General features: G+C 49.1%; 1 protein-coding gene across 1 annotated transcript; it reads left to right on the forward strand.

Annotated features, from left to right (window-relative positions):
* Positions 1 to 3,906: 3,906 nt before the first annotated feature.
* LOC115093177 (motor neuron and pancreas homeobox protein 1-like) lies at positions 3,907 to 46,968 on the forward strand. The gene is made up of 3 exons (XM_029604885.1): positions 3,907 to 4,657; positions 44,637 to 44,797; positions 46,428 to 46,968. The coding sequence occupies exons 1-3, from the start codon at positions 4,258 to 4,260 to the stop codon at positions 46,707 to 46,709; spliced, it is 843 nt and encodes a 280-aa protein (XP_029460745.1). The 5' UTR covers positions 3,907 to 4,257; the 3' UTR covers positions 46,710 to 46,968.
* Positions 46,969 to 72,089: the final 25,121 nt, after the last annotated feature.

Below are 72,089 nucleotides of genomic sequence, written 5' to 3' on the forward strand. Positions count from 1 at the left end.
GGGCTTTACCCCCCACTCCCCCACAGCTAAGGATCCTCTGTGCTTATCCCGGGCTTTACCCCCCACTCCCGCCACAGCTAAGGATCCTCTGTGCTTATCCCGGGCTTTACCCCTCACTCCCCTCACGCTAAGGATCCTCTGTGCTTATCCGGGCTTTACACCCCTCACTCCCCTCACAGCTAAGGATCCTCTGTGCTTATCCCGGGCTTTACCCCTCACTCTCCCTCACAGCTAAGGATCCTCTGTGCTTATCCCGGGCTTTACCCCTCACTCCCCCACAGCTAAGGATCCTCTGTGACTTATCCCCGGGCTTTACCCCTCACTCTCCCCACAGCTAAGGATCCTCTGTGCTTATCCCCGGCTTTACCCCTCACTCCCCCACATGCTAAAGGATCCTCTGTGCTTATCCCGGGCTTTTACCCCTCACTCCCCCACAGCTAAGGATCCTATGTGCTTATCCCGGGCTTTACCCCTCACTCCCCCACAGCTAAGGATCCTCTGTGCTTATCCCGGGCTTTACCCCTCACTCCCCACAGCTAAGGATCCTCTGTGCTTATCCCGGGCTTTACCCCTCACTCCCCCACAGCTAAGGATCCTCTGTGCTTATCCCGGGCTTTACCCCTCACTCCCTCACAGCTAAGGATCCTCTGTGCTTATCCCAGGCTTTTCCCCTCACTTCCCCACAGCTAAGGATCCTCTGTGCTTATCCCGGGCTTTTCCCCTCACTTCCCCACAGCTAAGGATCCTCTGTGCTTATCCCAGGCTTTACCCCTCACAGCTAAGGATCCTCTATGCTTATCCCAGGCTTTACCCCTCACTCCCCCACAGCTAAGGATCCTCTGTGCTTATCCCAGGCTTTACCCCTCACTCCCCCACAGCTAAGGATCCTCTGTGCTTATCCCAGGCTTTACCTCTCACTGCCCCACAGCTAAGGATCCTCTGTGCTTATCCCAGGCTTTACCTCTCACTCCCCCACAGCTAAGGATCCTCTGTGCTTATCCCAGGCTTTACCTCTCACTCCCCCACAGCTAAGGATCCTCTGTGCTTATCCCAGGCTTTACCCCTCACTCCCCCACAGCTAAGGATCCTCTGTGCTTATCCCAGGCTTTACCCCTCACTTCCCCACAGCTAAGGATCCTCTGTGTCTGCACAGGCTTTGAATTTTGTTACTGTTTTTGCCTCCAACACTTAAGACAGAATTAGTTCTCAGGTGAACTCATGTAATCTGGACCAGCCTTAGGTTCCCACTCATTGGAGTCAGGTATTTTCTCCAGTGGATCAGACTGGGTAATTGTAATTCTCTCAAGCTCGTGTTTCTTCTCCAGAGACACTGGATTGTATTCGGTCATGGTCTTGCCTTTCAAGGGTACAGGTGGCTATAACCTGTTGCGATCAATTCGTTCTCAGCCTTGGGGCTAGCGGACGGTGGATCTCAGAGTGCACCCGGGGTACCTGATATGCTGCTAGGACTGCCCCCTCGTATTCACTGCTTCTTTCAGGTGCGGAGCTGACCTCAAGCCTCTTCTCCTATTGAAATTACTTTTATAATCATAAAACCCATGGAGGCAATGTTTGTGACAGGCACTCGGCTTCTGCTGGTGGCTTCCTTTAGTGCAGAGTACGGAGGGAGCCCACAGCCAGAGCCTAGCACAAGGTCTGAAGGACAGATCACAAGGGCTTTCATCCCCCCCACCCCCCCTCACTCCTAGCTGGAGTCTAGATCAGGGTCTGAAGGGGAGACCCCCCCCCCCGAGCTTCCATCCTATCCCCCCAGGAGCTCCCCCACCCCAAGGTCCGAGGGAGAGTCACTCCGGGAGTTTCCACCTGGTCCTAAGGCAGCGTCTGAAGGAGGGATCCGCACCCCACCAGAGGTGGCCGGAGGTCAGCACCATAGCCTCACTGGTTTCCAGTTAGATTATTACAAAGCTTGAAGGAGCAATGTTGGACTAAGAGTGGGACGGGGAGCTGCGGACTGAATGGGCCGCTGGCTCTTTACCTGCCCTCATCTCCTGTGTTACTTCTCTCAAAGCTTCCTCCTCCCTCGTCTCTGCTGGGAGCACAGCGCAGCAGCGCTTTTCGGCCTTTTTTTCTATTCTTACCCATACCGGACCCTCTCTTCCACTTATTCCACTCATTTCTTTTACCCCTTTTACTCTGCTTTCTGTCCCCCCCAAAAAATCCCGTTTTCCACATCAGAACTAAATGATCATTGGGGGAGGGGGGGGGGGGTAGAAGAGGCTTCTGTAGAACAAAGAAACCATCCAATCCCCAACAGTCAACCATGAACTTCTGCGATCCTGCGAGCCCTCTGAGATGGCCCCGGCCCATCCCGGGAACAAGAGCCCAGGGAAGGAGGCTGACAAACAGCAGAGTCCTTTCATTATTAATTTCCTCTTATCTGCCGAGGTACAATTTAAAAACGGTTTTATAACCTTCCCAGCGAAACCAAGATTAAAGTCAACAAGCGGCAGCAGCGGTGCCTGCAGCAGTAACAACCTGCAATAAAGAGACCCGGGGGAAGAGAGGGGGAGAGGAGCGCTGACTCCGTCTCTCCGCTGGACAGGGAGGGTCGGCGGAGCTCCTCAGAGGCAGGAGGAAAGGATAACAAGAAAGCAGAGAGGGAAGAGAAAGGAGAAATCAATTCTAAAAAAGAAAAGTAAAGGAAGAAAGAAAGAAACGAACGAACACAAAACAAAACAAAGGGAGAAAAACGAGAGGGAAAATGCGAGAGAGCGGAAGGAAGGAAGGAAAGGAGTGCGGGAGCTGAGAAACCGCGCAGCGGCTCCGGGCAGAGGGTCCCCGCAGTGCGCGGAGCGCGCTCTCTCCCTTCCACTGAGTCCCCGCGGGTACAAACGCTTTCTCCCGCCGCAAATGGACTTTCTGGCTTCTTAGCATTCAAATTAGATAAACCAAAACGGTAACCTGCGGGAAAACCTGCCTTTGGGAATGGGGTTTGAAGGAAAGGGACACGGAGGAAGGAAGCGCTCGATCTCCCTAAATGTCCGATTCTAAAACCGGAAACGAAAGGGAAATTCGTTTCGAGGGGCGCGTTACAATGTCTTAAAGAGATGGAGGGGTTTTGTTATTATTCCTGTATTGAACATTTGTTATAAACCGCTTTAAATCGGCGGTGTCTAAACTAGAAATACCCCGAAATAAAATCAGCGGCAGGAGACGAGCGATCCTGTGGCTTGGAAATGAGGTTGAATTCGCTTTTATTGCAGAAAACATTTCCAGAAAAAAAAAATAAAACCAAGAAAAATTCCGAAAGAAACAAAAAGATTTCCTAGATTCGCATTCCGCCTTTTAGCCATTTGAAAGCGGATTGCATTCAGGTGCTGGAGGGAGCGAGGATCCCTAATAAAAATAAGAAAAACCAAAATACAAAGCGGTTTTTCTTTTTTTTTCTTTTTTGTTTAAAGAAAACCGAAAACATTTCCCACTGTAAATCTCCATTTAAAAGCCCAAACCACTCCATATAGAAAGGGAACGTCCCTTGCACTCATCCTGCCCCGCCGAAAACGCATTTATTGCACAGGAATACGTGAGCTTTATAAACGACAAACACGGTGCAAATAGCAGCTCTAAAGCGAGGAATTTGCATCGGGGCTTGCTTTAAGAAAAGGGTTTTTTTTCCCCCCCGCCCAAGTCTTGGATTGAAAAGTGCAATAAATCGGTGCCAGTTCCGTCTGCCCAGGTCCTGAGGGGTCCCTGATGAGCCCTGGAAGTTCGCCCCGTCCCCCTGAAATTCAGACAACCCGAGGTGCAAAGCACAGCGCTGGGCTCGGATGCCAGAAACGAGGGAGTAATTACTTAATTAAGGAGCTGTCAATAGCTTTGGGTATTCAAGGGGGGGGGGGGGGAGCGGCCAATGAGAAATTCGGACCAAGGGGCGAGGAGAGGAGAGGAGAGGAGAAGACTGTAAAGAAAAAAAGCCCGGCTGGCAGTGTGGGAACGGCTAGGAAAGCACTGAGAAGGCAACCCAAACCCGCAGGAGGGACGAGGAGCCGAGGACTCAGGGCTGGAGGGAAGGGAGCGCGACTCCAGGATCCGCGGGGACCGCTCCCAGCTGGAGGGCAGGAGGGAGAGCCGCGCCGGAGCCGGGGTGCTGCGCAGCCAAGGTTAACGAGAGAGAGAGAGAGAGAGAGAAGAAGGGAGAAGGGCTGAAAGCCACGCGTGCCCCGGGCTGCGAACCCTGCCGCGGGGCCCAAGCGCGGGGCCCCTCCCCTCCCCCGCCAGCTCTGCGTGCAGAAGTCAATGGAGAAATCGAAGAACTTCCGCATCGAGGCCCTGCTGGCCGAGGAGCCCCCCCGGCCCCTGGCCAGCGTCTCCCCGCAGAGCTCCGCGGGGAGCCCGCGGTCCTGCCTGGGGCCCGACCCCCCCTCCTCCTCCTCCCGGGCCCAGCTGCCGCCAGGACTCGTCCCCAAGCCCGGCTTACTGACCCTGCAACCCCCGGGACTGCCGGCCCTCTACCCGGCGCCAGTCTACCCGCTTCCGGCCCTGGCGGCGCAGCGCCCTGCGTTCACCTACCCGGGCTTCCCGCACCTGCCCCAGCCCAGCCCGGAGCACCTGAAGGCGGCTGCGGTGGCCGCATCCTTCCCCCTGGAGCACTGGATCCGAGCCGGCATCATGATCCCCAGGCTGCCCGACTTCCACGGTGAGTACAGGAGGGGCGCCGGGCCAGGGTGGCAGAGGAAGGGACCCACCTGCTCCCCCCGAGGAGGGGTCCTCGCTCGCGGCCTGGAAGCCGCTGGGCCCCGGAGCTTTCCTGCGCTGCAGAGAATCCTGCCGGGTGCACTGGGCTGCTGGAGGGGCGCGCTGCGTTTTACCGCCCCGGCGCTGCTTCTCCCTCAGCACCTGCAGCCCGAGCCAGGGAGCCAGGGAGTGACAAACCGTGCCCGCGATCTGCCCAGCACCAGCGAGGCTCGCCGCCTCCTTCCTGGCGCCACCGCGCGTTTTGTTTTTTTTCTGTTCTAATATAGTTTTTTTTTCTCACTTTTTCCGAATACCAGTTCTGCAGATTTCAATACTGCTACACTTTTGTTTAAAAAAAACCCAAAACATTTCCTCTGCGTTACCCTTTTGGCTGCCGTGCTGTATTCCTGCTTTATGTGACGCCTGCATGGAGCTCTGATGAAGATCTGCTCTTCACCTGTCTGTGCTGTATTCTTGCTTTATATGTATCAGTGTGATGCCTGCATGGGGCTCCCATAAAGAATCACTCTTTGGCCTGTCTGTGCTGTATTCATGCTTTAAGTGATGCCTGCATGGGGCTCTGATGAAGATCTGCTCTTCACCTGTCCGTGCTGTATTCCTGCTTTATGTGATGCCTGCATGGAGCTCTGATTGAAGATCTGCTCTTCACCTGTCTGTGCTGTATTCCTGCTTTATGTGATGCCTGCATGGAGCTCTGATTGAAGATCTGCTCTTCACCTGTCTGTGCTGTATTCTTGCTTTATATGATGCCTGCATGGAGCTCTGATGGAGATCTTCACTTCACCTGTCTGTGCTGTATTCTTCCTTTACCTGTTTCCGTGTGACGCCTGCATGGGGCTCCCATAAAGAATCACTCTTTGGCCTGTCTGTGCTGTATTCATGCCTTACATATGTGGGGATAATTTCTGCCGGGGGTTCTGATGATGATCAGGACAGCCGCACCTCTAGCGTACTCACATTTATTAGAGCAGGTGAGGCTTTACAAATCTTTAAAAACTAACCCGTTTTGAAATAACTCTTTGCTGCTAACTGTAATGATGTAAAAAAAAATGTTGGCAGGGCCGAAACTTTATTAAAATAAAGTTCGAGGACAGGAGCCCTTGAAGTGGGAAATGTAAAAAACTTTTGCGGCTGCTTCTGCAATTCGCAATCCTGATGAGATGTAAACAGCCCCTGAGAGGGCACTGGCCGGTCAGTCCTGGCCACTGGGCATTGCTGCGGGCACCAGGAGTGGAGCCAGTTTGATAGCCGCAGGCTGCTAAAAGTGGCTCTGGAAATCACAGCCAGGGTCGCCTTGTGGCTCTCGGGAGCCCCGGCCAGCAGGTGGGGTCAGCAAGGTTTTCACAAGAAATCCTTGTTTATTTAGCCTTATTTTCGATTTTCTGTCGTCCGGATATTCCCACCTTGGCGGATTAGAATATATAAAATATTCAAAATTCTTGCTTACAAAGAAAGAAACAAACGTGCGAAATCCCAAATCTCTTAACTCATAATACAACTATCCTGCGCGTGCCGGGGAGCATCGCAAGCCATTTCCAAGCTTCTGTTCTTCCTGGAAGGGGAAGCACCATGGCCCTTGCACGCTGGCCCTTGCACGCTGGCCCTTGCAGCCTGTCCCCTGGAACCGGACCGGAACAGCTCCGTGTGCGGTTCCGAGTTAATGTCAGGCCCGCAGTCCCGTAACATTGCGGGAGGCAGGGGAAACCCAGGGCCACGAGCTCAACCTTCATTCTGGCACCACCGGGGCGAGGCGAGCAACCTTTCTGCCGCAACATTTGGGGCACTCGCAGCTGGCACGCCCCGATCTGGTGGGCAGCACTGACCAGGTCAGCGGGTGCCAGGCACAGGTTTGCACCCCATGGGTGCTGCGGACTAGAGGGATCTGCAGCTGAGGCCCATCCCGTCTGCTCGCGCCTCTGGGCTGGGGACATCGAGGGGGAACGAATATTGCCCAACAGGAGGAGGGGGCAGAAGGTCTGCCCCAGAGTGAGCAGGAGATGGACCGGTCCTCAGCAAACAGCCAGGGCTTTCACCTTAACCAGATTGCCCCGAAGAATGCCCCTCAAACTGCCCTAGAAGTGGAAACATTGCAAAGTTTGTCAGATTTAATATACTCAGCCTTCCCCCGGGACTATGGGGGAGTTGTGTGTGTGCCCATCTCGATGTCTCTCTCTCTCTCTCTCTCTCTCTCTCTCTGGGTATTAGCAATACCAGTATTTACCCTTTTTTAGCACTATCACAGATGTCACACAGTTGCAAGGTCCCTGCCCCCAAAAGCTTACAGTCTAATTTGGAGTTTATGGAGTTTAGGTCACAGAGCTTAGGGTGGAGAGGAAAGGGCTGTGGATATACTTCTCCAAATGTGTATACATATATATACATGAAGGTATATTTGAGTGCTTCTGCTATGTATTGTCTGACTGTGAGAGTGTACTTTTGAGTGTATTTGTATATGTGTGCAGATGTACGTTCTTATATTAGTGCACATTCTTATTTGTGCATGTATTATATTAGTGTGCATGCCTGTGTGTGAGGGTATTATATTAGTGTACATGTCTGCATGTGAGGGAATTTGTACATGTGTGTAAGTACTTATATTGTACACACCTGTGTGTGAGTGTATTATATTAGTGTACATGTCTGCATGTGAGGGAATTTGTACATGTGTGTAAGTACTTATATTAGTGTACACGCCTGTGTGTGAGTATTATATTAGTGTACATATCTGCACGTGAGTGAATTTGCACATATGTGCATGTGTAAGTACTTATATTAGTGTACATACATGTTTGTGTATTATATTGGTGTACATGTCTGCACGTGAGGGAATTTGTACATGTGTGTAAGTACTTATATTGTGAGTGTATTATATTAGTGTACGTCTGCACATGAGGGAATGTATACATATGTGCATGTGTACATACCTGTGTGTGAGTGTATTATATTAGTGTACATGTCTGCACGTGATGGAATTTGTACATGTGTGTAAGTACTTATATTAGTGTACACGCCTGTGTGTGGGTGTATTATATTAGTGTACATGTCTGCACGTGAGGGAATTTGTACATGTGTGTAAGTACTTATATTAGTGTACACGCCTGTGTGTGAGTATTATATTAGTGTACATGTCTGCACGTGAGGGAATTTGTACATGTGTGTAAGTACTTATATTAGTGCACACGCCTGTGTGTGGGTGTATTATATTAGTGTACATGTCTGCACGTGAGGGAATTTGTACATGTGTGTAAGTACTTATATTAGTGTACACGCCTGTGTGTGGGTGTATTATATTAGTGCACATGTCTGCACAGGTAAGTGGTTACATTAGTGAATGAGCAGCACCAGACTGTGCCGTAGGCCAGTGTTCTCCCATGGACCCAGCCTTCCCCAGAGCCTGGTACTGCCTCTGCCTGCAGCTGATCCTGTGAAGCTGTCTCAGTGAGTTCCGGCAATGCGGTGCCCAGACTCCTGTGCTCTTCTCACCCAGAGTGCAAGACTATCTGTACTACAAGGATCCTGTGCTCTTCTCACCCAGAGTGCAAGACTGTCTGTACTACAAGGATCCTGTGCTCTTCTCAGCCAGGGTGCAAGACTGTCTGTCTGTAAGGATCCTGGCTCTCACAATGAACTTTATTATTTTTTTTCCTACCTTGGCCACTCTTTTTGGAAAACAGCGAAGATCATTGCAACAGGCACCTGCCTGTGGCACCCCCGCAAATTATTGAAAGCAAAAGGAATACATTCAGTGTGGGGCCCTTACAAACGATGGGGAAAGGTCCCCCAGCCGAGGGGCCCCAGAGTGTGAGGGATCTGGCGCCCTGACCTCCTGTCAGCTCTTTCCTGGTGGGAGTCAGGGGCTCTGCCTCCCCCTTACAGAGGGACGTTGTACTCAGGACTGATCGCTCGTAGGAAGCCCGCACGCATTTCATGCTCCATTAGGGAAGGAGAAGAGCTCGCAGCCCTGGGAGCAACTTCTAATCTCATCAGACACAAAGGGCCGACAGGGACTGCAACAAGTGTGTGTGTGTGTGTGTGTGAGAGAGAGAGAAAGGGAAGGCCAGACAGACTCTCAGACACACACACACCGTGTATAACAAGAGCTGGGGCGGGCATGTGCTGGGTGCGGAGGGCAGAAAGCTCCTTAAAATTGCGGGGAAGACGCGCAGACTTTGGACGTCTGCTGTTTCCCTCTCTCTGACAGCTTGCTCCGGGTTTCATATTTGGTGCTGATAAACTGCTTTAATCAGGAGAGAGAGCACGCGCGCGAGAGAGAATATTTCCATTTCTTTGATTGGAAAACTGCAAATAGTGCACGCAATAGCATTTTCAATTATTTTTCTGCATGAGTTGCCATTTTTGGGTGCATAATTCTGTGTTTGCAAAAATTATGCAAAGTCGCCAATCAGTTGAAGAATCAAACCAATAAGCTCATTAGATATTTAATACTGCAACATTTTGTATGAACATTTTTTCAGAAGGCCATTTTTGTTTTTTTGTAAAATGTAATCCAGAAAATCTTTGCATGGTGCTGGCTCATTTTGGTAAAATATTTTGCTGTTTAGTACATCAGCCTCTGCCTCTTTCTTGCTCAAAATCCAATCCAGGGACCTTTATTTGCCTGACAGTTTGTACCTGTTGCCAAAATAATAGATAAAGTGGTTACAGTGAAAGGAAAAAAATGGGAGGAATAGTGACCTAGCAGTGAAATAAAATGACAGGGCGGAGGAGGACAGTTCCCAGGTTCTGGTGCCGGTCCAGCCTGAGGGCAGGACAGCACATATTCTGCTGCTGCTCTCCTCTTCCCCCAGGATTATAAAGAGGTTTTCCTGCTCATTCTTTTGTGGGACGTCTCGGACTTTCTCTCTCGGTTGTGCGGATGTGCAGCTCTGATCTTTTCGTATCTTGCACAGCACAGGAGGAAATGCATTGCTGTTCGTCTTTCTCCAGTATCGCAGTGTAGGGCTCCTTGGGGATGCAAGGCTCTCTCTCTCTCTCTCTCTCTCTCTCTCTCTTTTACCCTTTTATTTCGGTGCAATACCGACGGAGCATTTCCTTTTACTCCAGGTGTGCCGGCCTGAGCTCTTTTCATGGGCGTGTGTGTGGTGTGTATACTGTGTGTATCATGTATGGACACACCTCGTCGGATGTGTACATATCCTGTGCATGTCAGTGTGTGTGTACACTGTGTGTATCATGTACGGACACACCTCGTCGGATGTGTACATATCCTGTGCATGTCAGTGTGGTGTGTACACTGTGTGTATCATGTATGGACACACCTCGTCGGATGTGTACATATCCTGTGCATGTCAGTGTGGTGTGTACACTGTGTGTATCATGTACGGACACACCTCGTCGGATGTGTACATATCCTGTGCATGTCAGTGTGTGTGTGTATACTGTGTGTATCATGTACGGACACACCTCGTCGGATGTGTACATATCCTGTGCATGTCAGTGTGGTGTGTACACTGTGTGTATCATGTATGGACACACCTCGTCGGATGTGTACATATCCTGTGCATGTCAGTATGGTGTGTACACTGTGTGTATCATATACGGACACACCTCGTCGGATGTGTACATATCCTGTGCATGTCAGTGTGGTGTGTACACTGTGTGTATCATGTATGGACACACCTCGTCGGATGTGTACATATCCTGTGCATGTCAGTGTGTGGTGTGTATACTGTGTGTATCATGTATGGACACACCTCGTCGGATGTGTACATATCCTGTGCATGTCAGTGTGTGGTGTGTACACTGTGTGTATCATGTATGGACACACCTCGTCAGATGTGTACATATCCTGTGCATGTCAATGTGGTGTGTACACTGTGTGTATCATGTATGGACACACCTCGTCGGATGTGTACATATCCTGTGCATGTCAGTATGGTGTGTACACTGTGTGTATCATGTACGGACACACCTCGTCGGATGTGTACATATCCTGTGCATGTCAGTATGGTGTGTATCATGTATGGTCACACCTCGTGGGGTGTGTACATATCCTGTGCATGTCAGTGTGTGTGTATACTGGGTGTATCATGTATGGACACACCTCGTCGGATGTGTACATATCCTGTGCATGTCAGTATGGTGTGTGTACACTGTGTGTATCATGTACGGACACACCTCGTCGGATGTGTACATATCCTGTGCATGTCAGTATGGTGTGTATCATGTATGGTCACACCTCGTGGGGTGTGTACATATCCTGTGCATGTCAGTGTGTGTGTATACTGGGTGTATCATGTATGGTCACACCTCGTCGGATGTGTACATATCCTGTGCATGTCAGTGTGGTGTGTATCATGTATGGTCACACCTCGTGGGGTGTGTACATATCCTGTGCATGTCAGTGTGTGTGTATATTGGGTGTATCATGTATGGTCACACCTCGTCGGATGTGTACATATCCTGTGCATGTCAGTGTGTGTGTACACTGCGTATAGTGTTGTCTCCTCTTTTCCTTCCATCCTTTTTCTCTCCCTGGGGTTTATTCCCTCATTCATTTCTTCCTCTCTTCCATTTTTCCTCTTTTCTCAGAGGAATCATTTCTCATATTCTGTGGACCTGACGAATTTGGGATAATTCACACTGCATTTTTCGTTTGAACTGTCCTCAAAAGGAGAATAAGCAAAGGGGGTGGGGAAAGGAGAACTGGGATCCCTTTTTTGGGTGGCCTCTTGCTTACATTAGTGTTCCCGCCCTTCACCTCCAGGCCCCCTCAGCAGTCAGGGTGGTTCGGGCTGGACAAGGTCAGGAGGTGAGGGGGGGGGGGGGCTGCATTTTAAGCTGATGAATGTGAATTAGTGGGTGTGAGGGGGGTTTCTCAGACATTAGGACCCCAGAAATGGACAGGAACCTGCCCCCGAGAGCGCAAATAATTCAGTAACTACCCCAGCCCACAAGGCAAGAACCCCAGGTTAGGAATCCGGGTGAGCGGGTGAAACCCAGGGCTTGGAAGTGACCTTTATGGGGATGGACGAAGTCCTTCTCTCTCCCTGCGATGAAAGGACAGATACCAAGCTTGGCTGTGAAATATCTGCTGGCGTTTCCCCCCAGAAAGAAGAACGGTACCGGCGGTGACCACGCCCGGGCCCTTCCTATGCGGCGTTTAAATGATCCCTTGGATGTTCTGTTCTCAGTTCGTTTTACATTTATTTCAAGGCGAAGAGAAAGCAGGAAAATGGACAGCAAATCTCTTCCTGCTCCCAATCCCCGCTTCACTGCACGCTCCTTCCGTCGGGCTTGGCTTTTTAACTCGGGGGCCCTGCAGCTGGGCGCAGCTGGATTGAAATGGCCCTGATCGGGGGACCCTCGGGTGGCCCCTAGGCAGCTCGGGCCAGTTCGGCTCTCGTTAGGTCAAGTTTAAAATGTTAATCCTGACAAAAATAATCGCATTTCAATTCTGGGGCCAACGATACCTCTGCTGGAGAAAATTGTACTGCTGATTGCTTCCTCTAAATTTCATGCAACAATTAGTGGTAATTAATGCCGTTCTAAAGCTCCAAATTTTATTTTACTTTTTTATCATTATCGTTCTGCCCATTTCAGCCTAAATGCGTCCAGATTAAGAATTTCGAGAAATCATTTTTCGCTATAAATCCTATCAGGAAATACATTTCCAGAACAAGCCAAGAAGATTTCCTGCCGGATCCTGGGGGCAAATCTGGGAAGTCGGGAGAGAGCTTGGAAGAGAAGCGCGGGAGGCTCCTGCCTTTGTCATAATTACTCCGGGCTTCTCTAATAAAAAGAAAAGCAACTGAACGGACTGTGCCCTTCTGGCTCTTTACCTAGGACAACAAAGTATTTTCACAAGATGCAGCCAGGAAGGAATGGAAAATGCGGCCCTTATTTTCGGGGCGCGCTGAAACGAACGCGCCTCTTATTTTCCGGGGCGCGCTGAAACGAACGCGCCTCTTATTTTCCGGGGCGCGCTGAAACGAACGCGCCTCTTATTTTCCGGGGCGCGCTGAAACGAACGCGCCTCTTATTTATCGGGGCGCGCTGAAACGAACGCGCCTCTTATTTTCCGGGGCGCGCTGAAACGAACGCGCCTCTTATTTTCCGGGGCGCACTGAAACGAACGCGCCCCTGATTTTCGGGGCGCGCTGAAACGAACGCGCCTCTTATTTCTGGGAGAGCCGTGGCAGGGCGGCCTTCCGCCCCATCCTCTTAATGCGCGCAATCTGTTAAAAACGCTTCCTAGACTGCAATTTCCATTCTTAAATAAACAGAAAATAGCTGTGAAGCAGGGGAGGGCGGACCTTAGGGTGAGCCCAAGAGGAGGGAAGAGAGGAAAGGGGTTCGGTTGGGTCCGAAAGGATCCCTGAGAATCCGCTGGGCAACCTGCACCCCTATGAGCGGGACTCGGGAAGATTTGCCTTTGTATTTCATCCATGAGCTGATGGCTTGAAGGGAATGAAACTGGGGAAGCGGGGGGGGAGAGAATATCACCCCCCCTCCCCCATCCCCAAAATAAAATAAGTGCATGGCCAGGGTAAGAGGCGCACAACGCATTAAGGCAAAAAAAGAAAGGAGACCCTGGAAGAAGACCAGAAAGCAGCAGCAGCTGGGGGTCGCCCCCCCCCCCGCAGTAATCACGGGCAGGCAATTAGCAGCAGATCAATAGCCTCGGTTTATGAGACCTGTTTGCTGTAATCCAGATAATCCTGTGTAAACTGCCCCTGCCCTCCAGGGCCCGCACGGGGAAATGACTTTTTAATTGTAAATATTAAGTTTCGTTATCTTCCGAGATAAACTTATAATAAAGGTGAGCACCGGCCACTGCGCCTGGAGAGGCTGGGAGCTGAGGGGCGGAGCAGGGCTCGGGGGGGGGATCCGGGGCTCAAATCCACTTTAAGGAAGCTTCCTAGATCTGTTCCGGGGGAGCCCCCAAATTAGGCAGCAGGAAGGCTTGGAAATGACACCGATTTTCAAAGAGGATTTACAGCATAAGAACATGAGCCCAGCACAGTCTGACCCTTCACAGTTACCCCTGCTAAGCACATGGAAAATTTGGGGGAACTTTTGGGCCATGTCCTTTTGAAAATGGAAAAGTCTGCACCCCTCCCCAGGAATCCTCCCATTGCACAGCTGAGTCCCCTGCTAGCAGGCAACAGGTTTGCAAAAGCTTTGGTCCCTGGTCTGATCAGGTTTCTGGCCTGGGGCAGGACACCAGAGATTGTGCTGCTCTCCCTGCTGTCTCTCCTCTTTCCCCAGGATTATAAGGAGGTTTCCCTGCTCATTCTGTAGTGGGAAGTCTCAGATTTCCTCTATGAGCTCTGGGGCCTGTGCGGCTCTGATCTCTCTGTATTCTGCACAGCACAGGAGGAAATGCATTGCTGTTTCTGTTTCTCCTTGGATTTCCTCTCTCTGCTCTGGGAATGTGCAGCTCTGATCTCTCTGTATTCCACACAGCACAGGAGGAAATGCATTGCTGTTTCTATTTCTCCTTGTATTTCCTCTCTCAGCTCTGGGGCCGGTGCAGCTCTGATCTCTCTGTATTCTGCACGGCACAGAAGGAAATGCATTGCTGTTTCTATTTCTCCTTGGATTTCCTCTCTCAGCTCTTGGAATGTGCAGCACAGGAGGAAAATGCATTGCTGTTTCTCTTGCTTTGGGGTTGCATTGCATACAGTCGGGCCTCTTGGTGTTCCTCTTTTTGTGTCTGCTCCATGTTGGGTGAGGGTGTGTGGCAGAGGTGCGGGATGCTGTAGCAATGTAGCTTGTTCTCAGTAACCCATAGATGGTATCCTGGGGCTTTTCTGCCTCCCCTTTCTCTCTGTATAATCCTCTCATTCCCTCACCTCTCCTCTCTTTCTGTGCTTTTCCTCTCTCTCTCTTTCTTTCTCCATCCCTCTTTCTCAATGCCTTTTTCCTACTAGAATCCCCAGCAATGGGTACCAGCATTGGGGAATGGCACCTCTATAGGCCAGTGAAGGTTCTGCACTGCGCTGCTAAGGGTGCCCGGAGCAGGTCCTGTCCACTTGCTGTGTGTTGATGATGTCCATAGTCGATGCCATTGACCGATATTGATAAAGCTTGGGGCCAGATTTAAGTTGCCCTCATCTATAGGCAGTTGGGAGGGGTGGTATCTGCTGCCCCCACTTCCATGGGGGGAGGGGGACAATTGGCCCTCTGTATCGCGGTGCCAGCCCACAGCAACAGCAGCAGCAGAAAATGCAGGCCCGTGCCCAGAGCAGCCATTGTGCGCTGACCGGTCCATTGGCGCCCCCTCCCCTTCCTGTTACCATAGAAAAGAGTGGGAGAGAAGGTGGCACCATAGGGCCGGTCAGTGCGCCATGGCTGCCGGAGGCCCAGTCCTGGCTCCGTGTGCTGCTGCTGTACTTTTGGGGCTGGCGCCAGGCCTGGATACAGGCAACCAGCAGTTCCGGCGATTCTCCAGCACCGATAAAACTCTGACACTGGAGGCAGTAGCTCAAATTGCCTGTGCCTAAATCCAGACCCAATCAAGCTGGTCCATAGCTGGTCCCAGAGAAGAAGAACTAGTGCTCAGGATTGTGATAATGGAAACTGCAGAAAGAGATGTTTCCCATACTGCCTGTCCACTCAGCTGCCTGTGCAAGGGCCGTATATGTGTGTGTGTGAAGCTTACACTGCTCCTGCCTGTGCTGTACCTCTTCTGTGCTGGGTCAGTGTCTGTGTGTGTGTGTGGTGTGGGTATAAAGCCTGCACTGCTGTTACCTATACCGTACCTGGGGCAGTATCTGCCTGTGCTGTACTTCTTCTGTGTTGGGTCAGTGTCTGTGTGTGAGTGAAGTTTGCACTGCTGCTGCCTGTGCTGTACCTGTTCTGTGCTGAGGCAGTGTGTGTGTGTGTGTGTGAAGCTTGCACTGCTGTTACCTGTACTGTACCTGTTCTGTGCTGGGGCAGTGTGTGTGTGTGTGTTTGTGTGTAGCCTGCACTGCTGTTACTTATACTGTACCTGTTCTGGGGCAGTGTGTGTTTGTGTGTAGCCTGCACTGCTATTACTTATACTGTACCTGTGCTGAGGCAGTGTGTGTGTGTGTGAAGCTTGCACTGCTGTTACCTGTACTGTACCTGTTCTGTGCTGGGGCAGTGTGTGTGTGTGTGTGTTTGTGTGTAGCCTGCACTGCTGTTACTTATACTGTACCTGTTCTGGGGCAGTGTGTGTGTGTGTTTGTGTGTAGCTTGCACTGCTGTTATCTATACTGTACCTCTTCTGTGCTGGGGCAGTGTGTGTGTGTGTGTGTGTGAAGCCTGCACTGCCTTTGCCTGTGCTGTACCTCTTCTGTACTGGGGCAGTATCTGTGTGTGTGTGTGTGTGTGTAGCTTGCACTGCTGTTATCTATACTGTACCTGTTCTGTTCTGGGGCAGTGTGTGTTTGTGTGTGTGTGTGTGTGTGTGTGCACGGGAAGTCTGCACTGCTGCTGCCCATGCTGTACCTGTTCTGTGCTGAGGCAGTGTGTTTGTGTGTAGCTTGCACTGCTGTTATCTATACTGTACCTGTTCTGTGCTGGGGCTGTGTGTGTGTGAAGCCTGCACTGCCTTTCCCTGTGCTGTACCTCTTCTGTGCTGGGGCTGTGTGTGTGTGTGTGTGTGTGTGTGTGTGTGTAGCCTGCACTGCCTTTGCCTGTGCTGTACCTCTTCTGTGCTGGGGCTGTGTGTGTGTGTGTGTGTAGCCTGCACTGCCTTTGCCTGTGCTGTACCTCTTCTGTACTGGGGCAGTGTGTGTGTGTGTGTGTGTGTGTGTGTGTGTGAAGCTTGCACTGCTGTTACCTGTACTGTACCTGTTCTGTGCTGGGGCAGTGCGTGTGTGTGTGTGTGTGTGTGTGTGTGTGTGAAGCTTGCACTGCCTTTGCCTGTGCTATACCTCTTCTGTGCTGGGGCAGTGTGTGTGTGTGTGAAGCTTGCACTGCCTTTGCCTGTGCTATACCTCTTCTGTGCTGGGGCAGTGTGTGTGTGTGTGAAGGCTGCACTGCTGCTGCCTGTGCTGTGCCCATTCTGTGCTGGGGCATTGTGTGTGGGTGTGTGTGTGTGAAGGCTGCACTGCTGCTGCCTGTGCTGTGCCCATTCTGTGCTGGGGCAGTGTGTGTGTGTGTGTGTGTAGCTTGCACTGCTGTTATCTATACTGTACCTGTTCTGTGCTGGGGGGTGTGTGTTTGTGTGTGTGTGTGTGTGAAGGCTGCACTGCTGCTGCCTGTGCTGTGCCCATTCTGTGCTGGGGCATTGTGTGTGTGTGTGTAGCTTGCACTGCTGTTATCTATACTGTACCTGTTCTGTGCTGGGGCAGTGTGTGTGTGTGTTTGTGTGTAGCTTGCACTGCTGTTATCTATACTGTACCTCTTCTGTGCTGGGGCAGTGTGTGTGTGTGTGTGTGAAGCTTGCACTGCTGTTACCTGTACTGTACCTGTTCTGTTCTGGGGCTGTGTGTGTGTGTGTGTGAAGCTTGCACTGCCTTTGCCTGTGCTATACCTCTTCTGTGCTGGGGCAGTGTGTGTGTGTGTGTGTGTGTGTGTGAAGGCTGCACTGCTGCTGCCTGTGCTGTGCCCATTCTGTGCTGGGGCAGTGTGTGTGTGTGTGTGTAGCTTGCACTGCTGTTATCTATACTGTACCTGTTCTGTGCTGGGGCTGTGTGTGTGTGTGTGTGAAGCCTGCACTGCCTTTCCCTGTGCTGTACCTCTTCTGTACTGGGGCAGTGTGTGTGTGTGTGTTTGTGTGTAGCTTGCACTGCTGTTATCTATACTGTACCTGTTCTGTGCTGGGGCTGTGTGTGTGTGTGTGTGAAGCCTGCACTGCCTTTCCCTGTGCTGTACCTCTTCTGTACTGGGGCAGTGTGTGTGTGTGTGTGTGAAGCCTGCACTGCCTTTCCCTGTGCTGTACCTCTTCTGTACTGGGGCAGTGTGTGTGTGTGTGTGTGAAGCTTGCACTGCTGTTACCTGTACTGTACCTGTTCTGTGCTGGGGCTGTGTGTGTGTGTGTGTGTGTGTGTAGCTTGCACTGCTGTTATCTATACTGTACCTCTTCTGTGCTGGGGCAGTGTGTGTGTGTGTGTGTGTGTGTGTGTGTGTGTGTGTGTGAAGCTTGCACTGCTGTTACCTGTATTGTACCTGTTCTGTTCTGGGGCTGTGTGTGTGTGTGTGTGAAGCTTGCACTGCCTTTGCCTGTGCTATACCTCTTCTGTGCTGGGGCAGTGTGTGTGTGTGTGAAGGCTGCACTGCTGCTGCCTGTGCTGTGCCCATTCTGTGCTGGGGCATTGTGTGTGTGTGTGTGTGTGTGTGAAGGCTGCACTGCTGCTGCCTGTGCTGTGCCCATTCTGTGCTGGGGCAGTGTGTGTGTGTGTGTGTGTGTAGCTTGCACTGCTGTTATCTATACTGTACCTGTTCTGTGCTGGGGCAGTGTGTGTGTGTGTGTGTGTGTGAAGGCTGCACTGCTGCTGCCTGTGCTGTGCCCATTCTGTGCTGGGGCATTGTGTGTGTGTGTGTGTGTGTAGCTTGCACTGCTGTTATCTATACTGTACCTGTTCTGTGCTGGGGCAGTGTGTGTGTGTGTTTGTGTGTAGCTTGCACTGCTGTTATCTATACTGTACCTCTTCTGTGCTGGGGCAGTGTGTGTGTGTGTGTGTGAAGCTTGCACTGCTGTTACCTGTACTGTACCTGTTCTGTTCTGGGGCAGTGTGTGTGTGTGTGTCTGTGAAGCTTGCACTGCCTTTGCCTGTGCTATACCTCTTCTGTGCTGGGGCAGTGTGTGTGTGTGTGTGTGAAGGCTGCACTGCTGCTGCCTGTGCTGTGCCCATTCTGTGCTGGGGCAGTGTGTGTGTGTGTGTGTGTGTGTGTGTAGCTTGCACTGCTGTTATCTATACTGTACCTGTTCTGTGCTGGGGCTGTGTGTGTGTGTGTGTGAAGCCTGCACTGCCTTTCCCTGTGCTGTACCTCTTCTGTACTGGGGCAGTGTGTGTGTGTGTGTGTGTGTGTGTGTGTGTGTGTGTGTGAAGCTTGCACTGCTGTTACCTGTACTGTACCTGTTCTGTGCTGGGGCTGTGTGTGTGTGTGTGTGAAGCCTGCACTGCCTTTCCCTGTGCTGTACCTCTTCTGTATTGGGGCAGTGTGTGTGTGTGTGTGTGTGTGTGAAGCTTGCACTGCTGTTACCTGTACTGTACCTGTTCTGTGCTGGGGCTGTGTGTGTGTGTGTGTGAAGCCTGCACTGCCTTTCCCTGTGCTGTACCTCTTCTGTACTGGGGCAGTGTGTGTGTGTGTGTGTGAAGCCTGCACTGCCTTTCCCTGTGCTGTACCTCTTCTGTACTGGGGCAGTGTGTGTGTGTGTGTGAAGCCTGCACTGCTGCTGCCTGTGCTGTGCCCATTCTGTGGCAGCACTAACCACAAGTCCCTCCTTCCCCAGGATTAGCTGTTACATGGCAGTGACCTTTGACTGTCCAAGCTCCAGGGTCTCTCTTCCCAGATTTGTCCTCAGTCTGTCTGTGGTTAATATTTAAAAAGTGATTAATGAGAGAATTTTTTTTTAATGAGTTTTAAATATGGATTTAAGCCCTTGCATTCAGTCCCAGGCTTCTGTCCAGCCTTGTGTTTGCCGCAGCATTTAGCACCTGGGAAGGTTTCTGGTTCACCATTAACTTTCAGGAAGGGAACCGAGGTCAGCTCAAGACAAAAGGACAATAAGTGAAGAATAAACAGTGCAGACTTTACTACTGTGACAGCAGAAGGAAGTGCCGTACGGGCATGGGAAATATTCACCTTTCACGCTGGAAAAGTCCCTTTTTTAAAAAAAATTTGAATTGCAGCTGTGCTCTGCCACCTGGGGTTCCAGTCCTGCCTCAGGTTTCCCGTTCTACGGGCTTGGGGATGCTGCAGAGGGAGCGCTCACTGTCCCTTGGGAAGGGAGTTTCAGCAGGCTCAGGCTGCAGTGGCAGTTTCTGGTCCCTGGCTGAGGACGGTGATTCTGATGGTGGGGGCTCCAAAATGCAGGGGGACCCCCCCCCCCATGTGGTTGTGACTGGAGGCTGATGGGGGCCATAGCCCAGCAGAGGCTGAAGCTGGAAGCCCCAGTCCAGGAGGAGAAGGAGGCGGCACACAAACCTCTGAAGCGTTCAAGTTTCCAGGAAGAAGAGGACCTGTAAGCGGAGCACAGGACTGGGTCTTAAGCCCAGCTCTGCCAGCACTCACTGTGGCTTCACCCCTGCTCGGGGCTTGGAACATTTCTGGCAGGAATGTGGCTGCTGACGTTGGTGTTTGAAACACAGCTGAATCCTGGGTTTGAGAAATGCCAGCTTTCTCCCAAGGCGCGCAAGGCGGAGTCGCCTCCCTTCACATCGGCGACCTTCGGGACTGGGAAGAGGAAGTGTACGGAGGATGATGTGACAGCATGAAGCCTGCATAACCTCAGGGCAGGAAGGAAAAAGCATTTGGGCCACACTTCACTTGAGGCCTGGGCTCATTCACGTGTGCTCAGAAACACTTATGTGCCCCGGCTCCGCAGGAAACCATGGGGAGATAAAGCAGCAGCAGCAGCAGCAAGATGCAGACAGGAAAGGTCTCAAGAGGGTAAAAAAGAAACCCAGCAACGTTGAAATCTCACGGCCGCTCCACTTCCCCCTCCAATGCCTCAGGTACAGACTCTGAGGACGGGGGCTACTTTCAGTCCCATGGGGACGCATTTAACAGAAGAGCACCTGACAGAGGGGAAAAGAGGCACAGACCCAGCCAGCGTCTGACAGCACCCCACTCCCCCAACTTGTAGCAGACCCTTCCCCCACCCCCAGCTGCCTCCTCCGCCTCCCCCGCCCAGGGAAGATGGGGGCCAGACACAGACGCTGGGCGGCAGGAGCAAGGGGTAGGAAGCCTCCAGTGTAGTCCTGCCAGTGAAACTGGAGTTTCAGCAGCTCAGAGGTGGGGGGATGGGCACAGTTACCCTGCTGCTCTGAGAAGAGGTGGGGGAGTTACTACCGAGGGTAACGGGATAACCATTACCTGCTATTATCATGGAAATGTTAGCCTTTCTGAAGCGATCTGAAACACCTCTGAAGTGTTCATTGGTACCAGTACCTACCTGTGGGCCTCTGGGCGTTATAGCAGGGGACAGGAAGTGTGAGCAGCACATCTGAAACCAGCAAACCGTGGTCACAGCAGACCTGCATGTTCAGACGGTGGTACCATTTAGGGTTGGAGTGGAGGAGTTGCCCTACTGGTTCGAGCAGCGGGCTGAGGCTCAGGGAAGCCAGGGTTCAAATCCCACTGCTGCTTCCTGTGACCTCGGGCAAGCCATGTTGTTCTCCATTGCCTCAGGTAGAAACAAGCCAAGTGCACCTGAATTGTACTTCACCTTGAGCAGAGTTTTGGAAAGGTGAGTAACGGACCACAAAACCCACCCCATGTTTCTGGTATGTGGCTTCCTGGTCCCCTGCAGGAGCCCAAGTCCACATGAGCACAATTTATGGTTTCCTATCAGACTGCACAACTGAGCTGTCCACTGGAAGCCTCTGCACTTCCATCCTCTCCCGCTCAGTACAGGCACAAGTCTGGACCCAGAAACCACCAGGGACATCTGGAAACAGGACACTGACTCTTGCCAGCTTTATCACCTGCTACCTCCTGGAAGAAGCTAGGAGCCAGAATAACGCGGAACGATAATTACTTACACCTCAACAGACAATCTATGAAGGTGGCCTCAAGGTGGGAAGTCAGGAGTCCATGTATCTTCTCAGACCTGGGCGATGAAAGCTCCCGTCAGTCTCTCTCCCTACCAGGTCCTCTCATTCTGGCCTGGGATGAACAACTCTGATATTGGAGGCACAAGGTCTATCACAAGGTGCAATAAGAGAGTAGATATATGGATATTGGATACATCCTGTACCTGACTGTACCCGCCTCGAACGACCAATGAAAAGGACAGAGCTAAATCCAGATTAAGCAAAATCAATATACTTTTAGAGGTACTAAGGTTTATAAGAAATACAAATCCTTCAGCTGTGAGTGAGTATGAGTGAGGAGAGCTAGGAAGGGTGGGGGGTGAATGGTCAGTGAGGGTGCTTAGCTGGTCATGTAGAGTGCAGGGTCTGGCAGGACAATGAGTGCAGTGATCTGTGGGGACGCTCGCTCTTTGAATGCAAATCCTTCAGCTGTGAGTGAGTGAGTATGAGTGAGGAGAGCTAGGAAGGGAGGGGGGTGAGTGGTAAGTGAGGGTGCTTAGCTGGTCATGTAGAGTGCAGGGTGGCAGGACAATGAGTGCAGTGATCTGTGGGGGCGCTCGCTCTTTGAATGCAAATCCTTCAGTTGTGAGTGAGTATGAGTGAGGAGAGCTAGGAAGGGTGGGGGGTGAGTGGTAAGTGAGGGTGCTTAGCTGGTCATGTAGAGTGCAGGGTCTGGCAGGACAATGAGTGCAGTGATCTGTGGGGCGCTCGCTCTTTGAATGCAAATCCTTCAGTTGTGAGTGAGTATGAGTGAGGAGAGCTAGGAAGGGTGGGGGGTGAGTGGTCAGTGAGGGTGCTTAGCTGGTCATGTAGAGTGCAGGGTCTGGCAGGGCAATGAGTGCAGTGATCTGTGGGGGCGCTCGCTCTTTGAATGCAAATCCTTCAGTTGTGAGTGAGTGAGTATGAGTGAGGAGAGCTAGGAAGGGTGGGGGGTGAGTGGTCAGTGAGGGTGCTTAGCTGGTCATGTAGCGTGCAGGGTCTGGCAGGACAATGAGTGCAGTGAGCTGTGGGGGCAGGGGGCTCTCGCTCTTTAAAAGCAGCTTTTGCTATAAGGAACTAGCGCCATTGATGTTAGATTTAGGGAACTGAAGGCTGTGGCAGCTTTCATTCTCATGACATTTCCTATCTTTACCAGGAAGGAAACCTGACGAAATTGTTCCTCTTAGCTCTAATGGCAGGTAGGAGAGATGGGAGCTATCTGGGGATAACCGACAGTTTATCTGCCAGGTCGGAGAGCTCAGGGAGGTGCCCATGTACAGCTGCCTAACCCCTTGAAGGCTGGGCTGTGGGTGGTGAACCTGCAGGGGATTCCGCTGCCTGCGCATCCAAAATTCCTTTTACCCCTTTTACAAAATAACAATTCAGCAAATTTACAGGGAAATTCACCCTCTAGAGCCCAGAATCAGGGGGTGAATTGACCCCTTCGTGGCTTTGGGCAAGTGACAATTCCTCCTTCAGTGTCCTGTATTATAAATGAATCAGCCCACAGAGCTGGATTGTGAGTGACTGGGCAAACGAGTGGCTGTAATAACCCACAGTGCACAATTGTGAGTCTTGTACCATTCCAAAATACTGTACGGTGAGGTAGTTGGGCGGCTGTACCATTGCACAGTGCTGTTCTGTGAGGGAAAGCTGGGTATAACACCCTGCAGAGCTGTACTGTGGGTGACTGTTAGCACTGTATAATCAGGACATCCTTGGCTTCTGTACTGCTTATGAAGAGCTGTTGCACTGCACTCTGCCTAGTGATTGTGTTGTCTCAGTGACTGGATAAATTGTACACGTTTTGTGCTTTTCCTATGCTTTATCCTTATGTCCTTCCCTATGTATGTGAACTAAAGGAGGGTCACTGAGATCTTCACACTTTCTCTGGCTTTCTTTCTGTAAAGGGTGAGGGGAAGAGGATATTGTTGTCTGCTATTGTCCCAGTTTGCTTGTTGCAGCATCCTGCAGCAAGCAAATTAGGGTTGAAACAAAACTCATGCAGTATCCTGCAACAAGCAAATTACTGAAGAAACGAAACATACGCAGCATTCTGCAGTAAGCAAACAACTGAGGAAATGAAACACATACAGCATCCTGCAGTAAGCAAACCACTGAGGAAATGAAACACATGCTGCATCCTGCAGCAATCAAATTACTGAGGGAACGAAATACACACAGCATCCTGCAGCAAACAAATTACTGAGGGAACGAAACACACGCAGCTTCCTGCAGCAAACAAATTACTGAGGGAACGAAACACACGCAGCATCTTGCAGTAAGCAAATTACTGAGGGAATGAAACACATGCAGGATCTTGCAGTAAGCAAATTACTGAGGAAACGAAACACATGCAGCATCCTGCAGTAAGCAAACTACTGAGGGAACGAAACACATGCAGCATCCTGCAGTAAGCAAACTACTGAGGGAAAGAAACACATGCAGCATCCTGCAGTAAGCAAACTAGTGAGGGAACAAAACACACGCAGCTTCCTGCAGCAAACAAATTACTGAGGGAACGAAACACACGCAGCATCTTGCAGTAAGCAAATTACTGAGGAAACGAAACACATGCAACATCCTGCAGTAAGCAAACTACTGAGGGAACGAAACACATGCAGCATCCTGCAGTAAGCAAACAACTGAGGAAACGAAACACATACAGCATCCTGCAGTAAGCAAACAACCGAGGAAATGAAACACACGCAGCATCCTGCAGTAACCAAATTACTGAGGGAACGAAACACATGCAGCATCCTGCAGTAACCAAATTACTGAGGGAACGAAAGACACGCAGCATTCTGCAGTAAGCAAACAACTGAGGAAACGAAACACATGCAGCTTCCTGCAGTTACCTGGACAGCTTTCCAGGAGCCCCTGTGATGAGACCAGAGGCCCAGTAATGAATGCGAAAGCAAGTGCTGATCTCCAAGGTAGAATCTCCTGAGAACACCCTCACAGGCCTCAGTGGAGAACGTTCAACTCACCTATTCTTTTTCTGTCTGTTTTCAGCCTGGCAGTTTTCTCCTGCTGTTTAGTTCTTCCAGTTCAACTGGAAGCAGAGCTGGGGTCTGGCACCAGCAGCCTTCCTTTGTAATGACCTGGCAGTTCTTCCCCCGAGCTATTTCTGCCTCCCGCCTCCCAGTCCTGCAGGGACCGTACACCAGGGCTCCTTTCAGAACGGGCCCTGAATCCGGGCACCGGGTGCCGCTCTTAAGCAGTGACCAGGACTCCCCTGCTCTCCCCAGCGACCTCTGCAGTGTCCCCAGCCCCGGCCAACCCAGGTCGTGGAAGCCTGGGCTTGGGGATTAAAGCGGGGGATCTTCTGCATAGCAGTGCCCCGCCCCTCTTTATGAAGATAATCGTGCGTGATCGTCAAGGGCTGGGGGAACCTTTTCATTGCACAGAGCCGTCGTGACATTTGAAATGTCCAGTCCTACACAGTGACATTACTTGCGTGCAAAACCTCTGTCTGATTTATGAACAAAGTAACTATGCCAGAGGACAGTAGGCAAAATCCAAAGCCTAATGATTAAATAATTTTATTGTGTATACAAAATTTATATTTATATAGCATGCAGGCTTGTGTGAAACATTTATGCATTTAACATCGATCCTAAAATCTAATCAATTAACATTATTGATCACACATTCACACCTCATACATCCCATTCATTCCTAAAACCACAACGCATATACATTATATATATATTATACATTCAAGAAAAGGACCCATTTAACATGTATCCAAATGTACCCCCGTTAACATATATCAAATTGCTCCGACGAGATTTCTCGTTTCGCCTGTACCAACAGGCTTCTTCAGGGAACCTATATTCGTTACAAATCGGGGTCAATTGTGTTTAATTAGTACAACTGTGTTCTTGTTAAAACATGATTATTCCATAATCATGTTTTAACAAGAATATGTTTTAACAAGAATATGAAAACATTCATATTCCATAATGTAATCTCTGGTTTCAACTCTTCTCCCAACCAATACTCAACACGATCGTGTTGAGTATTGGTTGGGAGAAGAGTTTCGTGTTGAGTATTGGTTGGGAGAAGAGTTGAAACCAGAGATTACATTATGGAATATGACTAGCAGAAGAATTATCTGTAATCATGTTTTAACAAGAACACAGTTGTACTAATTATACACAATTGACCCCGATTTGTAACGAATATAGGTTCCCTGAAGAAGCCTGTTGGTACAGGCGAAACGAGAAATCTCGTTGGAGCAATTTGATATATGTTAACGGGGGTACATTTGGATACATGTTAAATGGGTCCTTTTCTTGAATGTATAATATTATATATAATGTATATGCGTTGTGGTTTTAGGAATGAATGGGATGTATGAGGTGTGAGTGTGATCAATAATGTTAATTGATTAGATTTTAGGATCGATGTTAAATGCATAAATGTTTCACACAAGTCTGCATGCTATATAAATATAAATTTTGTATACACAATAAAATAATTTAATAATTAGGCTTTGGATTTTGCCTACTGTCCTCTGGCATAGTTACTCAGTCCTACACAGTGACAGACAGGCCCAGCCTTTTCGTCCCCTGTAAAGGTTTTCGGTGGAAGCTCTCTAGAAAGGCCAACACGGATCAATCTTCCTCGTCTGCTGTGACAGCACTGAAATGATCCACTTTACCCCGAGCCGGGAATAACTAAGAATCTAAAGCGTGCTAATGTGACACCCCCACCCCCCTGTCCAAAAGCCTCTCCTGCCTGTCATTAATATCCCCCAATCTGAAAACCCGACTGGACGGCAAATGTTTACGATGTTGAGGACCCTGATGCTCAGAATGGCAGTATCCAAAAAAACCAGCATCACTCCGTCATCAGTGCCTAACTGAACGTCAGATTAATGCCAGCAGCATTCGGCCACTGGCGAAACAATCGGACTTCCTCTAAGGAACCCTGCGGCGGCGACAGAACGTTATCCATGGGATGTTCACAAAGCGAGGTTTTTATCCCGAGAATGGGCCCTACACCCGCCAGGCGCATTCAAGCCCAGCAATACCGGCCCCCACAGCCACACCCACGGCAGAGTCTTTCCTCTGCTTGCAAAAACTGCCTTCCATAGCAAAATCGTTTTCAAACCAAGCTGCAGAGGCTTTCCACGGAAACGTGTGCCCTGCCTAGAACTGCAGAGAGAGCAGGCTATAAATTTTATAAATAATACAATAAATCGTACAGGAGATTAGACAGTCCATAAAGGGAGGAGTGGCCTGGAGGTTGGAGCAGAATGCTGAGAAGCCAGGGTTCAATCTCACTTCTCCCATTGATGCTCCATGTGACCTTGAGCAAGTCAATAGCTTCAGGTACAAATTTCTAGGATAATGTGGGCTGAAATTCAGTGCACATTTACTTTACACATGCAATATAAAAAGAATGCCCTTATCCTCCTGCTAGACCAGTCCAGACACGCGGGTTTGCATTGCCTACTAGTAGGGTGAGACACAGGACACACCTTTTTCTGTGACATTATCAATGATATATAGGAAGGTGCAGTGTTCTCCATCTCCTGCAGATGGCAGCACTGTGCAATAGGATTTGGCCTTTCCTGGTGCAGTGCTTCTCAGTTTCACTCCCTGCCAATAGTTTCCACTGTTTTCCAGGCTCCCTGGTTCTGTGCCAGGTTGAGTGAGTCCAGTTATTTATCTTCCATGTTCCCTGCAGGGCCTGATTGAGTTTGAAGGTAGCAAACTAGCTCAGGAATTTTTTTCTTTGGAGCAGGTGGCAGATGCCTTGGAGTTGATCCTTGGATCCAACTGTGACTGTTTCAGTTTCCTCTTGGCGTGTTGATTTTCGTAATTTCAGGGTTATGAGGTCCGTCTTGCCCTCTCACGCTGTCAGGAGCCACCTAACTGGATGGTGGTCACGTTGGATGTGAGCCTGCTGGGCTGGGCAGCTTGCAGGTGTTATCTGTAGTGTAAGAGCTCTGGTCTACCCAGAGGAGGCCTCATGGGCCATTAAAAAAAACTATTTATGCCCCACAAGGCCTCCATGGGGTTGTCTCTTTTGGTTTTCTTCCCTTGGTGAGGGTGACAGTAGTTCGGGTACTCTCAGGTGACACCACAGCAGTAGTTTAGGTAAACAGGCAATGCGGAGCCCGAAGGTGTTCAGGAGGGAGCCTGCTATATCAGCGAGTGGAACGGAGCTGAATCTCCTACAACCCTCAGCGTCGCACATTGCAGGCTGATTTTTTTTTTCAGTGCAAATACATTGGGTCTTAGAGCGTGGGCACTCAGTGGGGAAGCTTTCCTGAGGATAGCAGGCCAGAGGATCATCCCTAATAGGAACCAGATGGTCACTTACTTGTCTATGTCAGATTTATTATATTCTGCAGGTTTTAATTATTTTGTTTTACATTTTTGTCAGCCACCTAAAGCAATCGTAGCGCGTGGGATATAAACTTTTAAAATAAATAAACCTCAAAGCCGACAGATTCTTCAGTTGGTTGGAAGAAAGTGGGTTCGAGCAGAGTTGATGCCTTAATCCGGCCCTGGCTGAACATCTGACTTTTTACGTTCCGTCTTGGCTTCTCTTGGACTAAACGTTCACCAGTTGATTGTCGTACATGGCTCCACGTTGGGCAGATTGGGTGAGGTCTAGGTTTATTGTATTCATATATAATGCAGGTATTATCAAATCCCAGCGGTTTATATACTAACAACATACATAATTACAGAATAATACAAATATATAAAACCGTAAATCCTCTCCATCTTCACAAGGCTCGCAGTGCACTATTTCGAGGCCCCAGTCCATGATCTTTGAAGGATGTTTGTATTGCTCAGCAGTGATTGCTTCTTTCTGAAGGCTCCTGTGTTTCCTCTTTTGTGTCTGTTTCTTTGTGTCTGCTGTCTTTTTGGGGATTTTGTCAGTTTTTCCCAGAGGGTTGGATATCTTCTCTATTTTGCACCTTCCTCTAGAAAGATTTGGAGTAGAGGGCTGTCTCATTTTTCAGGGGGGTCTCAGGGACACCTCACTTTTGCAGAATTATACATATTTGTTTCCCTTTATGGTCCTCATTCCCTAATGGGGTCTGATTCTGTTGCTTGGAGCTCTGGTGGGTTCCCCTTCCAGCCTCCTCGTTATGGATTCTGAAGGATCATAAGAATTCCCTGTAAGATCTGCCGTACTGGGTCAGACCAAGGGTCCATCAAGCCCAGCATCCTGTGTCCAACAGTGGCCAATCCAGGCCACAAGTACCCAAATATTCAATGACCCCATGCTGGCAGCAAGCAGTGGCCATTCCCTATAAACTCTTCTCAAGGATCGCATTCTGGTGGGTTTCCAGGTCTACAGATCCCTATGTAGTATTTCTCCACACAGCTTGTCGTTTGAGTCAATTCCTCTCCCAGCATTACTTGAGGGAATGTCAGGATAAAGACAGGTCTCTCAGGTACTGAGGGGGACTAATCCTCCAGGAAAACAGGTCGACTAAGGGGTCGATTTGCAAAGCAGCACCCGGCCCGTCCATGTGCGTGTGGTTCCCGGCGCGTGCACATGGACGTGACGATTTTATAACATGCGTGTGCTGAATTTTTGAGTAATGTTTGAGTAATACGCGTGGTGACGCAATCAGGCCTCCCCCAGTGCCCTTCGCCCTTGCCTAATCTTCCCTCCCTGTCCCCTCTCCACCCCTAACCCCCTACCTAGCTACCCGAAAATGTATTTTACCACTTACTGCTCCCCCGGGGCCGAAGTAGTTTCCGCGCGCCGGCCAGCTGCCTCCTGCCTCCTGCCCAGACCACGCCCCCTTTTCAGGGCCCAGCACTTGTGCGGGTATCTGTGCTTACACGCTTGGCCGGGCCCTTTAGAAAATGCATGTGGTGCGCGCAGGACCCAGCCACACGCGTAACCGCCGGTATTTGCGCGCGTGGCCCTTTGAAAATTAGGGCATACGTGTTTTATTTGCTGGACCTCGCAAGCAAGCGTCAGCTTCAAAGTAATAATGGCCCAGATGAATCATGAGATGATGCAGAAGAGCCTCCAGGCTCCTGTAACGCTTCGTATTCATCCTGTCAGAGTTTGGGTGTCCTGTGAAGCTGAGGCTACAACGATAGCCCTGGAGGACATTTGTAAGGTGACTACTTGGCCTGTCTTCCATTCATTCTTTCAAATTGCAGTCTAGATATGCAAGCCAAGAGGGAACCAGCCAATTGGGAAGGCATTTTCAGGGTATCCCTGTCTTATTCCCACCCAAGTGAGAGTGGGCTTGGATACTTTCCACACATCTGGACTGGCTTAGCAGAATTTATTTAATTAAAAGATTTATAACTCACACTAGTCACAGAAGTTCAAGGCGTGGTATAATAAAATGTCCATAAAAATTGCACATAAAACAATGCAGTTACAATAGGATGATAGGGAAGGATAAATTTAGTCTTATCTCTTAATTTCTTTTCCTTACATCCTGTTAGACCAGTCCAGAACCCCCTCGGAAAGTCATTGGCTGTGGTTGTAGGTCTTGGGTCTTGCAGAAGGTCTCATTCTCACTCTATGGGAAGAGTCCAAGTGTTGTCTTTACCTCCTCAATTCTGTTAACGTTTCTTCCCCTGGCATCCTAGGTTGGGATTTGGAAGAGGTATTTATCTTGTGGCCAGTTAAGTTGAAAAATTTAAACTTAGCCATATTATAGATTACTTTCTTGGTGGGATTCTTCTGAATTTCTGTATTGCATGCTGTGAAATCTCTGTTTTTCCAAATATTGATATTGCTAGTCTGTATTAAGTAGCTGTGTTTGTTAATTTAAAAAAGGCTGGTATCTACAAGAGTAATGGGAGTGGTACTGCAAGATTAGAGAAGAGCAGTGGTGATAGAGCAGCTTTTAAACGAGATCAAGGGGGAAAGCCGACAGTCACTCAGCAGCGCATGGTTCGGAGAAATGTATCCTTGAAGGATACTAATGAAACAGGAGAGTTAGGGCATCCCAACAGAGAGGTTCCAATAAAAGCAAACGTAGTCCATGTGCCTATAAGTAAAGAATCACTTGAGCTAAAGATTTCCAAATTAACCCTAAGAACTGAAAAGCAGGTTGTTAATACAAACAAAAAACACACTTTGAAATGTCTGTATGCCAATGCCAGAAGTCTAAGAAGTAAGATAGGACAGTTGCCATGTAAAGCAGAAATTGATGAGATTGACATAATTGGCATCACAGAGACTTGGTGGAAGGAGGATAACCAATGGGACAGTGCTATATCAGGGTACAAATTATATCGCAATGATAGGGAGGATCAACTTGGTGGGGGTGTGGCACTTTATGTCCAGGATGGCATAGAGTCCAACAGGATAAAGGTCATACAAGAGACTAAATGCTCAGTAGAATCTATATGGGTAGAAATCCCATGTGTGTTGGGTAAGAGTATAGTGATAGGAGTATACTACCATCCACCTGGACAAAATGGTCAGACAGATGATGAAATGCTAAGAGAAATCAGGGAAGCTAACCAATTTGGCAGTGCAATAATAATGGGAGATTTCAATTACCCCAATATTGACTGGGTAAATGTAACATCAGGACTTGCTAGAGACATAAAGTTCCTGGATGAAATAAATGATTGCTTCATGGAGCAATTGGTTTAGGAACCAACAAGAGAGGGAGCCATTTTAGATTTAATTCTTAATGGAACACAGAATTTGGTGAGAGAGGTAACGGTGGTGGGGCTGCTTGGCAATAGTGATCATAACATGATCAAATTTAAACTAATAACTGGAAGGGGGACAATAAGTAAATCTACAGTTCTAACACTAAACTTTCAAAAGGGAAACTTTGATAAAATGAGAAAAATAGTTAGAAAAAAACTGAAAGGTGCAGCTGCAAAGGTTAAAAGTGTTCAACAGGCATGGACATTGTTTAAAAATACAATCGTAGAGGCGCAGTCCATATGTATTCCAAAACATTAAGAAAGGTGGAAGGAAGGAAAAACGATTACCATCATGGTTAAAAGGTGAGGTGAAAGAGGCTATTTTATCCAAAAAACATCCTTCAAAAATTGGAAGAAGGATCCATCTGGAGAAAATAGGATAAAACATAAGCATTGTCAAGGTAAGTGTAAAACATTGATAAGACAGGCAAAGAGAGAATTTGAAATGAAGTTGGCCATAGAGGCAAAAACTCATAATAAAAATGTTTTTAAATATATCTGAAGCAAGAAACCTGTGAGGGAGTCAGTTGGACCATTAGATGACAGAGGGGTTAAAGGGGCTCTTAGGGAAGATAAGGCCATTAGAGTCACAACTTTACACTGATAAACACACACAACACAATCTGACATGTGCATAAAATCAAAGCCAATGTGCATCTTTCAAAAATTAAAAATAGAAACATGTAAATAAAAATATACAAAAAACAAAGAAGCGAAACACCTCTCTAATAAATCAAAAGATCAAAAAAGAGAGGGAAAAGGATCAAAGTCCAATCATTAAGATCAAAACGAAATAATGGCAAATGACAATATCATAAATAGTTGCTTTGGAATTTCAATCTGCAGCCTCTCGCCTCGCAATGGGCCGCAAGCTTCAATCAGCTTACAAAGCAAAGTATAACATTCAATCATTTATTGTCATATTGCTCACCATTGATTCTAATTTTATGATTTCAAAAAAGCTTTTATTAATGCTAAATTAATTTAATCACCCAAAAAAAGGTTTAAACGTGTCTATGAAAAAACATATACTTCCCACATCTAAACTGTCCAAAAAGATTTTTCATTAAAATTCCCACATCAAAAAATGTTGGAAAAAGGAATATTTAGCCGATTCGGTAGAGTTTCCTAAGAAGATCATAGAATATAATTTAAAATACTCCCGACATGATTCATGTTTCGATTGCGATAACAATCTTCCTCAGGGGATTTTTTCAAGTGCTTTTACTTGAAAAGGCCAATATTCTGCAATACCCTGACGGCAGAATCGTCTCACCCAACACTTTCAAATATGGCGCCAACGCGTGAAGAATATTGGCCTTTTCAAACAAAAATATACAACCAGCCTAACCGTGTTTACTGTTAATCAGGTATTTAACTCATCTAATCAAATGACGGCTGGAAAGCTTCCTAAACCGCAGCAGCGGAGCCTCAATTTCCATTCCATACATTTTGGGCCGGCTGCACTAAGTAGCCTCTCTCCGGATTCTGTCAGATGTATTTCCTCTTACGGGATCCGGGACGCCAATGAAATGCGAGCACGGACAGAGATGGCGCCTTATGCCACGAGTGCCCTTCTCTGCTCTTCTCGTCATCGGGGGTTTCCTCCGGCCTTCCTCCTCCTCCTCCTCTTCCATCTTGCAGAGGTCCCTCCTGTCCGGGACCCTAAGACGGCAATCAGGTGGCCTCATAAGCTGGTCAGATTGCTTGACTGTTAGCCAAGCCTCCCGAGTCTCCAGTTCTTCTGCAAAATATGGGGGCTACCTTGTGACGTAAACTCGCAATTCCAGCCCCCGTGGCTGTGGAAGACACAGGACCACCTGCTCTGAAGTTTTAGTCTGATGTCAGAGTGACCCAAAACATCCCAGAGCTGAGAAAGATCAGTTTAACCTTTAGGGAAGGTTTGTGGCCCGGCGGCGTGATCTGCCCTGCCTGTTCCTAACTCTGCTTTCTAATGTCCAGCAGAGGGGGATCCCTGGACTCCGCAGGCCTTGTACAGTCTCTAGGACCGGTGGGCCCAGCTTGTCCTACGTGTTGCCAGCCACAGCCTCCTCCTTCTTGGCCCACGCCCAGAGCTTCGCGTGGAGTGACGGGCAGGCAGCGGAGGTGGTAGCACCGCATTTCAGAGGCCTCGCAAACACACGCGCGGCTCATCTGGGAGCCGGGCTGGGATTCTGGCTACCGTGTTCCCGGCCATTCGCCAGGGCCCCCTCTGCAAGGCCGCATCCTGGGCCCTTCCTGCTGATCGCACCTCTGCTGCAACGCTGGCTCTGAGACGCTGAACCCCTCCTCCTGTCTCTAGCTGCTCATCACCAATTCATTTTACTGTAATTCATTAATTACGGAGAGAGAGCAGGTTTCACCTGTGCGTGCCTGTCTGCAGCAAGCGTCAGATACTGACCGTCGGCAGAAAGAACTTGTGTAGTATTAGGGAGCTGGCTGAGCCGAACCAGCGCTGACAATCCCCCGTTAGAAGGGATCTGAAAACACATCTCTTTCCTGCTGGAGGGGAGATGTTGTTAGAACATAAGAACATAAGAAATTGCCATACTGGGTCAGACCAAGGGTCCATCAAGCCCAGCATCCTGTTTCCAACAGAGGCCAAACCAGGCCACAAGAACCTGGCAATTACCCAAACACTAAGAAGATCCCATGCTACTGATGTAATTAATAGCAGTGGCTATTCCCTAAGTAAAATGGATTAATAGCCATTAATGGACTTCTCCTCCAAGAACTTATCCAAACCTTTTTTGAACCCAGCTACACTAACTGCACTAACCACATCCTCTGGCAACAAATTCCCGAGCTTTATTGTGCGTCGAGTGTCTGGGGCTGTGCTCTGAATGTTGCAATGCATTGCCTGGGAACCCTCGTACCGTGATGGCTCTGGTACTTGTCATAGAACGGACACTAAGATTGTTTGCATAAATAAATACCACCACGTCCTTTTAAAAGGGTGATAGGGTTTGTGTGTGTCCCTCCTAACTTTAGTGATTTAAGGCCTAGAGAAGCCCAAGTGGCCAGTAACACCCGCTGCGTGCGTGGTGGGGGCTCTGTGATTAAAGGCTCGCCACCCCGAGAGGGAGCGAGCCGCCCTGCTCTAAGAGCTTTAGGACCTGTGCTGCTCCGGGCCAGCTCAGGCCGCTGCCGGCCCATGCCCACCGGGGCTGGCAGCGGGACAAAGCTAACAGGGGTGGGACCGCTGAAATAATCTGGGTCTCAGAGCTGTTCTCCTGAACTCAAACACCAGTGCCAGGTCAATATTTGCTCTTCTGCCTCCAGACAAAGCCCGGCAGCTCTTATTCCACAAGAGCCGGGAGTTCATGCACCGTGAGAGGCCCGTTAACTGCACAAGCCCTGTCCTGTCCTGATTTTTACGGTGGAAAATCGCCACCACCACCGGAGCTCTGCCTCACCCGCTCCTGGGGCACAGGCAGAGGAAAAAGCAGTTTCCTCCTCCCCCCCACCCCCAGCAGAAGACGGCACGGGATCCGGGTCCCACTCCGTGCCAGTCCTGGATTCACCCCATGACCTGCTTTTCCTCGGCCCTTCAGCACTTCACTTTCGTGCGTGGAACGGGATAAATGCCGGGCAAGATGGGCCTGCCCAAGGTGGACGTGGGAGCCTTCTGGCACTTTCCTCCACCTCTCTCTCCTCTGAGCACATTCACCCGCTGGGTCCACTTCCTCGGCGTCCCCGGGACGGCGTGGGCAATCCCATCCGCCATCTTGAATCGGGGATTACCTAGGGTGCGCGCGCCAGGCCCTCTCTTATTCACGTCCCCTCCGCATGACGTCACCCGCCAGTGCATTTAATCCATCCAGCCTATGCTTCCTACGAGTTAGCAAGGACTTCCTTCCTGCTTATTCCACTCCTCTTGGAGACGCTTCGCTTCGCTACTCTGAACTCCTTCCTGAACTCCTGGACTTAGAACGCCTTAGGTACCCGCTCCTCGGGGGCCTTGTCACGTTCTGGCTATCCGCTCCTCGGAGGGCCTTCCTGCCTGGAGAATCCATCTATCCTGGTTCGGGATCCTGCCTAGTTCAGCCTTGTGAGCACGCTTCTCGTTTCTACCTTCTTGCTGATGGAACCGCCGGTGTACCCTGTGCCTTGGACCACTACCGTGCTCATCTCAGCTACCTTCATCCTCACTTCGGAGTGAGTACCGTCACCTACCTTGCTCTGCTGACCTCCTGCACCTCTCTGAACTACCACTTGCTGATTCTCAGCGTACCCCGCACTGCGGGCCACTACTGGATCTACCCTGAGAGGTGTGTCATCGGGAGAGGAGTTTCTGGCGTACCCCACTCTGCGGGCCACTACTGGATCTACCCTGAGAGGTGTGTCATCGGGAGAGGAGTTCCTGGCGTACCCCACTCTGCGGGCCACTACTGGATCTACCCTGAGAGGTGTGTCATCGGGAGAGGAGTTCCTGGCGTACCCCACTCTGCGGGCCACTACTGGATCTACCCTGAGAGGTGTGTCATCGGGAGAGGAGTTTCTGGCGTACCCCACTCTGCGGGCCACTACCAGGGATATCATCATTGAGCAACCTTACTACTCTGGACTGTGTCTTCATTCCACTCGGTGGGTATTACCCATGTTACAGTCTAATAAAGTGTCTTTCTTCTTTGTCCGTCTTAGCTGAGGCCACGCCTATCCTAGTGAGTCCCCACAGAGCTCCTCCATGTGGGTGGAGTCAGCTCTCGCTACGATCCAGGCTCCACAACCATACCGGATTATAACAGTGCAATTCTGGTCACCACATCTCAAAAGAGATATAGCAGAATTAGAAAAGGTACAGAGAAGGGCGACCAAAATGATAAAGGGGATGGCATGATTCCCCTGTGAGGAAAGGCTGAAGAGGTTAGGGCTTTTCAGCTTGGAGAAGAGACGGCTGAGGGGAAGTCTATAAAATAGAATGAGTAAACTTTAATCAGTTGTTAACTCTTTAGAAAAGTACAAAGATCAGGAGACACACAATGAAGTTACTGGGCAATACATTTAAAATTAATGAGAGAAAATATTTTTTTACTCAATCCATAATTAAGCCCTGGAATTCATTGCCAGAGGATGTGGTGAAAGCTGTTAGTGTAGCTGCATTTAAAATATGTTTGGACAAGTTCCTGGAGGAAAAGTTCATAAACCATTACTAAGATGGAGTTGCAGAAATCCTCTGCTTATCGGTGAGATAAGCAGCATGGTATCTATCTGGCTCTTGGGATCCTGCCAGATGCTTGTAACCTGGATTGGCCACTGTTGGAAACAGAATACTGGACTTGATGGACCTTTGGTCTGTCCCACTATTGCAAATCTGATGTTCTTATGAGTTTAAAAAAGGTTTGGACAAGTTCCTGGAAGATGGCCGATAAATAATTATTAGCCAGATAGACTTTGTTTTTTCCACCTCTTCATTCTTGAGGAGAGAGCAACATGTAAAATAATTTCATATTGAGATTTTCTCGCTCCTTCCAAGTGACCGCAACTGAGCATTATCAGAGACAGGATGCTGGGATTGATGGATGTTTGGCTGACCCAGGATGGCATTTCTTGTGTTCTTATACTGAAGTATTAAAAATAATAACATAAATAGAGCAGCAATTCTGGAATTAGAACTGAGGCAGAGGGAGAAAAAGTAATATCCCAGGGTTTCACAGAGAGTCAGTGACAGAGCTGGGATTAGAGCTGAGGCAGAGGGAGATAAAGTGACTCATCCCAGGGTCACACAGAGTGTCAGTGACAGAGCTGGGATTAGAAATGAGGCACAGGGGGATAAAGTGACTCACCCCAGGTCACAGAGAGTCAGTGACAGAGCTGGGATTAGAACTGAGGCACAGGGAGATAAAGTGACTCACCCCAGGGTCACACAGAGAGTCAGTGACAGAGCTGGGATTAGAACTGAGGCACAGGGAAATAAAGTGACTCATCCCAGGGTCACACAGAGAGTCAGTGACAGAGCTGGGATTAGAGCTGAGGCACAGGGAGATAAAGGGACTCACCCCAGGGTCACACAGAGAGTCAGTGACAGAGCTGGGATTAGAGCTGAGGCACAGGGAAATAAAGTGACTCATCCCAGGGTCACACAGAGAGTCAGTGACAGAGCTGGGATTAGAACTGAGGCACAGGGAGATAAAGTGACTCACCCCAGGATCACACAGAGAGTCAGTGGCAGAGCTGGGATTAGAATTGAGGCACAGGGAGATAAAGGGACTCATTCCAGGATCACATAGAAAATCAATGACAGAGCTGGGATTAGAACCATTGTGATCTATACATGGACAGTATATAAAATGTCAAAATAAATAACTAAATTGAGGCATATGGAGATAAAGTGACTCATCCCAGGGTCACAGAGTGAATCAGTGGCAGAGCTGGGATTAGAACTGAGCCACAGGGAGATAATGTAACCCCAATATTTAAAAAGGGCTCCAGGGGAGATATGGGAAACTACTGACCGGTTAGCCTGACTTCAGTGCCAGGAACAATAGTGGAAAGTGTTCTAAACATCAAAATCACAGAACATATAGAAAGACATGGTTTAATGGAACAAAGTCAGCATGGCTTTACCCAGGGCAAGTCTTGCCTCACAAATCTGCTTCACTTGTTTGAAGGAGTTAATAAACATGTGGATAAAGGTGAACCAGCAGATATAGTATACTTGGATTTTCATAAGGCGTTTGACAAAGTTCCTCATGAGAGGCTTCTAGGAAAAGTAAAAAGTCATGGGATAGGTGGCGATGTCCTTTCGTGGATTGCAAACTGGCTAAAAGACAGGAAACAGAGAGTAGGATTAAATGGTCAATTTTCTCAGTGGAAGGGAGTGGACAGTGGAGTGCCTCAGGGATCTGTATTGGGACCCTTACTTTTCAATCTACCTTATAAATGGCCTGTGACCGACGGCCCGCAAATGCGCAGTGGAGCCCAGCTCTACTGCGCATGTGCGGGCAAGGATGTCGATCAGAAAAAAAAAATGGCGGTGGGGCCGCAGGAGCGGGAGGAGAAGCAGCGGCGCCGCGCGCGCGCGCGCGGTGCCGCTGCTTCTCCTCCCCAGATCTGCCGGCAGATCTCGGGGGGGGGGGTGTCACTCCCGCGCCCCCCCCCCCCACCGAGATCTGCCGGCAGATCTCGGGGGGGGGGGGGGGTGTCACTCCCGCGCCCCCCCCCCCGAGATCTGCCGGCAGGAGCGGGAGGAGTTAGTGGAGCCGGGTGAGGGTTGCGGGAAGTCGCGCTTACGGCGCCGGGAGGAAATGGAGGTGGGTGAAGGGAGGGAGGGAGGGAGAGGGGGACTGAGTGAGTGGAAGGGAGGGAGGGAGAGGGGGACTGAGTGAGTGGGAGGGAGGGAGAGGGGGGACTGAGTGGGAGGGAGTGAGGGAGAGGGGGGACTGAGTGAGAGGAGAGGGAGGGTGGAGAGGAGTGGGGAGGGGGGTGGTGAAGAGTGAGGGGAGAGAGAATGAGGGGGAGGTGAGAGACAGAGGGATGTAGCCCGTTTTAACGGGCTTTACGGCTTGTATATTTATAAATGATCTGGAAAGAAATACGACAAGTGAGGTAATCAAATTTGCAGATGACACAAAATTGTGCAGAGTAGTTAAATCGCAAGCAGATTGTGATAAATTGCAGGAAGACCTTGTGAGACTGGAAAATTGGGCATCCAAATCGCAGATGAAATTTAATGTGGATAAGTGCAAGGTGATGCATATAGGGAAAAATAACCCATGTTATAGTTACACAATGTTGGGCTCCATTTTAGGTGCTACAACCCAAGAAAGAGATCTAGGTGTCATAGTGGATAACACATTGAAATCGTCGGCTCAGTGTGCTGCGGCAGTCAAAAAAGCAAACACAATGTTGGGAATTATTAGGAGGGGAATGGTTAATAAAACGGAAAATGTCATAATGCCTCTGTATCGCTCCATGGTGAGACCGCACCTTGAATACTGTGTACAATTCTGGTCACCGCATCTCAAAAAACATATAATTGCGATGGAGAAGGTACAGAGAAGGGCTACCAAAATGATAAAGGGGATAGAACAACTCCCCTATGAGGAAAGGCTGAAGAGGTTAGGACTTTTCAGCTTGGAGAAGAGACGACTGAGGGGGGATATGATAGAGGTGTTTAAAATCATGAGAGGTCTAGAACGGGTAGATGTGAATCGGTTATTTACTCTTTCGGATAGTAGAAAGACTAGGGGGCACTCCATGAAGTTAGCATGGGGCACATTTAAAACTAATCGGAGAAAGTTCTTTTTTACTCAACGCACAATTAAACTCTGGAATTTGTTGCCAGAGGATGTGGTTAGTGCAGTTAGTGTAGCTGTGTTTAAAAAAGGACTGGATAAGTTCTTGGAGGAGAAGTCCATTAACTGCTATTAATCAAGTTTACTTAGGGAATAGCCACTGCTATTAATTGCATCAGTAGCATGGGATCTTCTTAGTGTTTGGGAACTTGTCAGGTTCTTGTGGCCTGGATTGGCCTCTGTTGGAGACAGGATGCTGGGCTTGATGGACCCTTGGTCTGACCCAGTATGGCATGTTCTTATGATTAGTGGTAGGTATCTGTGGCCCTCAGTCTCAGTCTGGAGCTGGGTAAGAGCCGGTGCTTAAGAATGAATGAAAGGTTTTGCCCAGAGGAGCTTTGACTCCAAGTCTGTACCCGCAGGGCTTGGCTCTGATCCCTTTCATTTCTATTCGTGGTGCACTGGAGTCAGAAAATCCCTTCTCACACCTTCCTGGCCAAAATACGCAAAGAGCCCAGGACTTTCTGCATTACTCACAAAGGAGCTGTCCTCATTATAAATCCATTTAGGAATTAGTGAGACGTGTCCTGTCCGCGGGACCTGGGGGGCGGCTGCGTGCTGGGAGGCCAGAGGAACCTGGCGAGGCTGAATGACCTGGGTCAAGAAGTGCACTAACTTCCTCGGAAAGTGAGCTGTCGCGTTATGGTTTCCTTGTTTATGTGTTGAGTTTAAGGGGACTAACAGGGCACCCACACGACTCTATCCCCGGACGAGATTCTGGAAAATGCACCGCCCTGCCAGTTTGCTCCTAAACGTGGAATAGACTGATTGGGGGTGTTCTGTGTATCTGGTGGTCAGTAACGTCCTCCGATTCACCCCCCGGCCGCCCTGCACGTGCAGCAGCCTCCAGCAGGGAGCCTGAGGCTCAGGGGCGATCCCTGGAGAGGCCTTCTCGCCCCCACCTTCCCAGACCCACTTCATGTCTAAGCTGGCGAAGCCAACAGGTGGTCCCGCTGGGGGCTGCTGAGACCCGATTCATCTTACAGGGGGGGACAGGGAAGGAAAGCTTCGGGATGGGGACTCTCGCTCGCTCCAATGAGCCCCCCCCCCCCCCGTTCAGGCCGGGATGTCCCAGGAAAAGAAACTTGAGATCCAGCTTCTTCAGTGGAAGGGATTTGACACGGCCACACTTTTCCTGGCGAGGGGACAGGTCTGGCGCGCACTCTAGCGGGATCAGCCGCCAGTCCTCGGATTTCAGCATCCACCCTCAGGCCCATGGCACCGTCAGCGCCCAAGAAATGTGCCTCCAAAGTGGGCGCGCCATGCAACAGACAAAGGAGCCGCCCCGCTAAGAGGGACGCGCACTGGGTATTTCGTGCGTCCCTAGCGCTCTGCATCGGGCGCCCGGGAGAGGTGGCTGTGCGTCCACAACGGCCTGGCCAGAGCTGTGACAGTGACTGGACCAATCGGCAGTAAGTGAAGGAGTGAATACATTAATATTAAGTGCCCGATCCTTAATATTAATTTGTTCGGTGCTTCAATCGGGCCAGAACTTGGGGTGCTGCTTTCTGCGGTCCCTCCCCCTACTGTATGATACTAACAGGAGGGACCGCAGAAAGCAGGATTAGGGTTTTATTTTTCATGAGCCTTGAGCTCCCGAGCAGGTGTTTTAATTTGCCGCGTTAAAATGGGCGCCTTGACCATGCAGCGTTTCAGGGTCCTAGCTAACAGCCTCATTTACATGGACTTTGCATGCGGTCAGCGCTGTCAGCCACCTGCTGGACTGGACGCTCGGTTTCCATGCGCTGATCCCCGTGTTGCATTGGCCATAAGTCTAGCAGGATAAACACAAAAAATAGATGCCTGGATCTTTTAACAATTCACCCGACTCAGGCCGAGTTTCGCGGCTCAAAAGCCGCTGCCTCAGGGGCTTCAAAAATCCACAGTCGTAATCAGAACTCAGTGGTTAGATTCTCATCCAATATAAAATCAATGATTGTCAGCAAATGCCAGAGTCAACTTATACAGCAGCACACTTCTATTTTTTGTGTTTATCCTGACGGCTATCATAGATCGCCTACCTCTTTGCTTTCTTGGACCATAAGTCTAGCGGGTCCATAGCGCGGGCCCGAGTGCGTGTTAAACGCCGGTGCGCTGACCTGAGCGCCCCATATTGTGATCCAGTCTATTCTGCTTCCTCCTCCTTGTGGTACCCGATGGACAACCCTCCTGCTACCCCAGCTGGACAAGCCTCCGAAACCCTTTCTCCGTCCTACTAAAGGTCACCAGAACCCTCCCTGGCAAACCAAAAGTCACGGAAGAGAAGAAAACTGGATTTTCCCCAAAGCACGGGGAATCTCTACCGCCCTCATGCCAGGGGCGAGCTGAGAGCGGTAACTGCTTCCCTGACACACAGGTCCTCTCCTCCCCTCCATCTCTGCATGACATCAGTACTCCCATCCTCCCACGTCTCCAGAGCCTGCACCGGGAATGGGACCCAACCCTTCCTCAGCCGGCACTCTCTGATCTGGGAGAGCCAAAGGGCTATTAAACTCTGAGTGCGCGTTATCTCTCTGCTGGGCTTGCTCAATGTCCCCCCCCCCCACCGGGAGATAAAAGGTCTCCCGAGATAGCAGCCCCTGGCTCGGAGCAGCTGGGAGCAGTCAAACACACCTTGACACTAATAAAGACTTCAATTCCGCTAACAGAATTGATTTTAATCATTAAATGAGTCTGGGATAATTGTTCTCAGAGATGTAAAACCATTAAGGAAAGATGAAAGAAAGCAGGGGACTTACAGGTGCTTCCAAGTCAGAAGAGCCAGGGCTGCTTTTTACCTTCATGCAAGGACTACAAAACCCAGAATGCAATGGGATAAGAGATCATTTACACCTCCCACAAGCCCTGGCTTGCACATCATGGGGGAGCACTAAATCCCAGCCTTTAATGACCTCCAAGAGAGCTCTCACTAACTCCGGTCCATCAGTCACACGTAGCCAGTCCTGGGTTTAAATCCCAGCCTTTAATGACCTCCAAGAGAGCTCTCACTAACTCCGGTCCATCAGTTACACGTAGCCAGTCCTGGGTTTAAATCCAAGCCTTTAATGACCTCCAAGAGAGCTCTCACTAACTCCGGTCCATCAGTCACACGTAGCCAGTCCTGGGTTTAAATCCCAGCCTTTAATGACCTCCAAGAGAGCTCTCACTAACTCCGGTCCATCAGTCACACGTAGCCAGTCCTGGGTTTAAATCCAAGCCTTTAATGACCTCCAAGAGAGCTCTCACTAACTCCGGTCCATCAGTCACACGTAGCCAGTCCTGGGTTTAAATCCCAGCCTTTAATGACCTCCAAGAGAGCTCTCACTAACTCCGGTCCATCAGTCACACGTAGCCAGTCCTGGGTTTAAATCCCAGCCTTTAATGACCTCCAAGAGAGCTCTCACTAACTCCGGTCCATCAGTCACACGTAGCCAGTCCTGGGTTTAAATCCCAGCCTTTAATGACCTCCAAGAGAGCTCTCACTAACTCCGGTCCATCAGTCACACGTAGCCAGTCCTGGGTTTAAATCCCAGCCTTTAATGACCTCCAAGAGAGCTCTCACTATCTCCAGTCCATCAGTCACACGTAGCCAGTCCTGGGTTTTTAATACTCTGGAATTGAAGGCCTACTGGGGTCAGTAAAAAAATCCATGGCCACAATTAGGAGAAGTGGTCCATTGTGGGAGCTATCATGTGCCCAAGAGTGTAATTCATGTAGTTGAATGGCTCCAGCCAATGGCCTACTTTAACTTTGCTTTAGAAATGGGTCTGGACCACATAACCCAGAAGAAAAAATAAATATATCCTCTCTGACCATGCAATATAGCCTGTCCAATCATACAATACATCCCCTCCAATCATGCAATAAATCCCCTTCAACCATGCAATACATCCCCTCTGACCCTGCAATATATCCTGTCCAATCATACAATACATCCCCTCCTATCATGCAATAAATCCCCTCTAACCATGTAATACATCCCCTCTGATGTGCAATACATGTCCTGCAATCATGCATATCATCCCTCTGACCATGCAATACATGTCCTCCAGTCATGCAATACAGTCCTCTGACCAGGTAATAATTCATTCCCTCCGATCATGCAATACATCCCTCTGACCATGCAATACATCTCCTCCAATCATGCAATACATCCCCTCAGACAGTGCACATTCCTTCTGAACATATAATTTGTGTGAAGTCCCTTAGAGAAAAGGACAATGAAACTTTGGCTGGCACATTAGATAATCATCACTCATTGATCTTGAAGAAACAATTTGAAACTGAGGGATGAAAAGCGAGCTGAAACATTCATGGGAGGCCACAGGTTGATATTCAAGGAAGGACAATTATTTATTTATTTAGATTTTTTTATATTCCACTTTTCTGCACTTCAAAGTGTAATCAAAGCAGATTACATTCAGGTACTATAGGTATTTCCCTATCCTCACAGGGCTTATAATCTTACATAGGTTGAAGTTCATGGGAGGACATGGGTTGATGTTCATGAAAGGGCATAGGTTGATGTTCATGGAAGGGCATAGGTTGAAGTTCATGGAAGGGCATAGGTTGAAGTTCATGGGAGAACATAGGTTAAAGTTCATGGGAGGGCATAGGTTGATGTTCATGGAAGGACATAAGTTGATGTTTATGGAAGGACATAGGCTGAAGTTCATGGAAGAGCAGAGGTTGAAGTTCATGGAAGAACATAGGTTGAAGTTCATGGGAGGACATAGGTTGATGTTCATGGAAGGGCATAGGTTGAAGTTCATGGAAGGAAATAGGTTGACGTTCATGGGAGGACATAGGTTGAAGTTCATGGGAGGACATAGGTTAACGTTCATGGGAGGACATAGGTTGACGTTCATGGGAGGACATAGGTTGAAGTTCATGGAAGGACATAGGTTGACGTTCATGGGAGGACATAGGTTGAAGTTCATGGAAGGACATAGGTTGACATTCATTCATGGGAGGACATAGGATAATGTACATGCCAGGAGATAGGTTGCCTTATTTCAGTTGTTTCATTCAAGACTGATGGTGGTGCCAGAGTGGTTGTATTTTATGCTCATTCTTCGTGCAATATAATTGATTCATGATATTTTCAATTCTTACAGGCTTTGCATTTTTGACTGGAGAGATCTGGTTGCTAATCTCACATTACTTGAATATCTTAATACACTTCCGTGCTACTTGCCAGTCCTTCTATTATTCTATGACACGTGCTCGAGAGCACTAATCGTGCACATGCTGCCATCTCCACCTGACCTAGCTGTCTTCTTCCTCCTCAGCCTCTCCACAGGTCGGCCTGATGGGCAAGTGCAGGCGGCCTCGCACGGCCTTCACCAGTCAGCAGCTCCTGGAACTGGAGAACCAGTTTAAAGTCAACAAGTATTTGTCTAGGCCCAAGCGCTTTGAGGTGGCCACCTCCCTGATGCTGACAGAGACACAGGTACGTGTGTGGGGGCACATGGGGTGGGGAGGATGAGCAGGGAGTGGGGTCATCAATAAAGACACAGATTTAAAATGAGGTTTTGGCAGCTCATAAGTGGAATGAGTTTGGCAGGTCTCTGCCTAGTCCTCGCTCACAATTGGTTCACTTTAGAGGGTTAGCAGTGTGGCCCTACGGCTTACAGAAGAGATCGCCAGGTCTCGGGCACCCATCTGTGCCCTCTTCCACAATGCACCATAGGCTCTGACCTTCAGCAAAGTACTTGACTTCCATCTGCTCTTCACAGCACATGGTCTCAGTTTTTATTTTAATTTTCTCCCAGGAATTTATCAGTATTTATTATAACAGGAATCAAATTATATTTACCTTGAAAAATGATGAATCATTTCTTTACACTGATTTCTCCAGTTTTTGATCTTAATTAAAATAAAATAAAAACTGAAAATGAAGATCCCTATCCATGGGTTGCAGTCCTATTTCCATAGGGGGGTAGATTCTACGTCCCATTCTGTCCTTCATCCCCCTCCCTGCATCTCCTTTCTACCTCGTTCCTCCTTCTCCTCCTCCCTCTTTCTCCCCTTTTCCTTTTGCTCCTCTTCCCTCTCTACCCTCTCCTTGTGTCACTGCCCTTTCCCTCGCCTGCTGCTGCTCACGGCCGGTGCTTCCATTTAGGCAAACTAGGAAGTTGCCTCGAGTGTCAAGATTTTGGGGGCAGCAAAATCCTGCCAGCAATAGGTGCAGAGTGCGGCTGTACCAGAGCCAATACCACCAAGAAGGGAGCATTGCTGGAGGCACTGCCACCAGTAGGAGGCACTGCTGGGTTGGTGCTACTACCAATAGTTAAGGGGTGTGTGTGTGTGTGTGTGTGTGTGTGCGTGCGTGTGTGTGTGTGTGTGTGTGTGTGTGCGTGCGTGTGTGTGTGTGTGTGTGCGTGCGTGTGTGTGTGTATGTGTGTGTGTGTGCGTGTGTGTGTGTGTGTGTGCGTGCGTGTGTGTGTGCGTGCGTGCGTGTGTGTATGTGTGTGTGCGTGCGTGTGTGTGTGTATGTGTGTGTGTGTGTGTGTGTGCGTGTGTGTATGTGTGTGTATGTGTGTGTGTGTGTGTGTGTGTGCGTGTGTGTATGTGTGTGTATGTGTGTGTGTGTGTGTGTGTGTGTGTGTTAGTGTTCACCTAGGGCACCGGATATTCTTGCAATGGCCCTGCTGCTGCCTTCACCACTAGGTCCACCCAAGGACATCTGTACCTTGACCCTACTGGACCTGCCACTGACTAGAGGGACCTATAGGGACTGTAGATCAGCCTTGGTAGCAATTACAAGAGGAGGAAGGTTTTTTTGAAAAGCAGCTTAAAAAAAAATTTGACCTGGTTTGGTAACTGGGCCGATAAATGAAATTGAAAGAACAGGTTCCTGTGTCTTGTGAACAGAAGTAGATGAGCCCTGCCTACCCCAACCCATGTCTGTAAATGGCAGATGTTAACGCTTCAAAAGCTGTAGGAAGGAAAACCTGGTTTCTGCAACACATCTGGAATAGCTGGGGATGATGGGCGATGAAAAGCTTTAATAGTTAAGGTCAAGGAAGGCTGGAGATCAGGAATATCCCAACCTCTCACTCCTGCTCCCTCCCTTGCAGGTGAAAATCTGGTTCCAGAACCGGCGGATGAAGTGGAAGCGAAGCAGAAAAGCCAAGGAGCAGGCAGCACAGACAGAAGTGGAGAAGCAGAAGGGCGGCAGCAAGATTCCAGACAAACCGGCCAAGGACCCCGGGGGGGGCGGGGAGGAAGGGGACGAAGGCGCCAAGCTGAGCAGCAGGGACCTCCAGCACCAGGACGCCGAGCTGGGCTACAGCCCCGAAGCCTCCTGCTCGGAGGACGAGCCGAGCCCCACGGACAGGAAGAGGAGCTCTGCGCTATGAGCGAGGATTTGCAAACGTTGACTGCATCCCGGGGGAAGCAGGTGCCGGGGGGGGGGGCCCTACTCCCCTCACCCCGTGGTAAGGCCCAGCTCAGGGGCCCCCTGCACCCCTTTAGGTCTCTCAGGCCTCGTAAGACAGTGATGAGCAGGCAGGCATGGAGAGGCTGCAGGAGGCTGGCAGGACGTACTTAAACCCTGTCTGCCACAGGGACAACACTTAATTTATGTGTACGGATTCTATTTAACGCTTAATTATTCTGTATTAGTGTATTGTGGGAGGAGGGGGGTAAGGGATAATTGGGATTTTCCATGCTTTTGCTGTTTCTGCATAAAGATCTGTGTCACACAGTGTAAGAGAAGGCTCTGTGCATACACACACGTGTCCATATAATATGCTGTCCATGGTCATCTGCAGCAAACAAGCAGGCTCTGCAAGACAAATGTATAGTACACACTCATAGAGCAAAACTGCACTACATCGTGCCAAACCAGAGCATTCCCATGGGAATACTGCACCACATCGTGCCAAACCCAGAACATCCCCATGGGAATACTGCACCACATCGTGCCAAACCCAGAACATTCCCACGGGAATACTGCACCACATCGTGCCAAACCCAGAACATCCCCATGGGAATACTGCACCACATCGTGCCAAACCCAGAACATTCCCATGGGAATACTGCACCACATCGTGCCAAACCCAGAACATCCCCATGGGAATACTGCACCACATCGTGCCAAACCCAGAACATCCCCATGGGAATACTGCACCACATCGTGCCAAACCCAGAACATTCCCATGGGAATACTGCACCACATCGTGCCAAACCCAGAGCATCCCTATGGGAATACTGCACTACATCGTGCCAAACCCAGAACATTCCCATGGGAATACTGCACCACATCGTGCCAAACCCAGAGCATCCCTATGGGAATACTGCACCACATCGTGCCAAACCCAGAGCATCCCCATGGGAATACTGCACCACATCGTGCCAAACCCAGAACATCCCCATGGGAATACTGCACTACATCGTGCCAAACCCAGAGCATCCCTATGGGAATACTGCACCACATCGTGCCAAACCCAGAACATTCCCATGGGAATACTGCACCACATCGTGCCAAACCCAGAACATCCCCATGGGAATACTGCACCACATCGTGCCAAACCCAGAACATTCCCATGGGAATACTGCACCACATCGTGCCAAACCCAGAGCATCCCTATGGGAATACTGCACTACATCGTGCCAAACCCAGAACATTCCCATTGGAATACTGCACTACATCGTGCCAAACCCAGAACATTCCCATGGGAATACTGCACCACATCGTGCCAAACCCAGAGCATCCCTATGGGAATACTGCACCACATCGTGCCAAACCCAGAGCATCCCCATGGGAATACTGCACCACATCGTGCCAAACCCAGAACATCCCCATGGGAATACTGCACTACATCGTGCCAAACCCAGAGCATCCCTATGGGAATACTGCACCACATCGTGCCAAACCCAGAACATTCCCATGGGAATACTGCACCACATCGTGCCAAACCCAGAACATCCCCATGGGAATACTGCACCACATCGTGCCAAACCCAGAACATTCCCATGGGAATACTGCACCACATCGTGCCAAACCCAGAGCATTCCATTGGAATACTGCACTACATCGTGCCAAACCCAGAACATTCCCATGGGAATACTGCACCACATCGTGCCAAACCCAGAGCATCCCTATGGGAATACTGCACCACATCGTGCCAAACCCAGAGCATCCCTATGGGAATACTGCACCACATCGTGCCAAACCCAGAACATCCCCATGGGAATACTGCACTACATCGTGCCAAACCCAGAGCATTCCCATGGGAATACTGCACCACATCGTGCCAAACCCAGAACATCCCCATGGGAATACTGCACTACATCGTGCCAAACCCAGAGCATTCCCATGGGAATACTGCACCACATCGTGCCAAACCCAGAGCATTCCCATGGGAATACTGCACCACATCGTGCCAAACCCAGAACATCCCCATGGGAATACTGCACCACATCGTGCCAAACCCAGAGCATTCCCATGGGAATACTGCACCACATCGTGCCAAACCCAGAACATTCCCATGGGAATACTGCACTACATCGTGCCAAACCTAGAGCATTCCCATTGGAATACTGCACTACATCGTGCCAAACCCAGAACATTCCCATGGGAATACTGCACCACATCGTGCCAAACCCAGAGCATCCCTATGGGAATACTGCACCACATCGTGCCAAACCCAGAACATCCCCATGGGAATACTGCACCACATCGTGCCAAACCCAGAGCATTCCCATGGGAATACTGCACCACATCGTGCCAAACCCAGAACATCCCCATGGGAATACTGCACCACATCGTGCCAAACCCAGAGCATTCCCATGGGAATACTGCACCACATCGTACCAAACCCAGAGCATCCCTATGGGAATACTGCACCACATCGTGCCAAACCCAGAGCATTCCCATGGGAATACTGCACCACATCGTGCCAAACTCAGAGCATTCCCATGGGAATACTGCACCACATTGTGCCAAACTCAGAACATTCCCATGGGAATACTGCACCACATCGTGCCAAACCCAGAGCATCCCTATGGGAATACTGCACCACATCGTGCCAAACCCAGAGCATTCCCATAGGAATACTGCACCACATCGTGCCAAACCCAGAACATTCCCATGGGAATACTGCACCACATCGTGCCAAACCCAGAGCATCCCTATGGGAATACTGCACCACATCGTGCCAAACCCAGAGCATTCCCATAGGAATACTGCACCACATCGTACCAAACCCAGAGCATCCCTATGGGAATACTGCACCACATCGTGCCAAACCCAGAGATTCCCATGGGAATACTGCACTACATCGTGCCAAACCCAGAGCATTCCCATAGGAATACTGCACCACATCGTGCCAAACCCAGAGCATTCCCATGGGAATACTGCACCACATCGTGCCAAACCCAGAACATTCCCATGGGAATACTGCACCACATCGTGCCAAACCTAGAGCATTCCCATGGGAATACTGCACCACATCGTGCCAAACCCAGAACATTCCCATGGGAATACTGCACCACATCGTGCCAAACCCAGAACATTCCCATGGGAATACTGCACCACATCGTGCCAAACCCAGAGCATTCCCATGGGAATACTGCACCACATCGTGCCAAACCCAGAACATTCCCATAGGAATACTGCACCACATCGTGCCAAACCCAGAGCATTCCCATGGGAATACTGCACCACATCGTGCCAAACCCAGAGCATTCCCATGGGAATACTGCACCACATCGTGCCAAACCCAGAGCATTCCCATGGGAATACTGCTCCACATCGTGCCAAACCCAGAGCATTCCCATGGGAATACTGCTCCACATCGTGCCAAACCCAGAACATTCCCATAGGAATACTGCACCACATCGTGCCAAACCCAGAGCATTCCCATGGGAATACTGTACCACATCGTGCCAAACCCAGAGCATTCCCATAGGAATACTGCACCACATCGTGCCAAACCCAGAACATTCCCATGGGAATACTGCACCACATCGTGCCAAACCCAGAACATTCCCATAGGAATACTGCACCACATCGTGCCAAACCCAGAGCATTCCCATAGGAATACTGCACTACATCGTGCCAAACCCAGAGCATTCCCATGGGAATACTGCACCACATCGTGCCAAACCCAGAACATCCCCATGGGAATACTGCACCACATCGTGCCAAACCCAGAACATCCCCATGGGAATACTGCACCACGTCGTGCCAAACCCAGAGCATTCCCATGGGAATACTGCACCACGTCGTGCCAAACCCAGAACATTCCCATGGGCATACTGCACTACGTCGTGCCAAACCCAGAGCATTCCCATTGGAATACTGCACCACGTCGTGCCAAACCCAGAACATTCCCATGGGAATACTGCACCACATCGTGCCAAACCCAGAGCATCCCTATGGGAATACTGCACCACATCGTGCCAAACCCAGAACATCCCCATGGGAATACTGCACCACATCGTGCCAAACCCAGAGCATTCCCATGGGAATACTGCACCACATCGTGCCAAACCCAGAGCATCCCCATGGGAATACTGCACCACATCGTGCCAAACCCAGAGCATCCCTATGGGAATACTGCACCACATCGTGCCAAACCCAGAGCATTCCCATGGGAATACTGCACCACATCGTACCAAACCCAGAGCATCCCTATGGGAATACTGCACCACATCGTGCCAAACCCAGAGCATTCCCATGGGAATACTGCACCACATCGTGCCAAACTCAGAGCATTCCCATGGGAATACTGCACCACATTGTGCCAAACTCAGAACATTCCCATGGGAATACTGCACCACATCGTGCCAAACCCAGAGCATCCCTATGGGAATACTGCACCACATCGTGCCAAACCCAGAGCATTCCCATAGGAATACTGCACCACATCGTGCCAAACCCAGAGCATCCCTATGGGAATACTGCACCACATCGTGCCAAACCCAGAGCATTCCCATAGGAATACTGCACCACATCGTACCAAACCCAGAGCATCCCTATGGGAATACTGCACCACATCGTGCCAAACCCAGAGATTCCCATGGGAATACTGCACCACATCGTGCCAAACCCAGAGCATTCCCATGGGAATACTGCACCACATCGTGCCAAACCCAGAGCATTCCCATGGGAATACTGCTCCACATCGTGCCAAACCCAGAGCATTCCCATGGGAATACTGCTCCACATCGTGCCAAACCCAGAACATTCCCATAGGAATACTGCACCACATCGTGCCAAACCTAGAACATTCCCATGGGAATACTGCACCACATCGTGCCAAACCCAGAGCATTCCCATGGGAATACTGCACCACATCGTGCCAAACCCAGAACATTCCCATAGGAATACTGCACCACATCGTGCCAAACCCAGAGCATTCCCATGGGAATACTGCACCACATCGTGCCAAACCCAGAGCATTCCCATGGGAATACTGCTCCACATCGTGCCAAACCCAGAACATTCCCATGGGAATACTGCACCACATCGTGCCAAACCCAGAGCATTCCCATGGGAATACTGCTCCACATCGTGCCAAACCCAGAGCATTCCCATGGGAATACTGCTCCACATCGTGCCAAACCCAGAACATTCCCATAGGAATACTGCACCACATCGTGCCAAACCCAGAGCATTCCCATGGGAATACTGTACCACATCGTGCCAAACCCAGAGCATTCCCATAGGAATACTGCACCACATCGTGCCAAACCCAGAACATTCCCATGGGAATACTGCACCACATCGTGCCAAACCCAGAACATTCCCATGGGAATACTGCACCACATCGTGCCAAACCCAGAACATTCCCATAGGAATACTGCACCACATCGTGCCAAACCCAGAGCATTCCCATAGGAATACTGCACCACATCGTGCCAAACCCAGAGCATTCCCATGGGAATACTGCACCACATCGTGCCAAACCCAGAACATCCCCATGGGAATACTGCACCACATCGTACCAAACCCAGAACATCCCCATGGGAATACTGCACCACATCGTACCAAACCCAGAGCATTCCCATGGGAATACTGTACCACATCGTGCCAAACCCAGAGCATCCCTATGGGAATACTGCACCACATCGTGCCAAACCCAGAGCATTCCCATAGGAATACTGCACCACATCGTACCAAACCCAGAGCATTCCCATGGGAATACTGTACCACATCGTGCCAAACCCAGAGCATTCCCATGGGAATACTGCACCACATCGTGCCAAACCCAGAGCATTCCCATGGGAATACTGTACCACATCGTACCAAACCCAGAGCATCCCCATGGGAAAACTGCACCACATCGTGCCAAACCCAGAACATTCCCATGGGAATACTGCACCACATCGTGCCAAACCCAGAGCATCCCCATGGGAATACTGCACCACATCGTGCCAAACCCAGAACATCCCCATGGGAATACTGCACCACATCGTGCCAAACCCAGAGCATCCCTATGGGAATACTGCACCACATCGTGCCAAACCCAGAGCATCCCTATGGGAATACTGCACCACATCGTGCCAAACCCAGAGCATTCCCATAGGAATACTGCACCACATCGTACCAAACCCAGAGCATTCCCATGGGAATACTGCACCACATCGTGCCAAACCCAGAACATTCCCATAGGAATACTGCACCACATCGTGCCAAACCCAGAGCATCCCCATGTGAATACTGCACCACATCGTACCAAACCCAGAGCATTCCCATGGGAATACTGCACCACATCGTGCCAAACCCAGAACATTCCCATGGGAATACTGCACCACATCGTGCCAAACCCAGAGCATTCCTATGGGAAAACTGCAACTGTACCACATCGTGCCAAACCCAGAGCATCCCCATGTGAATACTGCACCACATCGTGCCAAACCCAGAGCATTCCCATGGGAATACTGCACCACATCGTGCCAAACCCAGAGCATTCCCATGGGAATACTGCTCCACATCGTGCCAAACCCAGAGCATTCCCATGGGAATACTGCTCCACATCGTGCCAAACCCAGAACATTCCCATAGGAATACTGCACCACATCGTGCCAAACCCAGAGCATTCCCATGGGAATACTGTACCACATCGTGCCAAACCCAGAGCATTCCCATAGGAATACTGCACCACATCGTGCCAAACCCAGAACATTCCCATGGGAATACTGCACCACATCGTGCCAAACCCAGAACATTCCCATGGGAATACTGCACCACATCGTGCCAAACCCAGAACATTCCCATAGGAATACTGCACCACATCGTGCCAAACCCAGAGCATTCCCATAGGAATACTGCACTACATCGTGCCAAACCCAGAGCATTCCCATGGGAATACTGCACCACATCGTGCCAAACCCAGAACATCCCCATGGGAATACTGCACCACATCGTACCAAACCCAGAACATCCCCATGGGAATACTGCACCACATCGTACCAAACCCAGAGCATTCCCATGGGAATACTGTACCACATCGTGCCAAACCCAGAGCATCCCTATGGGAATACTGCACCACATCGTGCCAAACCCAGAGCATTCCCATAGGAATACTGCACCACATCGTACCAAACCCAGAGCATTCCCATGGGAATACTGTACCACATCGTGCCAAACCCAGAGCATTCCCATGGGAATACTGCACCACATCGTGCCAAACCCAGAGCATTCCCATGGGAATACTGTACCACATCGTACCAAACCCAGAGCATCCCCATGGGAAAACTGCACCACATCGTGCCAAACCCAGAACATTCCCATGGGAATACTGCACCACATCGTGCCAAACCCAGAGCATCCCCATGTGAATACTGCACCACATCGTGCCAAACCCAGAACATCCCCATGGGAATACTGCACCACATCGTGCCAAACCCAGAGCATCCCTATGGGAATACTGCACCACATCGTGCCAAACCCAGAGCATCCCTATGGGAATACTGCACCACATCGTGCCAAACCCAGAGCATTCCCATAGGAATACTGCACCACATCGTACCAAACCCAGAGCATTCCCATGGGAATACTGCACCACATCGTGCCAAACCCAGAACATTCCCATAGGAATACTGCACCACATCGTGCCAAACCCAGAGCATCCCCATGTGAATACTGCACCACATCGTACCAAACCCAGAGCATTCCCATGGGAATACTGCACCACATCGTGCCAAACCCAGAACATTCCCATGGGAATACTGCACCACATCGTGCCAAACCCAGAGCATTCCTATGGGAAAACTGCAACTGTACCACATCGTGCCAAACCCAGAGCATCCCCATGTGAATACTGCACCACATCGTGCCAAACCCAGAGCATTCCCATGGGAATACTGCACCACATCGTGCCAAACCCAGAACATTCCCATAGGAATACTGCACCACATCGTGCCAAACCCAGAACATCCCCATGGGAATACTGCACCACATCGTGCCAAACCCAGAACATTCCCATGGTAATACTGCACCACATCGTGCCAAACCCAGAGCATCCCCATGTGAATACTGCACCACATCGTGCCAAACCCAGAACATCCCCATGGGAATACTGCACCACATCGTGCCAAACCCAGAGCATTCCCATAGGAATACTGCACCACATCGTGCCAAACCCAGAACATTCCCATAGGAATACTGCACCACATCGTGCCAAACCCAGAGCATCCCTATGGGAATACTGCACCACATCGTGCCAAACCCAGAGCATCCCTATGGGAATACTGCACTACATCGTGCCAAACCCAGAGCATCCCTATGGGAATACTGCACCACATCGTGCCAAACCCAGAGCATTCCCATGGGAATACTGCACCACATCGTGCCAAACCCAGAGATTCCCATGGGAATACTGCACTACATCGTGCCAAACCCAGAGCATTCCCATGGGAATACTGCACCACATCGTGCTAAACCGAGAGATTCCCTTGGGAATACTGTACCACATCGTACCAAACCCAGAGCATCCCTATGGGAATACTGCACCACATGATGCCAAACCAGAACATTCCTATGGGAATGCAGCATGCCAACACAAATGTGTTCCCTTGGGAATATTGTACTATAACCTGCCAATGCCAGAGCATTCCCATGAGATTGCTACATAAAGTATGCTGCATGCATGCATTCCCATAGCAATATTGTACTGCATTATCCCAAACCCAGGGCATTCCCACAGGAATATTAGGCTACAGTGTACCAAACCCAGAGTGTGCCCATGGGAATATTGTTCTATAATATGACAAAACCACAGCATTCCCATGGGAATACTACACTACACTTAATCTAGAACATTACTATGGGAATAACGCGCTTCAGTGCCATGTTCTAAATCTAGAGTGTTGCCATGGAACCCAGAATATGATGCGGAATAGCACATATGAAGCTGCTACAGCCGCAAGAATCCTGACCGAGGGGAAGGTTAAAATAATGAGACCCTCCTCCCGCCGTAGACCCACCGTCTGGTGCCATGCAAGGAGCTCCTGCAGCACTAGAGTGCATGAAAGGTTATTAGAGGGGAGGACCCCGCCTTCCCTGGGGATGATGAAGGGGGTCTGGTGAATGCAAACATCCCCCTGCAGCACGGGCCAGCCGCCTGAGCGAGCACACGGCATTCACCACCTCAGGGGAACCACCTCGCGCAGGGCCAGCGCCAGGGAGGACAGAGAAAGGACCTGCATTTCATCTGGGTGACTTCTTAACCCTGCTGACCTACAGCCAATCAGCAGAGCCCTAATGAACAGGCCTGAGCTAAGAGGGCACGTGCTGGGTCTCCAATTTATGCAAAGTTAGATCGTGCATATTTATTGGGAACATGCTGAAAACCCAAATGTCCATGGGGTCAGCAGGACAGGTTTAGGCCCCATCCACCCCCCAGTCTTAACCCTTTAGCGCCGGGGGCAGGGATTTTGGATTGGCAGATTCTGAAGCAGTAATGTTTCTTGGTTCTCCCTGGTGTTTGGGGCAAGGGGGGCAAAGGCAGGGGATTCCGGGGTTATGGGGCTTCTACACCCACGTCACTGGACGTGGACATGTAAACCCTGATGTGGACGTCTCACGTGTCCTCTGAGAAAGACGCACGGAGCGGCGTTTGAGCGAGGATCCGGAGCGGCGTTTGAGCGAGGATCCGGAGCGACGCGTGAGCGAGGATCCGGAGCGGCGTGTGAGCGAGGATCCGGACCCGCAGAACACGCAGGCTTCAGTTTGAATTATTGGGCTCTTTTATCTGCACGGGGACCAGTGCCGGTGGGTCCTGCACAGGCGTCATTCACAACCAAAGCTCCTGTTCAAGGTATGCGCACATCTATCCAGTGAATATCCACCGGGGACTCCCCCAACCAGTTTGCCCTCCCTGGCAGGGGCACTGCTAAATTAGCAGCTCAGCTGATTGGGAGCCTCATGCACTGGGGCATGCAGACTGCCCAGCCACCCTCCCCTATGGGTCAGCAAGGAACTGGTTTCCAGTTTATCTCTTCTTAATTCTCTTTAGAGGATAAAACTGAGGACTTTATACCTAGGGTTATGGCTCCTTACTTATCGTTAAATGACATGTTAATTAGGTCTGGTGACTGTGTAATGATTACAGACAGGGGAAATATTGCTATAAATGGTGTCAAAGAAGCTTGTAAATGAACTCCCAGGGAATGTGGTTTATCTGATTATTTATAAATGTGCAATTCAGATGGAACCTCAGTGAAGGATCTCGCAGTCACCAAGCTAATGGAACAGTATCAGTTATTTGTTCCAGTTAGGAGATCCTTACATATTACATCTTATCAGAGAGCCAGAGAGAGGAATGATGAGTGAGGTGATCACATTTTCTGATGATACAAAGTTATTCAAAGTTGTTAAATCACAAGAGGATTGTGAGAAATTGCAAGAGGACCTTGCAAAACTGGGAGGCTGGGCATGCAAATGGCAAATTAAATTTAATGTGGACAAGTGCAAAGCGATGCACTTAGGGAAGAGAAACCTAAATTATAGCTACACAATGCAAGGATTCACATAGGAGTCACCAGTTGGGAAAAGGATCTTGGTATCATTGTAGATAATACATTGACATCTTCTGCTCAGTGTGCAGCAGCAGCAGCCAAGAAAGCAAATAGCATGCTCGGGATTATTAGGGAAGGAATGGAGAATAAAACAGAGAATATCATAATGTCTCTGTATCACTCCATGGTGAGACCTCATCTTGAGTATTGTGTGCAGTTCTGGTCACCGCATCTCAAGAAAGATAGAGCAGAATTAGAAAAGGTACAGAGAAGGGTGACCAAAATGATAAAGGGGATGGAACGATTCCCCTATGAGGAAAGGCTAAAAAGGTTAGGACTCTTCAGCTTGGAGGAGAGATAATGACAGATGTCTATAAAATGATGAGTGGAACGAGTAAACGTTAATAGGTTGTATACTCTTTCAAAAAGTACAAAGAATAGAGGACAGACAATGAAGTTACTAGCTAATACATTTAAGACAAATAGGAGAAGATATTTTTTTACTCAATATATAACTAAACTCTGGAATTCATTGCCAGAGGATGTGGTGAAAGCAGCTAATGTAGCTGGGTTTTAAAAAAGGTTTGGACAAGTTCCTGGAGGAAAAGTCCATTAAGCATTATTAAGGTAAAGTTGCAGAAATCCACTTCTTATTCTTGGGATAAGCAGTGGGCTCTATCTACCTCTTGGGATCCAGCCAGATACTGTGACAGGCTTGGCCACTGTTGGAAACAGGATGCTGGGCATGATGGACCTTTGGTCTGACCCAGTATGTCAGATCTTACAGTATATACTTATGCAGTTCCAGAAGGAAGCTATCTTTGGCACAACGGAGGTATTAAGAACATAAGAACATGCCATACTGGGTCAGACCAAGGGTCTATCAAGCCCAGCATCCTGTTTCCAACAGAGGCCAAACCAGGCCACAAGAACCTGGCAATTACCCAAACACTAAGAAGATCCCATGCTACTGATGCAATTAATAGCAGTGACTATTCCCTAAGTAAACCTGATTAATAGCCGTTGATGGAGTTCTCCTCCAAGAACTTATCCAAACCTTTTTTGAACCCAGCTACACTAACTGCACTAACCACATCCTCTGGCAACAAATTCCAGAGCTTTATTGTGCGTTGAGTGAAAAAGAATTTTCTCTGATTAGTCTTAAATGTGCTACTTGCTAACTTCATGGAATGCCCCATAGTCCTTCTATTATTCGAAAGTGTAAAAAACCGATTCACATCTGCTCATTCAAGACCTCTCATGATCTTAAAGACCTCTATCATATCCCCCCTCAGCCGTCTCTTCTCCAAGCTAAACAGCCCTAACCTCTTCAGCCTTTCCTCATAGGGGAGCTGTTCCATCCCCTTTATCATTTTGGTTGCCCTTCTGTGTACCTTCTCCATCGCAAGTATATCTTTTTTGAGATGCGGCGAGCAGAATTGTACACAGTATTCAAGGTGCGGTCTCACCATGGAGCGATATAGAGGCATTATTAAATTTTCCATTCTATTAACCATTCCCTTCCTAATAATTCCTAACATTCTATTTGCTTTTTTGACTGCCGCAGCACACTGAGCCGTCGATTTCAATGTGTTATCCACTATGATGCCTAGATCTTTTTCCTGGATGGTAGCTCCTAATATGGTACCTAACATCGTGTAACTACAGCAACGGTTATTTTTCCCTATATGCAACACCTTGCACTTGTCCACATTAAATTTCATCTGCCATTTGGATGCCCAAACTTCCAGTCTTGCAAGGTCCTCCTGTAATGATCACAGTCTGGTTGTGATTTAACTACTCTGAATAATTTTGTATCATCCGCAAATTTGATAACCTCACTCGTTGTATTCCTTTCCAGATCATTTATAAATATATTGAAAAGCACTGGTCCAAGTACAGATCCCTGAGGCACTCCACTGTTTACCCTTTTCCACTGAGAAAATTGGCCCTTTAATCCTACTCTCTGTTTCCTGTCTTTTAACCAGTTTGTAATCCACAAAAGGACATCGCCTCCTATCCCATGACTTTTTAGTTTTCATAGAAGCCTCTCATGAGGAACTTTGTCAAACGCCTTCTGAAAATCCAAGTATACTACATCTACCGGTTCACCTTTATCCACATGTTTATTAACCCCTTCAAAAAAATGAAGCAGATTTGTTAGGCAAGACTTGCCCTGGGTAAAGTCATGCTGACTTTGTTCCATTAAACCATGTCTTTCTATATGTTCTGTGATTTTGATCTTGAGAATAGTTTCCACTATTTTTCCCGGCACTGAAGTCAGGCTCACTGGTCTATAGTTACCCGGATCACCCCTGGTGCCTTTTATAAATATTAGGGTTACATTAGCCACCCTCCAGTCTTCAGGAGAGCATTAACAGTAAATTTGAGACTGAGATCATTCTCACCATACCCGGGCTTACGAATGAGGATCATTGCTGTTGGGTATGCACACAACAAACCCATTTGGAGACACTGCCCCAAGGTAACCCTGTCTGCCTGCCTTCCTTTTGATATTCAATATTTTCTTGGAATAAATGATCTTAAATGATCCCTTGAATGAGACAAAAGACCCTACAAAGTGCACCGTTATTCCATGCCAGATCCCTAATCAGAATCAGCCATAGGCGAACCAGCGCCCTGTGCAAAATCTAAAATTGGTGCCCCGCTCCTTCTCTCGTGGGGTGGCAGCTGTGGCACAGCGCGCCCTCCCTTCCTCTCTATACTACCCAGCATCTTCCCTCCTCCACCTTTTGCCTAGCACTATTATCCTCCCCCCCCCCCTCCCCCTTCCCGGCTTCCTCTCATGCTGCATGATGTGGAAGAATTTGGGATGGGGAGGAGGTGTCAGCACGGTGCCCTGGTCGCCGGTCGCACACTCTATCCCCAAACCAAGAGTAGAGAGGGAAGCCTGACGTGTACAAGGGGGGCCTCTAGTGGTGAATCCGCGGTACTGCTACCTTCTCTGCACCCAAGGTGTATTTTTGTTTTACATGGAGAGTCCAACAGGCCGATGCAATACCGTGTGCTGGCCGCAGCGTCCGGCTCAACATGCGATCGGACCCGCGCGTCCGTAAACCTCCCCCCGGATGCAAAACGGGGGTCAGCGCGTCCAATCGAGCGCGTAGGTAATAGCGCTCATCACGTGTACATTCATCTTGATGATGCTATTACTTATTTCCCCCGATTCAAAAAAAATAAATGCGCGCCCGACGCACACATTTTAACCCCCAAAAATTAACGCTTTTCTGTTCCTTTTCTCGGCTCCTCTGACTTAATATCATTGCGATATTAAGTCAGAGGAACTGAGATAGGAGAATTTAAAAAAAAAACAAAACCATGCCGGCGGTCAGGTTAAGTGACGCTCCATTAATGATCCGTGCACAGGACAGGAAAACGGACGCACATAAAACTGACCATCCCTTTCCCTAACCTGACAGCCACCTCTCCCAGGCGCCCGCTGCCGAGGAGGCACCAGGGTCGCACAATTGCCCCTAGCGCCTCCATTTTACCGCGGCACCAGGAGAGGTGGATCGGCGCACGTTAAGGTAGCGGGCGCTGAATCATGAGCGCCCATTAACGTGCGCCGATATTGCATCGGCCTGTATGTGAGCACGAGAAGCGTGAAGGTTTGCTGGAGAGTTCGGGGCTTTCTGCACGAGCACTGTCAGGTTGCATCTCATCAGCGAGTACGTAACAAACAGGCAAGCTGAGCGCACCGTTTGGCCGCGCGTTTCACACACGCGGTTATTACTCCTTATGCTGTAAGGGGTAACAATAGCCAAGGGCAGGCATTAAGTTCCAAACAACCCTGAAAAGTGTACGGAAAAGCAGAAAATACTGCTTTTCTGTACACCACAAATTAAAATAAATAAAATAAAATAAAAAATCTGCCCGCCGGTCAGCGGGTTGGAAAACGGACGCTCGAGTTTGCCGGTGTACGGTTTCCGAACCCGTGGCTGTCAGCGGGTTCGGAAACCGACGCCGGTAAAATAGAGCGTCGGTTGTCGGAACCCGCTGACAGCCGCCTCTTCCGCTAATAAGAGACGCTAGGCATGCGCTATTGTCCCTAGTGCCTGCTTATTAGCGGGCGGCCTCATTTAAATACAAAATCGCGCTCCCAGGAGAGGTTACTGGGCGCGCGTCGGGAGAGCGGGCCTTTGACTCGGCGCGCCGGCCCTCCCGCACCTCTTATTGAACCGGCCTGACTGGCAGGTAATATCCCAGCTGTTGCAGCAGTGTCTCAGTCACAGCAGTCAGGCTGCTGCTAACAATTATATTAGCTCTTTGTACAACAGTAAAGTACTCGGTGCTACACAGAACTATTCGTCCTTGTTCCAAACGAGCTGACAATCTCAGCATAAGCACAGGGAGGATGTGTGAGTTACTTTATTGTCATGGCATATATCTATAAAACACACACACACACACACACCTTCCAAGCTGCTCTCCTCCTTACCCCACAAGAGGGTGGAAAGAGCCTATACTCAGTCTGTCATGCAAGAATCCCCTCTCCCCTTCCACTAATCTACACTGCAAAGGACTCACAAAGCCAAAACTCTGCATGCTTTTTCCACCTTCTTCCCTGGTGCAATTCTGTTACCAGCTTTCTACTTCCTTTCTGTCCTAGGACCCAGCTTCTGCCTTTTCCTTCCTGGCATACAGACTCCATCACATACCTCTCCCCTTAATCCTCCTTGGCTGCATTGACGTCAACAGATATCTCTCCCTTACTGCATCCTGGTTATACAGCCTGTCACATACCTTCCTGGATATATAATTCCATCATTATATATACTGTGTACAATTCTGGTCGCCGCATCTCAAAAAAGATATAGTTGTGATGGAGAAGGTACAGAGAAGGGCAACCAAAATGATAAAGGGGATGGAACAGCTCCCCTATGAGGAAAGACTAAAGAGGTTAGGGCTGTTCAGCTTGGAGAAGAGACGGCTGAGGGGGGATATGATAGAGGTCTTTAAGATCATGAGAGGTCTTGAACGAGTAGATGTGACTGTTATTTAGACTTTTGAATAATAGAAGGACTAGGGGGCACTCCATGAAGTTAGCAAGTAGCACATTTAAGACTTATCACAGAAAATTCTTTTTCACTCAACGCACAATAAAGCTCTGGAATTTGTTGCCAGAGGATGTGGTTAGTGCAGTTAGTGTAGCTGGGTTCAAAAAAGGTTTGGATAAGTTCTTGGAGGAGAAGTCCATTAACGGTAATTAATCAAGTTTACTTAGGGAATAGCCACTGCTATTAATTGCATCAGTAGCACAGGTTCTTCTTAGTGTTTGGATAATTGCCAGGTTCTTGTGGCCTGGTTTGGCCTCTGTTAGAAGCAGGATGCTGGGCTTGATGGACCCTTGGTCTGACCCAGTGTGGCAATTTCTTATGTTCTTATGTTCTTATACCTTCTTCAACTCTTCATGGGAATATGGACCCCCCCTGACCCACATAAGCCTTACACTCCTCCAGCACCATAACTGCAGATAAAATTCCAAAGTGTCCTGTTGTCTTCTGATTGACCTCCTTAGGGATTTATTCTTATAAACTCACCCCAGATCTCAGCAAATTGAGATGTCACACTGTCAACAGTATTATCTGCTTGTAAGCTCCATGAAACTCAGTCAGCATACAAAGGAATAACCCCTAGATGCCAAAACCTAAAATAGACATATTTGCTCAGTTTAATAAGCTATGTCCACAAAGTATTGGATAATGTATAAAAACTGTAATTGTTAAATTTCTTTTATTTCAGAGATAATTTGAGTAGCAGATATTCCTGGAGATACAGCAACCTCACAGAGCCTGTGAGAAGCAGGGAATCCCATGGACAGTGTGACATCACAGAGCCTGTGAGAAGCAGGGAATCCCATGGACAGTGTGACATGTCAGAACCTGTGAGAAGCAGGGAATCCCATGGACAGTGTGACATGACAGAGCCTGTGAGAAGCAGGGAATCCCATGGACAGTGTAATATGACAGAACCTGTGAGAAGCAGGGAATCCCATGGACAGTGTGACATCACAGAGCCTGTGAGAAGCAGGGAATCCCATGGACAGTGTGACATGTCAGAACCTGTGAGAAGCAGGGAATCCCATGGACAGTGTGACATGACAGAGCCTGTGAGAAGCAGGGAATCCCATGGACAGTGTGACATGTCAGAACCTGTGAGAAGCAGGGAATCCCATGGACAGTGTGACATGACAGAGCCTGTGAGAAGCAGGGAATCCCATGGACAGTGTAATATGACAGAACCTGTGAGAAGCAGGGAATCCCGTGGACAGTGTGACATGACAGAGCCTGTGAGAAGCAGGGAATCCCATGGACAGTGTGACATGACAGAACCTGTGAGAAGCAGGGAATCCCGTGGACAGTGTGACATGACAGAACCTGTGAGAAGCAGGGAATCCCGTGGACAGTGTGACATCACAGAGCCTGTGAGAAGCAGGGAATCCCATGGACAGTGTGACATGACAGAGCCTGTGAGAAGCAGGGAATCCCGTGGACAGTGTGACATGACAGAACCTGTGAGAAGCAGGGAATCCCGTGGACAGTGTGACATGACAGAACCTGTGAGAAGCAGGGAATCCCATGGACAGTGTAACATTACAGATTGTGAGAAGCAGGGAATCCCATGGACAGTGTAACATGACAGAGCCTGTGAGAAGCAGGGAATCCCATGCTCAGTGCGACCTGATAGAACCTGTGAGAAGCAGGGAATCCAATGGACAGTGTGACATGACAGAACCTGTGAGAAGCAGGGAATCCCATAGACAGTGTGACATGACAGAGCCTGTGAGAAGCAGGGAATCCCATGCTCAGTGCGACCTGATAGAACCTGTGAGAAGCAGGGAATCCAATGGACAGTGTGACATGACAGAACCTGTGAGAAGCAGGGAATCCCTTGGACAGTATGACATGACAGAGCCTGTGAGAAGCAGGGAATCCCATGGACAGTGTGACATGACAGAACCTGTGAGAAGCAGGGAGTCCCACGGACAGTGTGACATCACAGAACCCGTGAGAAGCAGGGAATCCCATGGATAGTGTGACAAAACAGAACCAGTGAGAAGCAGGGAATCCCACGGACAGTGTGACATGACAGAACCTGTGAGAAGCAGGGAATCCCACGGACAGTGTGACATGACAAAACCTGTAAGAAGCAGGGAATCCCATGGACAGTGTGACATGACAGAACCTGTGAGAAGCAGGGAATCCCATGGACAGTGTGACATGACAGAACCTGTGAGAAGCAGGGAATCCCATGGACAGTGTAACATGACAGAACCTGTGAGAAGCAGAGAATCCCATGGACAGTGTATTATGACAGCACCTGTGAGAAGCAGGGAATCCCATGGACAGTGTGACATGACAGAACCTGTGAGAAGCAGGGAATCCCATGGACTCTGTGACATGACAGAACCTGTGAGAAGCAGGGAATCCCATGGACTCTGTGACATGACAGAACCTGTGAGAAGCAGGGAATCCCATGGACAGTGTGACATGACAGAACCTGTGAAAAGCAGGGAATCCCATGGACAGTGTGACATGACAGAACCTGTGAGAAGCAGGGAATCCCATGGACTCTGTGACATGACAGAACCTGTGAGAAGCAGGGAATCCCATGGCATTGGACAGTGTGACATGACAGAACCTGTGAGACACAGGGAATCCCATGGATAGTGTGACAAAACAGAACCCGTGAGAAGCAAGGTATCCCATGGACAGTGTGACATGACAGAGATTGTGAGAAGCAGGGAATCCCTTGGACAGTGTGACATGACAGAACCTGTGAGAAGCAGGGAATCCCACGGACAGTGTAACATGACAGAGATTGTGAGAAGTAGGGAATCCCATGGACAGTGTGACATGACAGAACATGTGAGAAGTAGGGAATCCCATGGACAGTGTGACATGACAGAACCTTTGAGACACAGGGAATCCCATGGACAGTGTGACATGACAGAACTTGTGAGAAGCAGGGAATCCCATGGACAGTGTAACATGACAGATTGTGAGAAGTAGGGAATCCCATGGACAGTGTAACATGACAGAGCCTGTGAGAAGCAGGGAATCCCATGGACAGTGTGACATGACAGAGCCTGTGAGAAGCAGGGAATCCCATGCTCAGTGCGACCTGATAGAACCTGTGAGAAGCAGGGAATCCAATGGACAGTGTGACATGACAGAACCTGTGAGAAGCAGGGAATCCCTTGGACAGTATGACATGACAGAGCCTGTGAGAAGCAGGGAATCCCATGGACAGTGTGACATGACAGAACCTGTGAGAAGCAGGGAGTCCCACGGACAGTGTGACATCACAGAACCCGTGAGAAGCAGGGAATCCCATGGATAGTGTGACAAAACAGAACCAGTGAGAAGCAGGGAATCCCACGGACAGTGTGACATGACAGAACCTGTGAGAAGCAGGGAATCCCACGGACAGTGTGACATGACAAAACCTGTAAGAAGCAGGGAATCCCATGGACAGTGTGACATGACAGAACCTGTGAGAAGCAGGGAATCCCATGGACAGTGTGACATGACAGAACCTGTGAGAAGCAGGGAATCCCATGGACAGTGTGACATGTCAGAACCTGTGAGAAGCAGGGAATCCCCCGGACAGTGTGACATCACAGAACCTGTGAGAAGCAGAGAATCCCATGGACAGTGTATTATGACAGAACCTGTGAGAAGCAGGGAATCCCATGGACAGTGTGACATGACAGAACCTGTGAGAAGCAGGGAATCCCATGGACTCTGTGACATGACAGAACCTGTGAGAAGCAGGGAATCCCATGGACAGTGTGACATGACAGAACCTGTGAAAAGCAGGGAATCCCATGGACAGTGTGACATGACAGAACCTGTGAGAAGCAGGGAATCCCATGGACTCTGTGACATGACAGAACCTGTGAGAAGCAGGGAATCCCATGGCATTGGACAGTGTGACATGACAGAACCTGTGAGACACAGGGAATCCCATGGATAGTGTGACAAAACAGAACCCGTGAGAAGCAAGGTATCCCATGGACAGTGTGACATGACAGAGATTGTGAGAAGCAGGGAATCCCTTGGACAGTGTGACATGACAGAACCTGTGAGAAGCAGGGAATCCCACGGACAGTGTAACATGACAGAGATTGTGAGAAGTAGGGAATCCCATGGACAGTGTGACATGACAGAACATGTGAGAAGTAGGGAATCCCATGGACAGTGTGACATGTCAGAACCTGTGAGAAGCAGGGAATCCCCCGGACAGTGTGACATCACAGAACCTGTGAGAAGCAGAGAATCCCATGGACAGTGTATTATGACAGAACCTGTGAGAAGCAGGGAATCCCATGGACAGTGTGACATGACAGAACCTGTGAGAAGCAGGGAATCCCATGGACTCTGTGACATGACAGAACCTGTGAGAAGCAGGGAATCCCATGGACAGTGTAACATGACAGATTGTGAGAAGTAGGGAATCCCATGGACAGTGTAACATGACAGAGCCTGTGAGAAGCAGGGAATCCCATGGACAGTGTGACATGACAGAACTTGTGAGAAGCAGGGAATCCCATGGACAGTATGACATGACAGAGCCTGTAAGAAGCAGGGAATCCCATGGACAGTGTGACATGACAGAACAAGTGAGAAGCAGGGAATCCCATGGACAGTGTGACATGACAGAGCTTGTAAGAAGCAGGGAATCCCATGGACAGTGTGACATGACAGAACCTGTGAGAAGCAGGGAATCCCATGGACAGTGTGACATCACAGAACCCATGAAAAGCAAGGAATCCCATGGATAGTGTGACATAACAGAACCAGTGAGAAGCAGGGAATCCCACGGACAGTGTGACATGACAGAACTTGTGAGATGCAGGGAATCCCATGGACAGTGTGACATTACAGAGCCTGTGAGATGCAGGGAATCCCATGGACAGTGTGACATGACAGAACAAGTGAGAAGCAGGGAATCCCATGCACAGTGTGACATTACAGAGCCTGTGAGAAGCAGGAAATCCCATGGACAGTGTGACATGACAGAGCCTGTGAGAAGCAGGGAATCCCATGGACAGTGTGACATGACAGAACCTGTGAGAAGCAGGGAATCCCGTGGACAGTGTGACATGACAGAACCTGTGAGAAGCAAGGTATCCCATGGACAGTGTGACATGACAGAACCTGTGAGAAGCAGGGAATCCCATGGACAGTGTAACATGACAGAACTTGTGAGATGCAGGGAATCCCATGGACAGTGTAACATGACAGAACTTGTGAGATGCAGGGAATCCCATGGACAGTGTAACATGACAGAACTTGTGAGATGCAGGGAATCCCATGGACAGTGTGACATGACAGAACAAGTGAGAAGCAGGGAATCCCATGGACAGTGTGACATTACAGAGCCTGTGAGAAGCAGGAAATCCCATGGACAGTGTGACATGTCAGAACATGTGAGAAGCAGGGAATCCCATGGACAGTGTGACATGTCAGAACATGTGAGAAGCAGGGAATCCCATGGACAGTGTGACATTACAGAGCCTGTGAGAAGCAGGGAATCCCACGGACAGTGTGACATCACAGAATCCATGAAAAGCAGGGAATCCCATGGATAGTGTGACATAACAGAACCAGTGAGAAGCAGGGAATCCCATGGACAGTGTGACATGACAGAACCTGTGAGAAGCAGGGAATCCCATGGACAGTGTGACATCACAGAATCCATGAAAAGCAGGGAATCCCATGGACAGTGTGACATGACAGAATCTGTGAAACACAGGGAATCCCACGGACATTGTGACATGACAGAACCTGTGAGAAGCAGGGAATCCCATGGACAGTGTAACATGACAGAACCTGTGAGAAGCAGGGAATCCCATGGACAGTGTGACATGACAGAGATTGTGAGAAGTAGGGAATCCCATGGACAGTGTGACATGACAGAGCCTGTGAGAAGCAGGGAATCCCATGGACAGTGTGACATCACAGAACCCGTAAGAAGCAGGGAATCTCATGGATAGTGTGACAAAACAGAACCCGTGAGAAGCAAGGTATCCCATGGACAGTGTGACATGACAGAGATTGTGAGAAGCAGGGAATCCCTTGGACAGTGTGACATGACAGAACCTGTGAGAAGCAGGGAATCCCACGGACAGTGTAACATGACAGAGATTGTGAGAAGTAGGGAATCCCATGGACAGTGTGACATGTCAGACCCTGTGAAACACAGGGAATCCCATGGACAGTGTGACATGACAGAACATGTGAGAAGCAGGGAATCCCATGGACAGTGTGACATGACAGACCCTGTGAAACACAGGGAATCCCATGGACAGTGTGACATGACAGAACATGTGAGAAGTAGGGAATCCCATGGACAGTGTGACATGACAGAACTTGTGAGAAGCAGGGAATCCCATGGACAGTGTGACATGAGAGACCCTGTGAAACACAGGGAATCCCATGGACAGTGTGACATGACAGAACATGTGAGAAGTAGGGAATCCCATGGACAGTGTGACATGACAGAACCTGTGAGACACAGGGAATCCCCTGGACAGTGTGACATGACAGAACCTGTGAGAAGCAGGGAATCCCACGGACAGTGTAACATGACAGAGATTGTGAGAAGTAGGGAATCCCATGGACAGTGTGACATGACAGAACATGTGAGAAGTAGGGAATCCCATGGACAGTGTGACATGACAGAACCTTTGAGACACAGGGAATCCCATGGACAGTGTGACATGACAGAACTTGTGAGAAGCAGGGAATCCCATGGACAGTGTAACATGACAGATTGTGAGAACTAGGGAATCCCATGGACAGTGTAACATGACAGAGCTTGTGAGAAGCAGGGAATCCCATGGACAATGTGACATGACAGAACTTGTGAGAAGCAGGGAATCCCATGGACAGTGTAACATGACAGATTGTGAGAAGTAGGGAATCCCATGGACAGTGTAACATGACAGAGCCTGTGAGAAGCAGGAAATCCCATGGACTGTGTGACATGACAGAACCTGTGAGGAGTAGGGAATCCCATGGACAGTGTAACATTTATTTATTTATTTATTTATTTATTTAAAGCTTCTTTTATACCGGCATTCATGAGAGAATCACATCATGCCGGTTTACAAGTAACAAAGGGAGTGAAGAAAAACCTAACATTTAACAGGTGGAGAGAAGGAAGAAAGTTACAATAAAACAGGGGAAGCTGGAACTGGGATAAGAAGAGAAGCCTGAGTAGTTTTAGGAGTAAAACAGGAACAATTATTTACATAGTGCTGGGATGTAACATGCTGGTTGTAGCATACAGATCATAAGGCCCATTAGAGGAGTCAGTGAGATTCAGGGAAGGCTTGTCTAAATAGCCAAGTCTTAAGTCTTTTTCTAAATGTTAATAAGCATGGTTCCTGTCTGAGGCCCGGGGGCATAGCATTCCAGATGGAAGGTCCCGCCGTGGAGAAGGCTCGTTCCCTGAAGGCGAGGTGGTGTGTCGCTTTGGATTGGGGAACATGTAACGATCCTCTGTAGGCTTCTCTGATGGGTCTGAAAGAGGAGTGTAGTTTGAGTGGGATTTGAAGGCTAAGAGGGGCTTGGGAATGGATGGTTTTATGGATGATGGTCATGGACTTATGGAGGATTCTGAAATGTATAAATATATATAAATATGTATAAAATATATAAAAATATATAAAAATGTATAAATATATATAAATATAAAATGTATGAAATGTAAACATGACAGAACCTGTGAGAAGCAGGGAAACCCATGGACAGTGTAACATGACAGAACCTGTGAGAAGCAGGGAATCCCATGGACAGTGTAACATGACAGAGCCTGTGAGAAGCAGGGAATCCCATGGACAGTGTGACATCACAGAACCCGTGAGAAGCAGGGAACATAAGAACATATGAACATGCCATACTGGGTCAGACCAAGGGTCCATCAAGCCCAGCATCCTGTTTCCAATTGTGGCCAATCCAAGTCACAAGTACTTGGCAAGTATCCAAACATTAAATAGATCTCCTGCTACTATTCCTTACTGATTAATAGCAATTTATAGATTTTTACTCTAGGAACTTATGCAAACCTTTTTTAAACCAAGTCACACTAACTGCCATAACCACATCCTCTGGCAATGAATTCCAGAGCTTAACTATGCGCTGAGTGAAAAAGAATTTTCGCTGATTTGTTTTAAATGAGCTGCTTACTAAATTCATGGAGTGCCCCTTAATCCTATTATCTGAGAGAGTAAATAACATTTACATTAATCTGTTCAAGTCCTTTCAAGGTTTTGTACAACTCTATCCCCCCCTCCGTCTTTTCTTCTGCAAACTGAACAGCCCTAACCTCCTTAGCCTTTCCTCACAGGGGAGCTGTTCCATCCCCTTTATCATTTTGATTGCCCTTCTCTGCACTTTCTCCAGTGCAGCTATATCTTTTTTGGGATATTTGCTATTACTAGCAACAGTAACATGGGATAGACTTAGTGGTACTTGCCAGGTTCTTATGGCCTGGCTGGGCCACTGTTGGAAACAGGATGTTGTGCTTGATGGACCCTTGGTCCGACCCAGTATGGCATGTTTTTATGTTCTTATGGCGCCCAGAATTGCGCACAGTATTCAAGGTGCGGTCTCACCATGGAGCGATATAGAGGCATTATGACATTTTCCGTTTTATTCATCATTCCCTTCCTAATAATTCCTAACATTCTGTTTTCTTTTTTGACTGCTGCAGCACACTGAGCCGACAATTTCAATGTATTAACCACTATGACTCCTAGAACTCTTTCCTGAGGTAACTCCTAAGATAGAAACGAACATTGTGTAACTACTGCAAGGGTTATTTTTCCTTATATACATTACCTTACATTTGTCCACATTAAATTTCATCTGCCATTTGAAAGCCCAGTCTTCCAGTCTCACAAGGTCCTCCTGCAATTTATCACAATCCACTTGAGATTTAATTACTCTGCATAATTTTGTGTCATCTGCAAATTTGTTCACCTTAGATAGTGTGACATTACACAGCTTGTGAGAAGCATGGAATCCTGTGGACAGTGTGACATCACAAAGCCTGTGAGAAGCATGGAATCCTGTGTACAGTGTGACATCACAAAGCCTGTGAGAAGCAGGGAATTCTGTGGATAGCGTTACATGACAGAGATTGTAAGAAACAGGGAATCCAATGGACAGTGTGATATCACGTGAGAAGCAGGGAATTCCGTGGTCAGTGTGACATGACAGAACCTGTGAGAAGCAGGGAATATCATGGACAGTGTGACATCACAGAATCTGTGAGAAGCAGGGAACCCTGTGGATAGTGTGACATGCAGCTTGTGAGAAACAGGGAATACAATGGACAGTGTGACATCACTTGAGAAGCAGGGAATTCCGTGGACAATGTGACATCACTGAACTTGTGAGAAGCAGGGAATTTTGTAGACAGTGTAACATGACAGCTTATGACAGGGAATCCTGTGGGCAGTGTGACATCACAGAGCCAGTGAGAAGTATGGAATTCTGTGGACAGTGTGATATTTATTTATTATTTATTTATTAAAGGCTTTTATATACCGACTTTCTTGATACAAATCAAATCAACTCGGTTTACATCGAACAAAGCAGTAACTATAACCAACCAATCAACAAAAGATATATTAAAAGGAGCATAAAGTTACATTATAACAAGGAAGCCTTAACTGGGAGTAGGAAAAAAAGAGGGGGAACAAGATTTATTTTATTTATTTATTTTGATTT

Source organism: Rhinatrema bivittatum, chromosome 6 (genome assembly GCF_901001135.1).
Source record: "Rhinatrema bivittatum chromosome 6, aRhiBiv1.1, whole genome shotgun sequence".
NCBI lineage: Eukaryota > Metazoa > Chordata > Amphibia > Gymnophiona > Rhinatrematidae > Rhinatrema > Rhinatrema bivittatum.

Excerpts from the sequence above, each read along its gene's own strand:
- LOC115093177 (XM_029604885.1), top strand. The coding sequence starts at position 4,258 with ATGGAGAAATCGAAGAACTTCCGCATCGAGGCCCTGCTGGCCGAGGAG. Across the intron at positions 4,658-44,636 it reads CAGGCTGCCCGACTTCCACG|CCTCTCCACAGGTCGGCCTG; the intron begins GTGAGTACAGGA and ends CTTCCTCCTCAG. Across the intron at positions 44,798-46,427 it reads TGATGCTGACAGAGACACAG|GTGAAAATCTGGTTCCAGAA; the intron begins GTACGTGTGTGG and ends CCTCCCTTGCAG.